The sequence below is a fragment of the Lotus japonicus genome, chromosome 3 (genome assembly GCF_012489685.1).
Source record: "Lotus japonicus ecotype B-129 chromosome 3, LjGifu_v1.2".
Lineage (NCBI taxonomy): Eukaryota > Viridiplantae > Streptophyta > Magnoliopsida > Fabales > Fabaceae > Lotus > Lotus japonicus.
The window spans coordinates 71,038,539-71,099,315 of NC_080043.1; the positions used below are offsets into that span (position 1 = coordinate 71,038,539).

The 60,777-nt window shown below is 38.0% G+C and overlaps 3 protein-coding genes and 1 long non-coding RNA gene across 6 annotated transcripts; 3 read left to right on the forward strand and 1 right to left on the reverse strand.

Annotated features, from left to right (window-relative positions):
• The first annotated feature begins 4,631 nt into the window (after positions 1 to 4,631).
• On the forward strand, positions 4,632 to 18,318 carry LOC130745616 (histone acetyltransferase HAC1-like). Of its 2 annotated transcripts, none has more exons than XM_057597967.1 (17): positions 4,632 to 4,849; positions 5,214 to 5,496; positions 6,206 to 6,320; positions 6,485 to 6,785; positions 6,876 to 7,358; positions 7,570 to 9,371; positions 11,268 to 11,564; positions 11,641 to 11,919; positions 12,112 to 12,240; positions 12,330 to 12,530; positions 12,665 to 12,807; positions 12,931 to 13,243; positions 13,448 to 13,587; positions 15,264 to 15,342; positions 15,727 to 16,116; positions 17,386 to 17,603; positions 17,697 to 18,318. In XM_057597967.1, the coding sequence occupies exons 2-17, from the start codon at positions 5,300 to 5,302 to the stop codon at positions 17,809 to 17,811; spliced, it is 5,202 nt and encodes a 1,733-aa protein (XP_057453950.1). In that variant the 5' UTR covers positions 4,632 to 4,849; positions 5,214 to 5,299; the 3' UTR covers positions 17,812 to 18,318. The 2 variants fall into 2 exon arrangements, with proteins under 2 accessions (XP_057453950.1, XP_057453949.1); XM_057597966.1 differs by having other exon boundaries at positions 5,234 to 5,496.
• Positions 18,319 to 20,784: 2,466 nt separating this feature from the next.
• Positions 20,785 to 26,684, forward strand: LOC130745617 (protein HIGH CHLOROPHYLL FLUORESCENCE PHENOTYPE 173, chloroplastic). The gene is made up of 13 exons (XM_057597968.1): positions 20,785 to 21,506; positions 21,737 to 21,949; positions 22,091 to 22,295; positions 22,398 to 22,473; positions 22,594 to 22,729; positions 22,840 to 22,944; positions 23,768 to 23,848; positions 24,492 to 24,581; positions 24,688 to 24,753; positions 25,884 to 25,940; positions 26,091 to 26,168; positions 26,258 to 26,305; positions 26,393 to 26,684. Exons 1-13 carry the CDS (start codon positions 20,961 to 20,963, stop codon positions 26,462 to 26,464), a joined length of 1,773 nt encoding a protein of 590 aa, XP_057453951.1. The 5' UTR covers positions 20,785 to 20,960; the 3' UTR covers positions 26,465 to 26,684.
• A 12,364-nt stretch (positions 26,685 to 39,048) lies between these two features.
• On the reverse strand, positions 39,049 to 48,702 carry LOC130745618 (beta-amyrin synthase-like). Of its 2 annotated transcripts, XM_057597969.1 has the most exons (16): positions 48,246 to 48,699; positions 45,424 to 45,609; positions 44,563 to 44,652; positions 44,146 to 44,343; positions 43,973 to 44,057; positions 43,691 to 43,857; positions 43,393 to 43,584; positions 43,103 to 43,216; positions 42,876 to 42,995; positions 42,515 to 42,637; positions 41,291 to 41,389; positions 41,083 to 41,139; positions 40,265 to 40,633; positions 39,763 to 39,843; positions 39,571 to 39,654; positions 39,049 to 39,442 (listed from the first exon to the last, which is right to left on the reverse strand). In XM_057597969.1, exons 1-16 carry the CDS (start codon positions 48,444 to 48,446, stop codon positions 39,320 to 39,322), a joined length of 2,289 nt encoding a protein of 762 aa, XP_057453952.1. In that variant the 5' UTR covers positions 48,447 to 48,699; the 3' UTR covers positions 39,049 to 39,319. The 2 variants fall into 2 exon arrangements, 1 of the variants encoding a protein (XP_057453952.1); XR_009021828.1 differs by lacking the exon at positions 39,049 to 39,442 and having other exon boundaries at positions 39,763 to 39,845; positions 40,266 to 40,633; positions 48,246 to 48,702.
• A 4,046-nt stretch (positions 48,703 to 52,748) lies between these two features.
• On the forward strand, positions 52,749 to 53,588 carry LOC130743256 (uncharacterized). Its single transcript, XR_009021402.1, has 3 exons — positions 52,749 to 52,917; positions 53,278 to 53,432; positions 53,533 to 53,588. It is a non-coding gene; the product is annotated as an uncharacterized LOC130743256 (long non-coding RNA).
• Positions 53,589 to 60,777: the final 7,189 nt, after the last annotated feature.

A 60,777-nucleotide genomic window follows, 5' to 3' on the forward strand; every position in this document is an offset into this window, starting at 1 on the left:
AGATGAAGATGATACGTTGGACGAAGAAGGAACAACTAGAGCGACCAAAGAAACAAAAGCAAAAAATGCCGCAAGTAAGGCTGAATCAGAATTAAACAAGTCGAAAAAACCAAAGTAGACCATTGTTCAATCAAAATGTGTGCAATCAGAATTAAACAAGTCGAATAATAATACTTTGAAGGAAGAAGGAAAAACGTGTGCAATCAAAAGACCAAGAGCTCACAGTAATAGTGAATTAGAAGAATCAAGCAGAGTAAAGAAGCCAAAACAAACTGTCATGAATGAAACTAATGAATCAGAGAATTCTCATGATCCTCTACCTGAAAGTAGCATTGACAATGAAGTCAAACCAATTAAGAGAACAAAACATTTTCAGAAAGAAATGAAAAAGAAATATACATTACTTATTACTGCTAAATCAAAAGGGGAAGCACAATTTTAATATGTGAAACCAAAGGAAGTTGTGAAGAAGGCATTGCAAAGTGAAGTTGGTGACTCAGGTAATACTGTAAACCTTCTTTTGGAGAATAAAGTTGCCAAACCGACTTGAGCAAGAACAATGCTAGAGCGAGTTAAAGAAGGTTGAGCCAGTTGAACAAGCAAGCAAAATGCTTCAGGAAAAATGAGCCGCGAAGCTTTCCAGAAAGAAAGTATATGCTTAGAGCTATTACTTGGTAGAAAAGGTTATAATGAAATGGAAGGTATGTATTTGAAGGATTTGTGATTGACTTAGGAAGCACACAATGCTGTGTTTGGATTTCTGCACTTTCATATCTGTTATTGGACATGGTGTGTTAGTTAATCCATATTACGTAACGTGTAAGCTACTATTTTCCCTAAAAAAATTATTGAAATAAGTTTTTTATGGGAAATTCAATTCATAGATTAATCAACAAAATAAAATACATCTAACATCAAAATGTATCTAATCGCTAGAGGACAATCCTCAATCTGCACTCTTCTTAGAGAAAAATAAAATAACTTTGCCAAACAATTAGATACAAAACCAAAAGAGCTTATATATAAGTAAAAAATCTTATTCATACGAAAACTAGGAAAACATATGAAATTAAACTAATTTTTTTTATATGTAAGTGATATGCTTAATAAAAAATTTTACCAAAGTACTTATACTATAAGATACTCTCAAATGCTATTAATACCTTTAAAATAAATACACATATTTATGTTTTATCCCAAATAATTTGATTAGTACTTGGGGCTGCCTACCATTACTAGTACATTTGAGTCCCATATTTTCAATTTTTTCAAGGAGCGTGTCTAGGAAAATCTTAAGGGTTGGAAGTAGAAGTTTCTTTCTAGAACGAGGCGCGAGATGCTAATTAAATCGGTTTCCTAGGCTGTCTTATGTTGTTTTTCCTTGCTGGGTAGGTCTTTGCTCCCAAATTGAGGAGTGATTATCAAATTCTTTTGGAGTGGTGATGTGGGCGAACATGGGATGCATTGGTTGAAGTGGTCAAAGCTTTTGTGCTTGAGGATGAGAGAGGCCTTGGCTTATGTGGTTTTAATTGTTTCAATGGTGCTCTTTTTGTGAAGAATTGGAGGCGGTTATTGAAACGCATATCCTCCTGAACTTGTCTTGTCTTATGTTGTGTCTTGTTTTTTCTTGCTGGCTGTGTATTTTCCTCGTTGTTCCTTGTGTAAAGCTTCCAAGGGCCATATGCCTAGCTATGTTGGTCTAATATTGTTCCGGCCAAGTGGATGTTTAAAAAGGGTGTATATGGAAGATATGGGATGGATCCTAGTTAGAGTGTGGCATGATAATTGGATTCCTTCTGTCACTCTTAATGTGTTGAGAGCTCAAACCCCTTTTAGGATAAATGTGCATTATGTTTCTGATTTGATTAAACACTAGATCTCATTATTACAATATAAGGGTGCTAAATTCTATTATTCCTCCTATGATTGTGAAACAAATTAATTGTTTCCATTTCGCTTTCTCTATTTTTGTTTGTTTGCAGATGATATTATATTTTGGCCGACTTGCCTAGATGGTCAATAATCTACTAAATCCGGCTACACGTTCCTCACATCACATGAAGCTACTCAAGTTGCTCCATCTTCTGGTCATGCCTTGCTGTCGCCTTCAGTTTGGAAGCGTCTTTGGAAGTCTAAAGCCCACCCTTGGGCTAAGGAGATGGTGTGGCGACTTTGTAGGGACGTGGTTCTTGTTCGTGTGAAGTAGTGAAGGAGAGACATAGACTTGGATCCCTTGTATCCCTTTTGTGTCGTGTAGCCAAAACCTCCTACTCATGTGTTTTTGTTCTGTAGGGTGTTGATGACCGAGATTTAGTCTTGTTTTTAGGTAATTTCTTTGTAGGTTTTGAGTCTTTTTGTTGAGTCTCATGTAGTGTTTCATGCACTTTCATGCATTTTTATCTTTATTTGTGTTTTTGCTTCATTTAGGTAATTTCATAGTTTTATGAGGACTTTAGTTGCATTTTAGGTTAGTTTAAGAGGTTATTGAAAGTTCCACTTGTTTTGAGGGCCTTTGTGCAAAACTTACCTTTAAGTTTCTAGATATTTCCTAACTTGTGCAAGTTTTTCAGGTCGGATCAGTTGAAGATGGAAGGTCTAGGGCCCTAAAGACTTCAAGAAGGCATTAAAGTGGAGTTAAAATGAAGTTCAAGGGGTTTTGGAGCGAGCAAGGGCGCTCAGGCGCCCCTGTCTCCTGTCTGGCGCCTGAGCGCCAGATCAACAGAAGGAAAAGTTGGAAAAAAAAGAGCTGGTGCTCGAGCGCCCGGCACAGCAGAAAACTCGCCCCTTTTGCCTATAAATAGGTGTTTAGTTGTTTTCTTTGGTATCTATTCCATACTTTGTAAAATTCAGAAGGAGAGGAACATCTAGGTGATTGAGAGAGGGCTTCGAAGCTTGTAATCCAGGTTCTTAGCCAAGCATGCCATGCTTGGCTAATCCCTCTTCTCTTGCTTTGGTTTTCTTGTAAGACTTTTCATCTTTAAGTTATAGTCTTAAGTTCTTTCCCACATGTTCTTCTTCTATCCTTGAATCCCATTTTCTGAATTTCAATATAAGCTTGTATGCATGCTTGCTTTATGCTTTTCTATAATCAGAACGGAAGTTTGTTATAGATTAGGGAACTGATTTGGGATTACCCCTTCTATCTTGGCTACTAGGAATAGAGGAAGGGTTGAGGTTTGTTGGCCTAAACTTTGTAATCTTTATGCTTCAAACAAATGTTTAAGTACACAAGGAATTGGACATATCTTTTGGTTTGAAAGAATTATCTATGCGAGGCATCGATAGGTAGTTGCTTAGGCTATAACATCAAGGAGAGATTCATGAGAACATGTGCATAGAATGATGTGTTTGAATTGACTAGTTGAGCAAGAACCCAAAGCATTTTCTTTTCTGAATTGTATTTTTATTTTCCTTTTTCCTTAATACTACTTCGACATATGTTTATCTCAATAAAACAAACCTTCATTCTCAAGGCTTAAGCTGAATTTATTCACTCACAATCCCCTGTGGTTCGATATTCAAAACCGGGTGGATTCGTACACTTGCGAATTTCCCAACAGGTGTTCGCTCAATATGGTTTGCTACTTCTCTTTGAGTGTGGCTGGACGTGAGCCAAGTAGCTTTAACTCCGGACCTGACCTGAAACGACAAGGATGCGATCCAGTTGCTTTTTGCAGACTTCTATATTTAATGGGAGCACTACAATAGTTTGGTGTTTGATTGCAGGAGATGTACTTGGAGTAGCTGCTGTGACTGGGTTCTTTACTCCAACCACTTTGTTTACGACCAACATCCTCCTGGATGGCTTGGCTGCTTCGTGCCATGCTATTTGGCATCCTTCTTCTAAAGTGCAAGTTAACTTGATGCTTCTTTTTGTGATTATGGACAAATTGGGCTCACTTTGCTGGCTCCAAATTCGAAGAGACTTCCTCTTGTTGTTGGTTGTGGCCCTTTGATGCATGCTACATCTCCTTTCCTTATTGAAACTATCTATTTCGTTGGGCTCTGGTCATCACTTTGTAGCTTGGATTTCATGTGGTGATTTTCGAGTCAAATTGCCTAGCTCTCCATTCTGCTTGGCCAAAGTCTAGTTCTGATTTTTCTCATTTTGGTTTTGTTCTCAGTGACTATCATTTTTTTTTGTTTCGCATTTTGAGTCTCTTAGTTTTTCTTTCATGAAAAGAACTAGGAATAAGGCAACCATTTTTTTGTGTGTGTGGCTAATTTAGCTTTTACCCCCCTTAATGTAATGGATGATGTTACTCCAAGTTTTTTCTTTCTTTCTTGAGGCTAATGTATTGGACGTGATCTCTGATTGCTAATCTTAATAGTAATACGTTGACTGTCATAAAAAACATTTATTCACACAAATTTATTAATATTGTTATTGATTTATTGTAGATAAAATCGTCCGAGCCAATCAAAAGACCGACCGCGACCCGTGCAACTAAACGGATATTTCAACTAGTATAACATGACGAGGCAAAGTGAAAAATAAAACACATATTGACCCGAAGCCCCGTAACCGAAATCATTCTAGGATTGTAATTGCACTTGATCAAAATTTGCCTTTGAATTCCGTCAATCTTACCTACGGTTTCTTCTCTTTTATGTCGATTCTTTTTTAGTTTCCGTTATTAACTTATTATAGTTCGTTCGTGACAAAATCCTCGCACGTGCCTTTGGTTGCAGCAGATGTTGTCACCGACCTTTCCCTCTTTCTCCACGGCAAAATCATCGTGAATCTTCGTCGGCGCGCTCGTCGATCCTCTGCGATTCCGTTCCCAATTCAATTCACCGATTTTCAACTCTTGTTTGTTTCTCCGTGCTCGATTCTTCACCGTTCTAGGTAAATCGCTACCATCAATCAATTTATTAGGGTTTTCAATTTTCCCTAAAATTGGGGATGTTTTGTTTTGATTTGATTCGGTTTTTTTTTTCTAGGGTTTCTTGCAATTGATATGATTGATTGAATTTGTATAATCTGTATGTATTTTTTCAATTATCCGATTGATTTTTTGTTGACGCTCGTTTCAGTGATTACAGTTCAGCGAAGAAGCTTATTACGATTTCTTGCATTCGCCATTTTTTTTTCTTGATTCTGTATATTCTGATTATATAGGTTTCTTCCTGGTGCTTTTTATTGAATGGAATTGTTGACTTTTGATTGTGGAAGTTGACATTGAATTCGCACAAGTCATCACTGTGTTTAGTTTGTGTATTCTGGTTACAGGGGTCTGAAGTACTAGCTGGTGGTGGAACCCTGGAGCATTTTTGAGGTATGTGAAGGATAGATAAGATGAAGTTGCAGGCGCATATGACGGGGCAGATATCGGGACAGGTACCCAATCAAGCAGGGTCTCAGATGCCTGGACTGACCCAAATGAATGGGAATGCCCTCCCTCCACAGATGCCACCTTTAGGTGGTATGCAGCGATCAGCGATTAATATGGACCCTGAATTTCAAAGAGCACGCGCGTTTATTCAAGAGAAGATGTAAGTTTGTCTTTTATTTGTTTAACTGTATTCCTTCTGGGGTTAACTTGGCTACATTGATTCCTATGAGGAGTTTTGTCAATAGGTATAATATTTGGAGATGGATATTTTTCTTGAAACTAATTACCAACATGCAAGTGTAAACTTAATCATGGAGGCCACTGTATGATACATATGGGTTTTTAATGGAATAAATAGTTGGTGTTATTAAAACAAACAAAAGGGTAAAGACTATATTTTGAACACTTTATCATTATATTTATTTTTCATGTCCCAATGCTTTGTGATTCACTTGTATGACTTAGTTGAATTAGGATAAGATAAAATAATTTGATCAGTTTCATGATTTTACTCAGATTGTAATAATCTGCGGTATTTACAACAGTATTTGCAACTGGCTCAACAGCTTTGAGGCACATTTCTTTGTCTTCCACAATAGTTTACCGCTTAACTTTGTAAATTGCAATGCCTTGTTCATCCAATCAAAGTTGTAGATGAGGGGTCCCTGCAGTGTAGATGCCATTAAGTGAACTAGATTGCTGACTCTATGTCTCAGATAGGATTATGTGCTGACTGCTGATTGCTCCACCTGCATTGGGTTTTGACTTGAAAATAGTATTATGTGTGGATAAGTTAAACTGTGCTGTTCTCTTTAATTCTTGTCAATTTTATTTACTTAACAGCAGATTTTACTTTTTTTACATTCCAGTTTTGAAACGTTATTGCAACGACATCAGCAGCCAGTTTCAGAAGTACAGAGAAGGAAGCTTAAGGATCTTGCAAAACGCCTGGAGGAGGGCATGGTAAAAGCTGCTCTATCTAAGGTGATTTTTCTGGATCTCATGCTAATTTTTCTTTTCCACCGTTTGCAGGGATCTAAATCTTCTTGCTTAATTATAATACTTGGACTTAACGAGGAACCTTCAAACTTCTTCCTTAATTTTTGCTACTGTTTTTGTGTTGACAATGTTTTGGACTTATCTTTTAGGAGGACTACATGAACTTGGATACACTAGAGAGTCGCTTATCTAATTTGATCAGAAGAGCGTCTATGAATAATCACAACCAACAACAATATCAGCAGCATGTTAGCTCTTCTCCAATCGGTACAATGATACCAACCCCTGGTATGTCGCACGTTCCAAATTCAAGCATGGTGGTTTCGTCTACAATGGATGCCTCTGTGATTTCTGCCAGCGGGGGTAATAGCATGGCATCGACATCTTTCAATAGTGTAAATATGTTACCAGCTGGTGGCATGCTTGGCAGCTCCTTAAATAGATCTGATGGTAATATTAGTAATATTAAGTTTTGTAATTCCTTCCTAATACTTCCGCTTTTATTTGCTTTTCCTTCATTATAGATTCTATTCATTGCAGGTTTGTCTAATGGATATCAGCAATCATCTACCAACTTTTCTGTTGGCTCAGGGGGAAACATGTCAACGATGGGGGTGCAGCGGATTGCAAGTCAGATGATTCCCACTCCGGGATTTACAGTCAGCAGTAATCACTCTCACATGAATATAGATTCTTCTGCTAATGGCAGTTCCTATTCCAGTGTGGAGTCTACTATGGTATCACAGTCACAAGTGCAGCAGCAAAAGCAGCATGTTGGTGGGCAAAGTCATGTATTGCAGAACCTTGGAAGCAGCCAAATGAGTAGTGGAATGAGATCTGGTTTGATACAGAAACCATTTGCAAACTCAAATGGTTCTATAAATAGTGGGCTAGGTTTGATTGGAAACAATATTCAACTTGCAAATGAACCTGTCACTTCGGATGGCTATGCCTCAACTTACGCTAATTCCCCTAAACACTTACAGCAGCATTTTGATCACAATCCGAAACCACTAGTGCAGGGTAATCTTTCTTACTCCTTTCTTACTCCTTTTTCTACTTTATGAAGGAATGTTCCTAAGACTTATATATCCCTCAAGCACCTTTGTTGAGTTGTATAACCTTTTTGGTTACGTGTTGGTTGGTGGGTTTAGTCTATCTCTCTGCACATGTGCTTTACATTTTGTCCCTAGAAGTTGACTTCTCTCTTAATGGGTCACAATTTTATTTTCAGGTGATGGGTATGGATTGAATAATATTGACACTTTCTCTTCTGGAAGCTTTTATGCATCTGGGACATCCTCTGGGTCTATGATGAACACTCAGAACACAAATCCAGTAAAATTGCCGTCAATACAAAAAAATAGCTCATTGATTAGTGGTCACACAAATTTGCATGGTATGCAGCAGGCTGCACATATGAAGTCTCAAACAATTAATCAGTTGGAAAAGTTGAATTTTCAGTCTTCATTGACTTCAAGAGATGCTCTTATGCATTCTCAACAGCAGTATCAACAAAGGCCCCAGCAATTTCAACAGCCTGAGCACTATGCGCAGCAACAATTTCAATTGAAGCTACAGAGTCAACAGCCTCAGCATTTGGTCAACAATGATGCTTTCAGTCAGTCTCAATTGTCTTCCAATCTAGAAAACCAAGTTAAGTCTGAGCTAGGAATTGAACACCATAAAGAAGTGCTCAATTCTCATGTGTCTGAACAGTTCCATATGTCTGAGATGCAGAGTCAGTTCCAGCCGAACTCATCCGAAGACTGCTCTAGGAATGCTCAATATCTTACATTTCCATCTGGTCAGCATGATTTAGCATCATCAACACCTCAAAATTCGCAACAAATGTTACATCCTCATCAATTGGTTGCAGAGTCTCAAAATAATTTAAGCTGTGTAACAGTTGGGGCCCAATCCAAAGCGGTAGCTCTAAACCAATGGCCTCAATCACAAGATGGTGACCGCATGCCTGACAATAATTCACATGACCAGAATCTCCACATGGACTTTCATCAAAGAATATCGGTGCAGGATGAAGCTCAGTGCAATAATTTATCATCAGATGTTTCCAATATTGGTCAAGCTGTTGCTTCTAAAGGCTCAACTGAGGTGCTAGACTCAGGCAGTACTGTCAAAAAGGCGCACAGGAATCAACAGAGATGGCTTTTATTTCTACTTCATGCTCGTCGATGTTCTGCTCCTGAAGGGCGATGCCAAGAACGCTTTTGTTCTATGGCGCAAAAGTTATGTAAGCACATAGAGGGATGTACCCTGCGACACTGTCCATATCCTCGTTGTCACCATACCAGGGTATTGCTTCATCATTTCATAAACTGCAAGGATCCTCATTGCCCTGTTTGTGTTTTTGTAAGAAACTATCGACGTGCATTTCAATTCAAGCCTCAGATTCAGCCGGAACGTGGATCAAGTTTGCCAAGCACAGTGAATGGCTCCTGTAAATCTTACAATATGATACCTACATCACCTGGATTGATCTCAAAGCCTCCATCGATTATTGAAACTGCAGAAGACATGCACCCATCTCTAAAACGCATAAAGATTGAGCATAACACCCAGTCCATCAATCCTGAAAATGAGAATTCTGCTTCTTCTGTTCCTGCAAATTTTGAATCCCTTGTTTCCAGGGATGCTCAGTTCCAAGCCTATCCCAATACTGAGAAGAGTGTCTCAATTAAACCTGAGCTTACAGAAATTAAGGCGGAAGTTCCGGCACATTTGGCGCATGGAAAGCTGAGCAAGATGAAGATGGATGATAATAATGTGAACGAAAAAAGGCCTGATTGTGAACCTGTCAAATATGATGAACCTGGTAATTTAGCTAGGCAAGAGAGTATAAAATCTGAGAAAGAAGTTGGACATGATAAGCAAGAAAATGTGATGCAGCAATCTGAAAATGCAGCTGGAACCAAGTCGGGTAAGCCAAAAATAAAGGGGGTCTCATTAACTGAATTATTTACTCCGGAGCAAGTCAGGGACCATATCACTGGCCTCAGGCAATGGGTTGGCCAAGTAAGTCCTTTCTATTTTTGTGCCATCTTTTTACAAGAAAAAGTTTTAAGTCAATTGGTTTAGTATTCTTCATTAGCATGAACCAGTTCCATCATGCTTTAGATTCTGCTGAGCTTTATTCAGTTTGTATGTTTCTACTTGATTATAGCACCAAAGAACTGTATATAAAGCACACTGCCATAACAATCCTCCTTTATCTTACCAAATGCTATGAATCTAGTAAATCTTAAGAAACAAATTCTGGAGGCAATGATTGCATATCGCAGTGTGAATCTAAAATGAACCTAAATCTCATTTTGTTTCACCAATTCGGAGCTAAATCTAACGATTCGTGATTCACTGCTGAATCTTATGATTCAAGTTATGTGCAGGTTGCACTTTAGTCCGGTTGGGTTGCGTAATAGGTTTCTGGTGCTTTTTGGACTTACTTTTTTAAGTTTTTTTTTGTTTTTTTACAAAAAAGGCCAGAAATAGTTGACTAATGTTCCTCTAAGAGACCCACGTTGCATTTCAATTCAAATCCTACTTTGGTCATCACTACCATCGGTTCATGTGACATTTCAGGGTTAACTAATAGTTAGATTATTATTTTTTACTAGGATCTTAGTATAGGAAGTAGGAATGTAACTTACATTTTGTCATCTTATTGATGTTTTTTAGGGGTTGAAACTTTGTGCAAGCACCAACTAATTTTCTTCTTATTTCGATTTATGGCATGGATCTTATTATTTTAAGGTTTCTTGTATGATATGTCAGCTTATGTTTCAATTTGTAACTTGATATTTTTGTATCATATATCTTACGCTACATAAAAATATTTGATTCATGTTTCGGAAAATAAGTCTTCCGATTCACAACTCGAATCTCCATTCAATAACCATAATCTAGTTAAGAGAAATTTCTCCAATCTGTGATTGGTATTCCCAAGATTCACCATACGAAGTCCACCCTCTGAATATATCAGCTGGACAAACTTGGAACTGTTCTTATTATGCTAATGAAGGACTTGGGTTCCTAGTCTATTTACCTTTAGCACATACTTTTAAATAAGTAGACTATCTTTGTTTCTTACATAACCAATTTTATGATCTACTGGACTTTGTTTTTGGGTGCATTTAATATAAAAGCTACTAGGTTCCATTACTTGAATTGTTCAAAATAGGACGTAGTGGAACCAAACATGATGGAATACATTCCACTCCAACATTGTCAAGCAACCACTTATCCCAAAAGCTTAAGTTGTTGGGTAAGGGCCACATTAATGGTTTTATATTATATTCTAACATGCCCCCTCACGCAAGAGCCCTTCGGGCTTGAAGCGTGGATATGCACAGGCCCACCTACCATGTGCTTAATTAAATTCCACTTTTTAATTAGAAAGTGAGGGGAGCAAGGAACGAACTCTAGACCTCCCAAAAGCTTAAGTTGTTGGGTAAGGGCCACATTAATGGTTTTATATTATATTCTAACATTATATACCCAAGTCCAAGTCCAACATAAACCTTGATTAAATAATACACTCAACTTCATGAAACCCTTTTTGGTAATATTCACATTTTTTATCCTTAGATACTGTGTACTTCTAAAAAAATTGTAATCCTGGGAGACTAATTCAACCATATGTTTCTTTCTTCTAAACCCTCAGATGAAGTGGTCAATCGAAGTACATGGTCCTTAGATACTGTACACCTAATGAACTTCCTAGCAACTCATTATTTTATATGCTAGGTTATGTTATTTTGTCTCAAGCTGAGAGTGATAGACATAGCATTATGTTTTTTTTTTTTTTTTTTTTAATTTTTCATTTGCCATATCTCATGCATTACATTTCACTTGTTGTCTCTGTGGTTAGTCTGGTATCACCTGATAACATTACGCATCATTTTCCTGTGACAGAGCAAATCAAAGGCAGAGAAGAATGCAGCGATGGAGCACTCTATGAGTGAGAATTCCTGTCAACTATGTGCTGTAGAGAAGCTTACTTTTGAACCGCCACCTATTTATTGCACAACTTGTGGGGTTCGAATTAAACGAAATAATATGTATTATACCATGGGTACTGGTGACACAAGGCATTATTTTTGTATCCCATGCTATAATGATACTCGTTCAGAGAACCTCATGGTTGATGGGACTCCCATTCCTAAGTCAAGATTGGAAAAGAAGAAGAACGATGAGGAAACTGAGGAATGGGTGCGTGCTATATCTGTCATTTTGTTGGTTCGTCAACAGTTTATTTTTTTATTTAACATCTATCTTTCGTTTGCAGTGGGTTCAATGTGATAAATGTGAAGCTTGGCAACATCAAATTTGTGCCTTATTTAATGGTAGAAGAAATGATGGTGGGCAAGCTGAATACACTTGCCCTAACTGTTATCTTGAAGAGGTAGAAAGAGGAGAGCGCAAGCCCTTACCCCAAAATGCTGTTCTTGGAGCCAAGGATTTGCCGAGAACGATTCTCAGTGACCATATAGAGCAGCGATTGGCTAAACGGCTAAAGCAAGAGAGAATGGAGAGGGCAAGGGTTCAAGGGAAAAGTTATGAAGAGGTGATTAGTATACTAGTTGGCAGTAATATGTTTGTCAACTTATTTCAGTGTTAATTCATAATTTTTGTTAATACATTTTAGTTCTTTACTTTTTCACATTCATGTTTTTATGTTAATACTTAGTTGGACATTATGATAACACTTCTTGGTTTCCATGGATTACTGATGTCATTTTCACTTGGATAATATCAGGTTCCTGGAGCTGACTTTCTTGTCATCAGAGTGGTTTCATCTGTTGACAAGAAGTTAGAAGTGAAGCAGCGGTTTTTGGAGATTTTTCAGGAAGAAAATTACCCAACTGAATTCCCATATAAATCCAAAGTAATATGGAAGTTGCTTCAGTAGTTCTGGTGGTAATTTAATCATTATTGTAAATTATAAATATTGATGTGCTTAACTTTCTATTCCAGGTAGTTTTGCTTTTTCAAAAGATTGAAGGTGTGGAAGTATGCCTATTTGGCATGTATGTTCAAGAATTTGGAGCTGAAGCTCAATTTCCCAATCAGCGCCGGGTGTATCTTTCATATTTGGACTCTGTGAAGTATTTCAGACCTGAGGTTAAAGCAGTGACTGGAGAGGCACTTCGAACATTTGTTTACCATGAAATTCTGGTAAAACTTTATTCACTTATATCTTGCTTTGGAACCCTTTGATGTAGATATCTCATTTCTAGCTTATTATCATCCTGTAAAGTATATATTGTACAATAGTTGAGTAATTTTTTCATTAATTTATTTTTTTGAAGATTGGATACCTTGAATATTGCAAGTTACGTGGTTTCACAAGCTGCTATATATGGGCTTGTCCTCCATTAAAGGGTGAAGATTATATTTTATATTGCCATCCAGAAATTCAGAAAACACCAAAATCTGATAAGCTTCGTGAATGGTGAGCAAAAGAGCTTCGGTATAATCAAAAAGAGGAAGAAAAATTGTCTAATTATTCTACTTGTACAATGTGATATAGGTTTATGTCTCTCTAATTCTAGTATTTGTGAACACGTTCCATCAGGTATCTATGCATGCTAAGAAAAGCTGCTAAGGAGGGTATTGTGGCCGATATCACAAACTTGTTCGATCATTTCTTTGTATCTAATGGTGAAAGCAGAGCTAAGGTTACTGCTGCAAGACTGCCATATTTTGATGGCGACTACTGGCCTGGAGCTGCAGAGGATTTGATTTATCAGCTTCGCCAAGAGGAAGATGGAAGAAAACAAAATAAAAAAGGAACAACTAAAAAGACTATAACAAAAAGGGCTTTAAAAGCATCTGGTCAGTCAGATCTTTCAGGAAATGCATCAAAAGATCTGCTCCTCATGCACAAAGTAATTCATCATTTTAAATATATAAATTTTTATCTTCTGAGTTAATGTCTTCCCTTGCAAATCATTTTTAAATTATTGGATATGTTATACTATGTGACTGTTTTCAAACATTATCATCTTCTCCTTACTTAGCTGCTTAATATTTATTGGTCAGATTTCTTGTGTAATGATTTAATTCTTATGACGTCCATTTTCTTGTTGCAGCTTGGTGAAACCATTAGCCCGATGAAGGAGGATTTTATTATGGTTCATTTGCAGCATGCATGCAGCCACTGCTGTATTCTAATGGTGTCTGGCAACCGTTGGGTTTGCAACCAGTGCAAGAATTTTCAGATTTGTGATAGGTAAGGTTCTTCAATCTTGTCTCCATGTTTTGATGTAAAAATTGTTATTTTTCCCAATCATTTGGTTTCATTTATGTGTAATGTCTCGGTGCCCATATTGCGTTATATTCGTGTCTCATGTCTTGGAATAGGCTTCAGTAGGGCCTTTTAAGCTTTGCAATTTGTAAACTATCATTCATTATTATGGAGAAAGAGGTAATGGAAGGTGGTGGTGGAGCACTTAGAACCCGTTTGGATGCGCATCAAAGAGCACTTTTTGGAGCTTATCCAGTGCTTTTTATTCAGTAGATAAGCTCCAATAAGTGCTCTTTGGTTCAAACCCAAATGGGCTCTTACTTGCAGAAAGCTAGATTTGTCCTTTTTGTTTGTTTGTGATTTTTCTTTTCCCTTCCAAGCGATTCAAATTCTGCACTGTTGCACAATTCACATAGTGAAGACCATATATTTTGATCTCCTGTTTAGTGTTATTCGTATTTCTTTTCAATGATGATGTTGGATAGAAACTACTTCTCTGCAACTGAATTTAGCCCTCCTTCCCCCTCTCCCTTATTCTTCTCAGTAGTTATGCTTGTCTTCTCAAGTACTAGTTTCACATCTCAATTCTCAACACCTCCTTCTTCTACGATTTCTTGTGGGGGAAATAGTCTCTCACCCACCACCTATCACCCGACTCCCTCAACAACAAGAAGCCACAAATCTCCAAACAGCTGACTCTTCAACCATGAAAGTTCCACATAATCCCCCATGAAAGCCGTCAGCCTACTTTGAATCGTCTTGACTTGACAAAACTCTTTATTTGTCACTCATGTATTTATTTTACACTTCTTTCTTTCAGTGTTTTCCTACCTAGCCCTAGTTGCATCATTTGGACATACATTAACCCACTAACCAATGGAGCCTTAATCAGCAACCCACCCAGTCCTTAACCCAGCATGTGCAAAAGAAAATGACTTCAACTATGTGATAGTTTTGTGTTTGTCTTTGTGTTTTCCACCCTTTTTATTGCATTTAGGTTAGAGTTTGTGATATTTTCAGTAAGTTTGGCGAGTTAGAAAATGTTTGAATTATGCTTATTACTTTTTATATAAGTTGCTAGAATTACATAGGAAAAAAAGACGTTTTTAGTCCCTGTTATATTCGTTTTAGTCCCTATAAAGTTCTATTCGTTTTTATTTCTTAGAAAACACAAAAGACACATGACTTTTGTTTTCTCTAAGCTAAGGACAAGAAATGAATAAAATTTTTCTAGGGATAAAAAATTAATAGTTTTTAAACATGGACACATGGCTTTTGTATTCTCTAAGGACAAAAAATGAATAAAATTTTTCTAGGAATAAAAAATTAATAGTTTTTAAACATGGCTGTCATGTGTCTATTGTTTGCCGCCACAATCCCATCCATGATGACCTGGCCGATTTTTGGCTTGTCACCATCTGAAATTCGTTGTAGATTTGGATCTGAACAATATTGAAAGTTGCATTCTGCTTTAGCCTGTAGATATTGTCATAGTAACAGTTATTGTAGCTTAAAATCATGCTAGCCTTATTATCTCATTAGTATTTATTGTTCATATTCCTTTTATGACCTTCCCCCTTTTATTTATGTGTTGCCAAAGGACCACTTTCAAGCTCAACAAATCAATTTTTAGTTACTCATTCTGTCTTGCCTTTTCTTAGGTGTTACGAAGTAGAGCTAAAGCGTGAAGAGAGAGAAAGACATCCTATTAATCAGAGGGAGAAACATGCTCTTTATCCGGTAAGTAGGTCTAATTTTGGAATATAAACGAGTTTATCTGCATTGGTTTGTTTCTTTTGTACTTCTGTGAGATTCTGTTAGCACTTGACTGTTAATCGTCTTAATGTCTCTCTAATTCCTATATTGAGGAATTAAGGTGTTACTTGTTGGACAAATTATGGATTCTTAAATTTTAACAGGTATATTGATATGTTTGGGGTTTCTCAAACATTTTACATTAATTAAGTGACTTCAGTGAACACTTGGCTGAGTATTTTTGCTTTAGCTTTTTTTGTTTTCCTTCTAAATTTAAAGCTAAACTTACTATCTGAAGCCAGACAATCTTTTAATGACTACTCATTACTCATTAGTAGTTCGAAAATTTTGACTCACATTATCTTGCAGATCGAAATTACTGAGGTACCGTCCGATACAAAGGACAAAGATGATATTCTTGAGAGTGAATTCTTCGACACCAGACAGGCATTCCTGAGTCTTTGCCAGGGGAATCATTACCAGTATGATACGCTAAGGCGGGCCAAACATTCTTCTATGATGGTCCTCTATCATCTTCATAATCCAACTGCTCCTGCATTTGTGACAACTTGTAATATATGCTATCTTGACATAGAAACTGGTCAAGGTTGGCGTTGTGAAGTTTGCCCTGAGTATGATGTATGCAATGCTTGTTATCAAAAGGGTGGCATTGATCATCCTCATAAGTTGACAAATCATCCGTCAATTGCGGATCGTGATGCTCAGAACAAAGAAGCAAGGCAGATGCGAGTATCACAGGTATTCTGCAACATTTATTTTTTCTTCTGTAGATTGAGCTACAGCATTCTGTGTGCTTATATCTCACTTGTTTATATTGTATAGTGTATAGTGAGAAAATGTATAAAACTGCGCTGAGCTTATGCCTTCTGTAAATAGGCAATGTTAATCTTAATTCATCATATTAATCTCTAAACTGTTCCTAATTAATCTCTAAACTACATAATAGGTCCTTATGTCCACTGGAGTTAACTCACATGGTTTAATAAATCCAATCCTAACCATCGATTCATATGAAGTCTCTAACCATTGATTACCATTTTTTATTTTAATGAATTATAATTGTAGTTTCTTAAATAAAAACAAATAGAAAACAAAAGAAAGAACAAGAGTATGCTCAATTGCTCATCCTCTACCATTCTTCAACACTTGATAAAGATACCAACTTGAGTTATACTTATTTTTCTACTCTATATTCAATCTCTATTTGAACCCAACCATCTTCTTGGGTTTCTATTCTTATTCAATTATAACTAATACTAGGTTGGGTGATGGCTAGAATACTGAAAACACAACTCTTCTTTAATAATATGTCTTTGTTCAACAACCAGCGGGGTAAAATACTGCAACAACCTGACCTGAGGAGTTAATAAATCCCAAGTTAGAGTTTGTAAGTATATTAGAAATTCTACAGGGTTTGCCGATGTAGTCCTACTTGTTTTTTAGAAGTATGATAGCAACCTATGCCTTTAGGACTTAGGAGTATGCTAATTTTTTTTTTCAAGGTGTGACTTTTTTAAAAAGTCATGTGAAAAATCACATGATGTTTTAAGTGGTCACATGAACCGCCACAATTTATTCCCATCATACTCATAAAAAAAAAAATTTATTCTCATAATATACAAACCCCCCCCCCCCACACACACACACACACACACACACATATATATATATATATATATATATATATATATATATGTTAGAGGACTTATCGTGTGTTGGTAACTGTGATGGTTCCATCATTAATCATTGAACTATTTATATTCGATGGATGAAAAGTGTGAAAATGTATGCATGCATATTTGTCAACTCATGGTCAGTGGAATGCCTCTTTTGCTTTTTAGAAGCATTGTTTTTTTACTTTCTCCCATCATGTCATATTTTTAGTTTTTGTTGGCTGTTGGTCACTTCTACTGTTCATATTGTGTTTTCAAATTTTGTTGGCTGTTGCTTGCTTATCACCACCATCCTTGGTGTAATATGTGATGCATGTGGATTGTGTAATTACAGCTACGGAAAATGCTTGATCTCCTTGTGCATGCGTCCCAATGCCGTTCGGCACATTGCCAATATCCAAACTGTCGCAAGGTGAAGGGGCTCTTCCGCCACGGGATGCACTGCAAAACGCGTGCTTCTGGAGGTTGCGTCCTCTGCAAGAAAATGTGGTATTTGCTTCAACTTCATGCTCGTGCTTGCAAAGAATCTGAATGCCATGTACCGCGATGCAGGTTTGTGGACCAGGCACTGCCATTATACTAAAGTGACTCTTTATAGATTTTGCATGTGTTAACATTTGTGTTTTTTTTGGGGGATGAAATCAGAGATTTAAAAGAACATTTAAGGAGGTTACAGCAACAGTCTGATTCACGGCGTAGAGCTGCTGTAATGGAAATGATGAGGCAGAGAGCTGCTGAAGTCGCCAACAATGCTGGATGAGCAATGTGTACATGTAAATATGGGGTGCTTTGAAGAGATGTTCTAGACAGACAGACAGGTGCAGCGGCAGTGGTTGTTTTTGTGAATGCAAAATACATCATAGGTATACGTAGCTTTGCAGGTAACAGGTTCGCTGGCTTATCTGTCTATCTCGCTCTGCATGATTGTCCCAAAGGTATGAGGTTCAGCCATCTAATGCAGCTGCTGCTACCCTCTTCTGCAAGGACTAACCTGGTCCAGCGGGTTATTATTAGGTGGGGTTTTCTCTTTAGTGATTCTTTGATTTGGTCAAAGTTACTTGTATTATGTCTTATGCGCCACTCTCCACCCTTGGAGGGTGGCGGGTGTACTATAGTTCGGATTAGTCTCAGAGTTCTTACAAATATTTGTGGGGGGAGGTTGGTTGGTGTTTAGTTTGCTCTTTTATAGATTCACTGCATTTTGTAGAATCTTTTTATTTAAAGGTGAAAGTAAATAATTAGAATTTTCGCGCATGGCGATTCATAATTCTGCATCTTTAAAGTTAGTATTGCTGTTTCTGTCGGGCACCTCTTGTTTTGTGAATATTATCAGCCGTTATGATTTTTTTACATGAAATCAAATATTTAGTACAATCAAATAATCAATGAAGAAAAATAAATTAGATTCAAATTTGAAAGATACTAATAGGGTTTATTCATTTTCACCTCATTTAAAAAAAAATCAAATACAAAATGCAGTAAAAAAATCATTCGCGTTTTGAGAAGTAGATCGTGCACTCCTTTTGCGCAGATCCCACATGCTGCTCTTTCCGAGATCTAGAGTGCCTCCAAAACTTTTTATGAGCATTTCCTACAGTATGTCATCAAAGCTTTTTATCTTCTCCTTCGCATTGCCACCTTCTTCCCTCTTCTGCTACTCCCGACTACCCCACCTTCGTTGCTTTGCAACCCCTCCTCTGCCTTTTCCACTATGACCCCACCTTTGTCGCGCCCTTACCTCCCTTCTCCTGACCATCATTAACCATTGTTACTATTGTTTCAGCCATCATCATCATTCGACTGAGCTCTTACAGTGCCATCCTTACTTTCTCGTGCCCTCACTCTGTTGTGCATGCATTAACTAGTACTAAAACCCCCCCTTCAAGTTTATCCTCTTTGCCAAACTTTTCCTAACCCCAACTCCCGGTGATTATACCATCCTCGACCTTTCTAACGTTGTTGCCCTCCGCAGATTACCCATCAACCGATTGGACTATTTATCTCAAAATTAAATAGGTTGAAGTCAGTAGATTCGTAGACCTACATGCGAACCTAGAATAAATTGATTTTATTGAGTACTTAAAATTAATTTTTAATACGGTTATCTCATAAACTTGTTTTGGTAAAAAAATGTCAATGTCAGCTACACTTATAACCCCTACTACATAGCAGAGGTTATTACTTTAGTAGGGGTTATGACCCTAGTAGGGGTTATATAGGCTATTAGGGGTTGATAACCCCTACTACGCTGATAACCCATACTACACTAATAACCCCTACTAAGGTCATAAAGTAGATATAATCACAACTCACAACAAAGTGATCTCCTCACCTTTTAATTTATGTTTTTTCTTAAATTTTCTACTTGTACAATTAGCAACTATTTGTTGTATTTTTAGATTGTTTCTATATTTTTCATATTATTTCTTTACTTTTCTTGAGAAGTTTTAGTTTTTTAACCAAGAGGCTTAGGTTAGGCAGACACAGACTATTTATTTCACGACCCAATACGAACCGACCCGTGCATCCACGATTATATGACTCGACCCAACCATGTTAAGAGAGGGTGACTGGCCGTAGAGGATATTGTGGTGAGTTAGGTAGAGGTGTTAGGTAAAGGTGGTGGATTAGGGAAAGCTGTGACCAAAGATGGCAGTGTAGGTTGACTTATTATGTACGGATGAAGAACATGTGAATATTTTGATAGTTAAATTTTTTATAATCTGAACAGTTTCAACTATTTAGATTTAATGATATACTTCATTCATTCATATATAACTGTTCAGGAAGAGAAAAAAAGACATAAAGTAAGAAATGCAATAAATTTTGTTGATTTTAAAAAAAGTTAAACGTTAAAAAAGAGGAAAGTTCACATGTATTTTACTATTTGACCATTTTAAACTTTATTCATTATTATCTCTCATCAATCATCATTTATCTCACATATCATTTACTTTTTTCTTTTCTCCTATCATTTATTACAAGAGAATATTATCTAAATGTGTAAGTAGACGATTAAATAGGAATACACTTTTCCCTTAAAGTGGACATTTAAATAAAAATAAAGAAAATATATCACAATATTTAATGGAGTTAAGTGTGAGAATGGTTAGTTTCAAAAAATAAAATAAAATAAAGTGTGTGTATGATTTAGTCTTAATTTTTTACGTTACATTATAAAAATAGATTAGTTTACGTTGTGCACTTATAGGTGATTGTAAACTTATCCATTTCAAAATAACGGTTCAGAAATAAAAAAAACACATATATTAAAAAATTCAATTAATATTATTAACATTTTAAAACATATTATTTGTTTTTTTTTTTTTTACCTTTTTGCAGTGTATTACTACTATTTCTGCGCATTTATTATTCATATAAGGATATTATATGAAAAAATATCAACTTAAAAAATTAATTATGAAACAAATTTTTCCCCTAAGATTTTGACAATCAACTTAAAAAATTGATTTTAATTCTAAAATTAATTAACCAAAAACGTTTTAGTGAGCTAACTAGTCTAATAATTAATCATACGTTTCAAAAAAAAAACATAATTAATTATAAAATTTATATATATCCAAGCATTACGAATAAAAACAAATTCTATCCAAAATTCCAAGACTTCACCTGACACACCTGGACAACAACACTCTCCAGTTCAGCCACAGCGTAAGGGAACCAAGTCATCTACGTGGAGTCACCATTTTCCCTCTTAATCCAAAACACATTCTCAAAATTCCGTGGTCGAAAAATTTCCACTCTCTTGTGGCTCTCGCTTCCTCTCCACTCTTCACCTTTTTCAACATGACCAAAATCCAATTACAACTCACATTTTTTGATTTTCCATTCACATCAACAACAATATCCAAAACCACTTGGCATTTTCCACATGCCAACTGAACCACCATGACCACCACCACCGCCGCCGCCGCAGCAAGTACCAGCACCGCCGCTAACTGCAAACTCTCCTCCGATCTCCGTCCCTCCGTTTCCTTCAACAATTTCCTCTCCTTCAACTACATCCCTCGACGCTGCCCTTCGCGGTTTCGAGCTTCCGCTTCTCCTCCCAACACTGGCAAAGACAGCAAGAGTGAAAATGCTCAAAACGAAGACGGTAACCGTCAGCGTGTTCCGCCGGTGCAGGTGCAGCAACAGCAACCACCACCACCGCCGTCGCTGAGTTTGGACGACGTGAACCCGGTGGGACTAGGTCGGAGGTCGCGGCAGCTGTTTGATGAGGTTTGGAGGAAATTCTCCGGGTTGGGGCAGATCTCGAGTACGATCCGCGCTGATGATAGGGAAGCGCTTGACGCGCTTCTTGTACGTGAAGGTCCTATGTGTGAGTTCGCTATCCCTGGTGCTCAGAGTACTGTTGTTCTGGTTGTTGGTGCCACCAGCCGCATCGGTCGCATCGTCGTTCGGAAGCTCATGCTCAGAGGCTATTCCGTCAAGGTGCCACTTCCTCAATCAATTCTTCACTCTTGTAATTTGGTTAATTTTTTGTTTTCTTGAATTTCTGTGTAAAATTAAATGTGATGCTCTAGTTCAGATGTTAATGTAGTAATAATGTACCTTGTGTTATTGGATTGTTAGATATGATTTGGTAGCTTCTATGATTGCTTTTAATGGCTGTTGAACATGAACTGATCTGAGATATGAATGATTTTTTTTCTGCAATGAAGGCTTTGGTGAGGAGGGCAGATCAGGAGGTGATAGACTTGCTTCCGAGGTCAGTAGAGGTCATTGTTGGGGATGTTGGTGATCCTGACACGGTCAAGGCCGCTGTGGAAGGCTGCAACAAAATAATATATTGTGCCACTGCTCGCTCTACTATTACTGGTGATCTCTTCCGGGTTGATTATCGAGGAGTTTATAATATGTCCAAAGCATTTCAGGTATGCCTCCACACTTTGAACCCCCCTCTTTGCATGCCTGTATGCAGGGAGAAGAGAATCCTGCTCATGATTGTGTATCATTGCATATTATTATAAATCCAAATGCTGATTGATAGAACCTAAATTTTATCTGAACTTTAGGATCACAATAATAAATTGGCTCAGTTGCGAGCTGGGAAAAGCAGTAAAAGTAAGCTTCTTATTACCAAATTCAAATCTGAGTCTTCATTGGATGGATGGGAAGTTCGTCAAGGATCTTACTTCCAAGATGTAGTTGCCACAAAATATGATGGAGGGATGGATGCCAAATTTGAGTTCACTGAGAGTGGAGAAGCTGTTTTCTCAGGTATATCTGGTGGATATTGGTGAACTATATCTATCATGTTTTGCTAGACTTATTGCAGTCTACATATTCTGTTTTGACCCCGATATTTTCATATTAATTAAGGGTATGTCTTCAATAGAGGAGGATATGTGGAGCTGTCAAAAAAGCTTTCTCTACCTTTAGGTTGTACTCTTGACAGGTATTAGATACTAGATACGTGATTAATGTGGATAAGATAACTATCTAGAATTGTTTTGTATTTTGCTAAAAATATGAACTTGTTTCACACATTCAAGCATCATGAGTGGATCTGTGATAGGTATGAGGGTCTGGTTCTCTCTGTTGGCGGCAATGGAAGATCTTATGTATTAATTCTCGAAGCTGGTGCTTCTGGGGATCCAAGTCAGAGTAAATTGTATTTTACAAGATTTAGTACAAAAGTGGGATTTTGTAGGGTAAGAGTAATTTTCTTTTTGACTAACCTTCTCTGAAATTTATTTTTTGTCAACACTGATGACAAATCAAGTTATAGCTTTCATGTTCCCTATCTGTATTACTATGACAGGTTAGAGTACCATTTTCATCATTCCGCCCTGTGAACCCAGATGATCCAGTTTTAGACCCTTTTCTTGTACACACATTGACAATACGCTTTGAGCCTAGAAAACAGGTTATGTTCACTACCTTATTGCTTCCAATTCTTTTCCTTAAACAGTTAAATGTAGCTTTGTGTTTTCGGACCTTGTAAATATTAATCCACGGCAACTTGTCGTCCTTTCTTATTCAAAAATATGGATAACGGGTGAGGGGCAAAACTACCCGGATGAGCTTGCTGAAATCCAAAGCTCCCAGAGAACTCACTGTAGGGAAAAGGCAGCTGCTGTTTCTAAACTCTTGTTATAGAAGGTTGTTGTCCCAGTGACAGCCTAAACCTTAGAAGGAATTTAGAAACTCCAAAAAGCTGAATTGTAAGCGGAAGGGTTTAGAGACAAAAAGAATGCAGGATAGAAATGTTCTTTCAGGAGGGCACTTTTCTTCCCTCCTCTGTTTAGTAACTAACAATTTGTAACTATCTAACTAACTCTCCTTCTCCCCCTTTGCTCATTACAAATACCTCCTCTAACTGCCTGGTCGACAGTTATGTCATTTACTAACAGACTTGGGATTCCAATCCCTAACAGTTATGTCATTTATTCTCCCTAACATAGACCTTAATTTTCGGACTTGATAACAGGTTCCTGCTTAGCTTCCAACCAAAAGCGAGGTCATTACCTAATTATCCTATAATTTTTTTAATGAGTATTATCTTTCTTTCCTGTTAAATACCTTATGTAATTCTAAACATGTGCAATAACTTACGAAGTCCCCGTTTCATTGCTTTGTTTTGTTTTTGTACATAACTTTTCCCCCTCTTTTCTCTGCATAAGTTTCATGTTTTGTTGAAACGAGTTTACAATTGCTAAGTGCTGAATCTATATTCATTCTTGTTTCAGAGGTCCGTTGATGCAAATGCAACTATGAAACAGGATTTGAGAAGCTTTAAGCTTATATTGGAATATATAAAAGCTTTGCCTGTAAGTGCTTTTATGCAGTTTCCTCTTAAGGTGGCATCAACTACAGCATCGTGTATTTGTGCTGTAAAATCAGTAGTTCAATGTAGATTACAGTGTCAGATATTGAGATGAATGAGGAGAATAAATTAGTTGTAACAAATTATTTCTTCTTGAGATAATTAAGTGCAATTATGCCAACAATAGTATGTACTTAAATGATAACACTTGTTTATTTTTTGAAAAAATCTTTAGTCTTCATCTTTTTACAAGTGTGGATATGTTAGGTCTAACCCTTCCATGGACCCCATCATGGTGGGAGCTTTATAGTACCTACCAAGTTGCCTTTTTTTTACAAGTTATGGTTCTTACCAAGTTTTCTTCTTGAGAGAAACTATTGTCATCATTATCATTTTCAAATTAATTATTCCAAGAATGCTATCCTTAGTTGTACTGCTTTTTTGGAAGTATGAAAAGTACTTGTATGGTGTAAATTCTTTCATTGCTAGTTTTTAGGTCTTGTTCTGCCAGATTACAACAATGTGAAAATAGAAAAGAACAGAAAAGAAGGCTGTTTTTAACAAGGCGTGTAGATGACATAAATTCTCTGTTAATGTTGATTATACTTATCATCCTAATGTAAATTTTACATGTGAATATGCTGCAGACCGGGCAAGAAACCGATTTTGTCTTAGTTTCATGTTCAGGACAAGGGATTGAGCCTTCCAGGCGGGAGCAGGTTCTTAAAGCCAAGCAGGTCTGTTCTGTTCTTTGTTTAGTTTTTCCGAGTTTACTGACAGTTGATTTCGGTTCTTTTTTGCCCTTTTTTATATGTCTGATTATGTCAATGCTGAATTCTCCAGGCAGGCGAAGATTCCTTAAGAAGATCTGGCCTTGGGTACACAATAGTTCGTCCAGGTCCATTGGAGGTAAAGTTCCTATTGTAGTGTGTAGGTAGACCATGTACTTGAATGTGCTTACGATTGATAAAATTTTATCAATAATTAGTGCTCTGATTTATAACCTGTTTGTATATCCATTCAAAACTCTTCATACATAAGTTCTAGCAGAAACATGAAAAAAAATCCTCTCACGTTCAGTCCCTTGTAAGAGTCTAAGGTTAGGATTGCCAAAGCTTTAATAAAACTATTTTGGCCATATCTGTAGTCGATGTGGGATCTTAGCAGCTTGGAAGATGTTGTTGCTAAATCGAACACATATACAATGCCTTGACCCTTACTACTTGTGAACTCATAATGATTGAAACAACTTGTCTATGAATTAGTTCGGTAAAATAAGAGCAAGTCTTATTTGTGATAAACAAATAGACTTACATTTGCCTCTAATCTTGTCTTTCATGAGTGACATAAACATAGGTTGACTGCCATTTTGTTTGAGAAAATGTTCTATCTGGAAAACTACTACACCTTTTGTAAATTCTAATGATCAACTAGCAGATATTCTTACCAAGTCACTCTGAGGTCCAAAGATAGCATATAGTTGTGACAAGCTTGATGCATATGACATATTTGCACCGATTTGAGGGGGAGTGTTGAGATTTACTTGTTTGTCCAGACTCCATATATTGTATCGATTCATTCGATTGTGTTAATCAGGAATCAAGTGTAATTATCTCATCTAATCCCTTAAATTAAGGGATTAATGTCTGAGTGCTAATCTCAAGCATTCAGATATATAAAAAATCTTGACAGATAATAGAACTTTTTTTTTTAATTGCAATGTGAAAGCCACGGAGCCAAGTTAATTTGCAAATTTAGGATAGACTAGAATTTCGAATTGGAAAAACCTAAAAGTAGTGATTGCCCAAGCCTAAGCTTTATTGTTGTCATATGACTCATATCTCTACTTGATTTGGGATCTCAACATATAGAAATATTTAAAGTTTAAACTGCAAGATTTTATGATAATTTTAAACGATTAAAACCTCTAGTAATCTGAATGTAATATTGAAGTGAGTTGGCCTCTTCATTCTGTTCATGGTGTGGAAATATAATTTAGCATTCTTCAATTATCAACTAACTTGCAAGTTTTCTAACAGGAAGAACCTGGTGGGCAGCGCGCTCTAATATTTGATCAAGGAAACCGAATATCTCAGGTTAGTAGTGTATTATTATTTACTATCATTACACGTTTCTTTTTTGAGGCTTTTCCATTCTAACTTATTTCAATTACCTGCAAACAATTTTTCATTATTGGAATAATTGATCTGTTCTGACTAATGCCAAATTGTATGATTTATTTATAGGGCATCAGCTGTGCTGATGTGGCTGATATATGTGTGAAGGCACTACATGATTCAACTGCAAGAAACAAAAGCTTTGATGTGAGTAAACCCTGCATGGTTATAAGATTGAACTATTTAAGCAAAAAAAGATAAAAAAGAAAAACTAAACCTTCTCAAACCTTGTCTAGGTATGTTACGAGTATGTTGCTGAGGAAGGGAGGGAGCTTTATGAGCTGGTATGGAAACTATAATTGATAACATTCTTTGTGTAGGAAAAAGATGAAACCATTCACTGAACTCTTCTCAATTTTGCGTTTGCTTAGGTTGCACACTTGCCTGACAAAGCAAATAACTACTTGACACCAGCACTTTCTGTGTTAGAGAAGAATACATGATCATCCCTCGTCGAGACAACATGCTTCCCAGTTGTGAGATTTCATATAATCGCCTCCTTCTTTGTTCTACTTCTACTTTGCTGCTTCAAGTGGAATGTAACTATTTTACCTGTATATATTCACGTGCAACCCAAAATCCACGATTTCAGAAAGTATATAGATTTATATATTCCTTCCTCAAAAACTGAAATAATACAGAAACAGATTTCAATAGTTAAAATTCATTATGCAATGTGGATATGCACATTTTACCCTCTTCAATGAATAAGTGAAGGCGTAAATATGTTTAGTCACAACCTAAATATCCCAAAATTGTTTCTCCATAAAATTTAACTTTTATAAACACTGTTCAATCCCCCATTCTTGTGTGAGTTTGTTTATTTCATAAAAAAAAAAACTTCTGTTACGCTTGCATTTCAACTATGATCAATTTAGGCTTTGCTTTCCACCCATGTTCATGTTGAGAAAAGAATTCAACTCTGAATTGGGAGTCTTTCATTGATTAAGAGTGGATGAGAGGAAGACAATACAAGAGTGTTCACCCACATACCCAATGCCTTAAGGGTTCGGGACTTTGGCTGTGCGGTTTGATTCTCTTGGTGGTTTTTAGTGTTAGTGTTAGTCCATTAATGTAAGTTCTCTTGCTTTGGGCTTCCTCGTCTCTCTAACAAGTGATATTGAAGTTAATGGTTGGTGTGACATGGTAACGACTCATTGTGATACAATGAGAGTGAATATCGGTGACTTACTGTTTGAGGAGAAGAATGTTTGAAAAAGTTTAAGTATTAGTTGAGTCTCACATTGATTAAGAATGGATGAGAGGAAGACAAATATACTTGACATATATGATAAACCGTAATACAGTAGAAGCAAGAGAGAAAACTAACGTTGTATTATTTTCTTAATGATAGAAGGTTATGCGGCTCTCTATATATAGAGACCACAGAACACAAACTTACACAGCAAGCAAGTAACCCTAGCCGCCACATAGGCTGGGATACTAAACAACTAATAACATAACCCTAGCCACCACATAGGCTGGGTTATTAAACAATTAATAATAATATAAAAACCAATATTAACTACTAATTAACCAAATCAACTATTATCTCTAATACTCCCCCCACAAACTGAACCGGGAAGATCAATCACGGTCAGTTTGGCTCTCAAATTTTGAAACAAAACTGTACGGAGAGGCTTGGTAAGGGCATCAGCCAGCTGATCGGTAGCAGGAATATACTGCACATGAAGCTGTTTAGCAATGACCTTATAGATAGAGCCAAGATAAGCTTTATAAGGGTAGTGCAAACCTCAACTCTTGAGCTAACTTTTGTGGTTGAATATAGGCCTCCTAATTTCTAATATGGTATCAGAGCCTATCATAGATCCATTTTGTTCTAGCAATGAACATTGAAGAAAGGTATAGTACCTAGAGAGTGGAGAATTGCGCTAGAGAGAGAATGAGAATGAGAGAGAGAATGCTGAATTTCATGTATCATTTCATCCAATGAGCAAAAGTCCTCTACAATTGGTAACTCCCCCTATTTATAGAGTTCGGGCACTATCTCTTGGGCCAATTGGGCCTCCGAAGCCAAGGCCCATCTTAAGGTTAGGGCCCTGCCCCGGGGCGGGCTACATGTTAGGCGTTGCCCCCCTAGGGGCTCGCCTAGTCCACTAGTCCACAAGACACCGAGCTTGAAGTATGAGAGCTAAGTGTGTCTTTTAAATGCCTTTACATATGTCCTATAATACACTGGGATTTGAGCTGCCAACATGGCTTAAGAAAAGAAAAGAAGCAAACTACGTAGCCAACATGGCGTGAGCAAAAGGAAACTAGCATCTTTAGTCATCCAGTCCACTGACTTGGCGAGCAACCTGAGCTGACAAGTCCACAAGTCCACAAGCAGCGAGCGACCTGAGCCGACAAGTCCACAAGTCCACAAGCGGCGAGAGCGATCGCTCCGTACTGGCGGTCAGCTGGAACAGGTGCATGATCGTCTACCGGCGGGAAAGGTGGCAGGCATTGGTCACGTGCCGATCACCCAAACGTTGATTGGCAGTATTCCCGGCGAGCGACTAAACTTTGTTGCTGGTATCACCTATCGGGCGATGATGTTTGGCTATTATAGTGGCGAGGCCTTTCGCGCTTTCCCCTATTTCAAAAACCCTTCGAATCCTCAACTGCCCCACGTGATGCGTCAATTACATCAATTTCCCTCTTTCTCCGGAAACGTCACTTCACTTTTCATAACCGTCCCATCGTGCGCAATAACTCCCCATTACACGCAACCCACTTCCCCAAAAACCATCATGACTTCCAACCTTCCACACGCGTCCAACACGCGTCACCCTTCCAGACTCCCCCCTTTCCCTATAAAAACCCTTCTTCCCTACAATCATCCCTTTCCAAAACCCCTCTTTACCTCCCTAATCGCTTACCAGACTCCTTCTGCCAACTTCCGTTCCGGAGCCATTGCTTATCACCCCTTCCGCTACCCACTCTTCACATCTTACTCCGGTGAGTCTTACTGCCCTTATCTTTGCATCATATACATACTCATCTTCTCCTGTCTTTCACTTCGCTGGTTTCTAAAATGGCTTCAAACCCTACCTCCCCTAACCACTCCACTTCCTCCTCCGAAAGCGACCCTGATTCCACCGCAGCCGGCGGCCTCCGTTTAGAGGTCCCGGAGATCCCTGCTTACCGGCTAAAAACCTTCGCCACTCTGCCCCTTCCAGTCCAAGTAGCCCCCAAACATGAGGCCATAGACCAACCTTCCATCTTCCAAGATAGCAACCTCATTGTGGAATTCGTGGGTTCCTTGGGTGGGTTGTCCAATGATGACGAGTTTAACGCCAAACTCAGGATCTGGAATTGCCTTCCTGGGGACCGCCCCTGGGCTCACAAGCTAGACGGCGACGTAAAGAGATCTCACTTTTTCTTTGCGTACGAATACATGTTTAGCGAGCTTGGAATCAGGCTCCCTTTTTCGCCTTTTGTCCAAACCGTCCTCCGCGACATCAATGCGGCGCCCTGCCAACTTCACCCCAACGCTTGGGCCTTCATTCGATGCTTTGAAATCTTATGCGCCGCGGTTGGCATCGCCCCATCCCCCACCAGTTTCTTCTACCTCTACGATGTTGACCCCAAATCCATCAAAAACAAAGGATGAATTTCCTTAAAGGCCCGGGCCGGCCGGAAGTGTCTGAATCCCCACAAAAGTAACGCGAAGACCTCCTTCGCACGGAAGTACTTTCGCGTGGCGGTTCACCCCGCCTATCCGGACGCCTTCACCCTTAGGGACGGGACCGCCCTTTTCCCTCTTTACTGGACGGAAAAACCCAATGGGATTACTGATCCTTCCGAGGAATCCTTGTCCGCCAACGACAAAGCTTTTCTGAATCTCCTTGCCCCACTCCCCATCCTTGACTGTTCAACAGTCCTTGAGGGCGCTGGCTCCTCAAGGACTCCCAAATACTTAGGTCGTCCATGGCTTACTTCTATTATCGACATTTTCTTTCTCGCCTCTTATGTTGTTACTGACGTTTTTTCATTGTTGCAGAAGATATGAACTTCACAAACGCCGAACTCCTGAAAGCCCGCGAGAGGAGAATGGCTTGCTTTTCCCCAAAGTTCAACGCTGAGGGCGACGTGAAAAAGCGGGGCGGCGCCGAGAACCAAGGTGAGGGTGCCAAAGCCCCTAAGAGGAGAAAATTGGTCAAAGCCTCCTCCGTCGCCGGCCCTTCCAACCCTGGCGCTCAGCCCACCACTGCCGCTGCGTCTAAAGGCAAAAGTGTTGCTAAAGCCTCCGCCGCCACAGCTACCGAGACAATCACTGTCCCGGCCCCCAAATCTACTACCGCGGACGTGGCCTCCGCAGCCGCCGCCAAGTCCACTACTATTGGCGCTACAGCTGCCTCCACCGGCGCTACAACTACCTCTGCCGGTGCTACAACTACCCCTGCTGATCAGTCGCCAACTGCTGACACAACCGCCAACATCTCCCAACCCTCAGCCGTTGAGAAATCTGCCACCGCTAATGCCACAACAGCCGCGGCGTCGTCGGATGCTCCTGCCGGGGAGAAAATGAAAGAAAATAAAACCCCCCAGTCCCCCCCTCGCCAAGACGCACCTCCTAGCCCACCCCCAACAGATGATGGGTGCCCCGCGTCTTCTCCACCTCGCCGCGAAGAGGGATCTTCTGATGTCGCCGCTACCCAGATCGAGCGAGCTCCTGTTAAAGAGAGCGGTTCCTCCAACTACTTCAACATGCTTCCCAACGCCATTGCACCTTCTGAATTCTTGCTTACCGGCCTCAACCGCGAAGTCATAGAGAAAGAAGTCTTGAGTCGGGGCATTAATGAAACCAAGGAGGAAACTCTTGCTTGTCTCTTGCGCGCTGGGTGCATCTTTGCCCATGCGTTTGAGAAGTTCAACGCCGCCACCGCCGAAGTCGAGCGGTTGAAGGCCGAGAGCGCTCAACATCAAGAAGCCGCCGCTGCTTGGGAAAAGCGCTTCGACAAACTGGCGACGCAGGCAGGAAAAGACAAAGTTCTAACCGACAAGTTGATTGGCTCGGCGGGAATTAAAATCGGCGAACTGGAAGATCAGCTGGCGTTGATGAAGGAAGAAGCGGATGACCTCGATACAAGTCTTCAAGCTTGCAAAAAGGAAAAAGAGCAAACTGAGAATGACCTGATCGCCAGCGGCGAAGCGCTGGTTGCTAAGGAGTCGGAGCTCGCAACATTGCGCGCTGAGCTGGAGTTAGTGAAGAAGGCGTTGGCGGAGCAAGAGAAAAAGTCTGCCGAGTCCCTGACCCTGGCGAGGTCTGACATGGAGGCGGTGATGCAGGCCACATCTGAGGAAATCAAGAAAACGACCGGCGCTCACGCCGAGGCCCTCGCCACGAAAGATGCCGAGATTGCTTCCCAACTGGCAAAAATCAAAGTGCTCGAGGACGAGCTGGCGACGGAGAAAGCCAAAGCCACTGAGGCGAGGGAACAAGCTGCTGACATTGCCCTTGACAACTGCGAGCGCGGTTTCTACCTCGCCAAAGATCAGGCCCAACATTTGTATCCGAACTTTGACTTTAGCGCCATGGGAGTAATGAAAGAGATAACCGCTGAAGGACTGGTTGGTCCGGACGATCCTCCCCTGATTGACCAACACCTTTGGACAGCGACTGAAGAAGAAGAGGAAGAGGAAGAAGAAAACAATGAATAATGTAATTTTTAAGTCATTTAGCTCTTACTGTCCCTTTGTAGTGTACTTTTCCGCCATTCATCTATGTTTAAGCAACCCTTCGCCATAGCTTTTCATATCGCCGTTGGATATTTTGTAAATCATGTTGGAATACTTTCGCGTAAATCATGTTGGAATACTTTCGCGTAAATCATGTTGGAATACTTTCGCCGTACATTTTTTGGTCGTCGCCTTCTTATTGCTTAAAAAATTTAAGAATGAATTCCATGAATGAATTTCATAGCTTAACGCCCCACCACGCCGGGGTAATAAAATACTCAACATCCTGAATGTCCAAGCACTCGCCTTCCACCTTATTCATTCGCCGACCTTATATCTTGCGCTATTTTTTCACGCGTCATATGATTGAATTACGCCTAACGAATTCGTGCATTAATTTTAACTAGGACTTGTTGCTTGGTATTCCACCACCAAGACTTTAGACGTTTCCCCCAAAGGAAGAAACGACCTCCATTCTCGAGGGCTTCGCCCGGGGCTTTGCCCGCTCGGGGCTTACAATGCTTGGATCCCAATGGCCATTTGGGAGTCCCAAGACTTTTGCCTAGTTAACGGTGCTCGTCGTATTCTGGCGAGACTTATCCAGCACATCGTTTACGGGACCGGCGATCACGTCAGACTTTCCGGGGGGTGATTCCCAGGCGTCAAAGGCCATTTCTGGAATCGCCGCCACCTTCAGGGTTCCAGCAGGCCCCTTTGGGGATCAAGCCTGTCCCACTTAGTGATCGCCGTAATTCTTTATGTCGATCGGCAATTCCGATCGTCAGGGAATCCCTGGAATTTCGGGACACGAATTTCGTGAATCTTCGTTTTATTTTATTGACGGAGCGCCTCATTAAAAAACTCCTTTCGGAGAAAAAGAGCACGCTTTGTTATTGCAATACATTGGAGAATTTGAAAACACTTTTCAGAAAATTTCAAAGATATCTGGCTCCGGCGACTCCGCCTTGTTCGCTTTCTCGCATGCGATCAACTATAATAGTAACGCAAGCTCAAACCATTGAACGACCGAGGTAGCCGCCTTCCATCAAGCTCTTCTAAGTGATAGGCCCCATTACCAAGAACTTTAATAATGCGGTAGGGCCCTTCCCAGTTAGGCGTGAGCTTGTTTCCCGGGGCTCCCGATCGCCACTTGAGGACCAGGTCGCCGACCTGCATATCTCAGACGCGAACCCTGCTGTTGAACTTTGCCGCCACGCGCTGCTTCATCGCTGTTTCCCGAATGTGCGCCTCGTCACGCGTTTCCGACAAAAGGTCCAACTCCGCCGCCATATTGGCTTTATTCTCCCCTTCAAAATCTGGCTGGGTTCGCCATGTGAAGTTGTCAATCTCCACTGGCAACATAACATCAACCCCATAGGTCATTCTAAAGGGGGTTTCCCTTGTAGTGGATTGCACAGTGGTGTTGTATGACCATAGCACCACCGGGAGTTCCTCCATCCAGGCTCCCTTAGCCTCCTTGAGCCGTCGCCTTAATCCACGCAGGATTACCCTGTTTGCAGATTCCACTTGCCCGTTTGCTTGTGGATGCTCCACAGAGGCAAACCTCATCTGTATGCCCATTTCCCTGCAAAATTCTCTAGTTTGGTTGCTTGAAAACTGGGTCCCGTTGTCGGATACGATCGCCCTTGGGATCCCGAACCTGCAAACAATTCGCTTCCAGTAGAAGTTGACTATCTTCGCAGAGGTTATTTTGGCCAGGGGCTCGACCTCAATCCATTTAGTGAAATAATCCACCGCTACCAATATAAACTTCATTTGCGACCTGGCGACCGGAAAAGGCCCTACTAGATCCACCCCCCACATGGCGAAGGGCCATGGGGCGCTCATCGTTACCAGCTCCTTTGGCGGTGCCTTAGATAAATCAGCAAACACTTGACATTTTTTGCATTTTTTCACAAAGTCCATGCAGTCTTTCCTGAGGGTGGGCCAGTAGAATCCCGCCCTCAACACCTTGCAAGCCAAAGATCTCCCCCCAATGTGGCTTGCGCACACTCCCTCGTGCACCTTAGACATTACCGCCTCGTATTTTTCCGGCGGTACGCATTTTAACAATGGCGCCGAAAAACCACGGCGATACAAATGTCCGTCGATGAGAGTATAGTGGCTCGCCTCTCGCCGTTGTTCCTTCGTGCATTGCTCCACTTCCGCTGGGTCCCCCGCTAAGATGGACAATATAGGTCCCATCCACGTCGCTCCCCTGTCCACGCATGCCATGAGCTCGCCTTCAATGCTGGGGAACACCAGCGTTTCCTGAATCACACTTCTATTGTTGCCGGGCTTCCGCGTGCTCGCCAATTTGGCCAACGCGTCCGCCCGCTGGTTTTCAGTCCGAGGAACATATTCCACCACAACCTCTTGAAAAAGTGTCATCAAATATCGCACTCGCTCTAGGTACTTGATCAGATTAGGATCTTTGACCTGGAAAGTGCCCTTCACTTGGTTCTCCACCAACTGCGAGTCCGTTCTTATCAACAAGCTTCCAATCTTTACTTCACGCGCCAACTTCAACCCGGCGATGAGAGCCTCATACTCTGCCTGGTTGTTTGTGGCCTTGAACTCGAATTTCAGCGATTGTTCCAGTACTAGATCTCCTGGTCCTTCCAACGTTACTCCCGCGCCACTGCCACCGCTATTGGAGGATCCATCTACAAAGAGAGTCAACTGAGTGTCTACTCTTTCAAACCGATCTGGGGTCAATTCCACCACAAAATCAGCCAGCGACTGTGCGCCAACCTTGCCTCGTTTATCATATTGCAAACCATATTCGGACAATTCAACCGACCAGGCGACCAATCTGCCTGACAAATCCGGTTTTTGCAACACTTGTCTCAGGGGTAAATCCGTTCGCACCCTTACTGGAAAACTCTGAAAGTAAGGTCTTAACCGCCGGGCGGTGACGAGGACCGCCAATGCTGCCTTCTCGATTTTCTGGTATCTGACCTCTGCGCCCTGGAGTGTGTGGCTAACGAAATAAATAACTCGATGTTCGCCATCCACCTCCTGCAATATCACAGAACTCAGAGCACTATCACTCAAAGCAAAATACAAGTGCAGCGGGTGCCCCTGCATTGGTTTTGACAAGATCGGCGGTGATGACAGGAGTTCTTTGAGGCGAACAAAAGCTTCCTCACACTCCGCTGTCCACTCGAATGCAGCACTTTTTCGAAGACACTTGAAAAATGGGAAAGATCTATCGCCAGACTTAGGGAGAAAACGAGATAGAGCTGCTATTCGCCCGGTTAAACGTTGGACTTCTTTCACATTAGAGGGACTTTTCATCTGCTGAATCGCCTTGCATTTGTCCGGGTTTATCTCTATTCCCCTGGATGTGATCATGAATCCCAGAAACTTGCCACCCTGAACACCAAAAGAGCACTTCTCCGGGTTAAGGCGCATATTGTGCTTCCTGATCTCGCCGAATGCTTCTTCCAGATCTTGATGATGATCCAAACCACGTACTGACTTAACGATCATATCATCGACGTAAACTTCCATGTTTCTCCCCACCTGCCCAGCAAAAACCCTATCCATCAATCTTTGGTAGGTCGCCCCAGCGTTCTTTAGTCCAAACGGCATGGTGCGATAGCAATAATTGACTCTGGCGGTCATGAAAGCCGTTTTGTCCTCGTCTGCCGGGTGCATGCGGATTTGATGATAGCCAGAATAAGCATCCATCAAGCTGAGCAGTTCGTTGCCCGAGGCACCATCAACGAGGCTATCAATGCTGGGAAGGGGATACGAATCTTTTGGACATGCTTTGTTTAAATCTGTGTAATCTACACACATTCGCCACTTCCCGTTCGCCTTCTTCACCATTACGACGTTCGCCAACCACGTCGGATACTTCACTTCCCTGATGAACTCTGCCGCCAGCAACTTGTCAACTTCCTGTTGAACCGCCTTTCCCTTGTCTCCTCCCAAGCGCCGCCTGAGTTGTGAAACTGGCTTGACACTTGGATTCAATGCTAATCGATGGCAGATGAAGTTTGGATCAATTCCAGGCATGTCTTTGCAGCTCCAAGCAAACAAATCTAAGTTCTCCCCAAGCAGCTTTGTCAAGCGCGTCTCCTGCTCTTCCGTCAGTCTGGTCCCAATCTTCAAAGTGCGATCGCCAAACCTCAGCGCCTTCGTGTCCTCAATTGGCGTGGGCCTGTTTACCCGCCCCTCGCCACGTGGGTCAAGATTTTCATCCGAAGCTTCAATTTCATAACATCTATGACCGACCAACGCACTCTTCTTGCCGTACAAGTTAAGGCAATTATTGTAACACTCCCTCGCCATCTTCTGGTCCACCTTCAGCTTTCCAACCTTTCCACTGCTTAGCGGATACTTGACCGCCAAATGGGCTGTTGAAATTACAGCACAAAGGCGATTCAATGTATTTCGCCCAATAATGACATTGTAAGATGCCACCACCTGGAGAACCAGATACCTTACCTTCAAAACCCTGGCACATTCATCTTCCCCGAATATTGTGTCTAGATCAATGTATCCTCGCACCATTACTTGCTCCCCCGCGAAACCTACCAAGGTTCCCGCATATGGAGTCAGATCATTGTTAGTTAGTCCCAACTTGTCGAATGCATCACCATAGATAATATCAGCCGAACTACCCTGATCCAGGAGTACCCTTCTAACGTTGAAACTGTTCATCCTTAACTGCACTACGATCGGGTCATCCTTATGAGGCTTTATCCCCTCAAAGTCTGCCATCGAGATTGTTATGTCAGGGTGTACGAATCCAAAAGCGACCTCATGAACAGAATTAACCGCACGAACATGGCGTTTCCGCGCCGCATGGGTGTCGCCACCGCCGCCAAATCCCCCAGCGATGGTGTTTATGGTCCCGACGGGCGGTCCTGAGTGTTGAGCGAACGTGTCATCAGCTCCTCTTGTGGCGATAGCCGCTGATTCTTGCTTTTTCTTGCCCTTAGTGTCCACTCGCTCCTCTTCTCGCTTATGCGTTTTGTTGTGATCGCCGTTGTTGCGCCACTGGCCTTGGCGATTTCCTTGATATCCCGCCCGAATCAACTTATCAATTTCCCGCTGCAAAGTCCAGCAGTCGTCTGTGCCGTGCCCGGCGGACCGATGGAATTCACACCACTTCTTGGGATTGGCGTCCCGTGATTGATACTTAGGGGCCTCTGGCTCATCCACTAGATTTGCGCCCCTCGCCCCGCGGAGCATATCCGTTAACTCAGTATTCATTACCATGTCAGCTTCCTCCCGCTGGCGATGGGACTTGGATTGCCATGGCCGGCGTTGTTCATAATCATCACGCCGTGGATACAACTGCTCCTTGGTCGGCCTCAATGCCGCCTTCCCTTTATCTTGCCTTTGCTGCTTGCCATCCCCCTTATCTTCGCCATTCTTATCTTTTTTCGCGCGCTTGGGCGACGTGTCGCCCTTTTCCAACTTCGCGCGCTTTCTTTTGAAAGCGTCGTCCTCCTCATCAAGAATATAAGTGCTGGCGCGAGCACGCATCTCCTCCATCGAACGCGCCGGCTTACGTGTCAATTTGCTGTTCAACCCTCCCGGTAGCAAACCGTTTTTAAATGCTAGAGCACAAGCTCGAGGCTCCTCGTCCTCAACCTTGACCGACGCTGCGCTGTACCTTGCCATGTACTCTTTCAGTGACTCTCCTTCTTGCTAGCGAATATTATATAGGTCATTGATCGTCACCGGCTGATTCTTATTCGCCGAGAATTGCACTAGAAACTTGGATGAGAAGTCTCTGAAATTTGAAATCGATCCGCGCGGCAAAGTTGTGAACCACGCCATCGCCGTCGATTTGAACGTCGATGGAAACATCCTGCACTTCACCGCATTTGACGCCGCAATTATCACCATCTTCGTATTGAAATACAGAAGATGATCCTTCGGATCGGAATCTCCGCTGTAAGAATCCAGAACTAACGTTTTCATATTATCCGGAATCGCCACACTCTCAACATCCTCCGAGAACGGACGGAACTCAGCCACGGAATCTGCTTCTCTGCTTCCATCGTCCCGCTGCTCGCGACGGTAGAAATCCAACTGAGCCTCTAGATGCTCATTCCTCTGTTGGATGTTGCCAATGCTGCGCATCAGATGGCGCCATTGCTCCTGTGTCACCGCCGGTTGTTGCTCCGGAGCAGGTGAATTCTCTGGTGAGCGCTCCAGAGATCCAACCTGTGAAGGCGATGGAGGAGGTGGTGGTGACGGAGGAGGAGAAGGCGGCTGTACTCCCGCCGTTCGTACTGGAGAATCCAGGATCACACGATGAGGCCGCCGAGGCGGCGAAATTCGCTGTCGCACTGGTGAATGATGCTGCCTCCTGCGTCGAGTCTCCATCCAAACCAAGAACGATGCAAATTTGATCGGAAAACGAACACCGGTTACAGAATCAAAATCAAAAGACCAGAGAATTGCCTAATCACCAACAGAGATAACTTCCTGCACAATCAATCCACGTGAATGGGAGTAGAAAGTTTACAGTCCCCACAGACGGCGCCAAATGTTCTAGCAATGAACATTGAAGAAAGGTATAGTACCTAGAGAGTGGAGAATTGCGCTAGAGAGAGAATGAGAATGAGAGAGAGAATGCTGAATTTCATGTATCATTTCATCCAATGAGCAAAAGTCCTCTACAATTGGTAACTCCCCCCTATTTATAGAGTTCGGGCACTATCTCTTGGGCCAATTGGGCCTCCGAAGCCAAGGCCCATCTTAAGGTTAGGGCCCTGCCCCGGGGCGGGCTACATGTTAGGCGTTGCCCCCCTAGGGGCTCGCCCAGTCCACATTTGTTGTGGAGACCTCCCATATTTGGGTCACCCGTTTTTGATCTCACGTTCCAGTCTGTTCAACCCTGAACGTGAGAGGGTGTGTTAGAAGTCCCACATTGGCTAGAGATAGAGCCAAGATAAGCTTTATAAGGGTAGTGCAAACCTCAACTCTTGAGCTAGCTTTTGTGGTTGAGTATAGGCCTCCCAATTTCTAATAACATATTAAAAAAATTCAAGGTCTAATACCGACTTGTTACCTGTTATAGATTTTTTTAGGCCAGGGCCTGATCTTTTTAAACTCGTGCATGGTTTGGTCTGATAGCTTATTTAAAGACTTATTTTATAATAAAATATTTGAGTAGATTGACAAATCTATTTGTATGTCCATAAATTTATAGGCTAATGAGTTAAAACATATTGAGATCACTATATCTTCTAAAAGTTAAAATAAATAGGTCATCAATTCATTCTTGAGGGTTGGGTCATTCGCACTTGCTCTCCCTCTTGGGGGTAAACTTGTAATGTAATGAATAACAGAAAGAAATGTTAAGGAAAGATGTAGAAACTTCTCGCTTTTATTAAAAGAAGTAGTAGAGCAGGAACAACACAATTTTATACCTCAAGCAAAACAATAAGATAAAAAAGTGTGTTATGGAAATAAAAACAACTTAATAAAAAATTTAACAGGCAACAAACCGACACTAAATACATACTATAGTAATAAGAGTACAATTGTACAAGGTCAACTGCAGAACTTGTTTGATTATTTTATTTGCATGATCTATTGATGTGGCTGTGCCTTTTTGTGCACACAGCTATCTTTACAAGTTAAACTGCAATGGATGGTAATGGAACCCGTCGACGATATTCAGCTAGGGCCATCGTTGTAAAATTATTTCTGTACATTGGGTAATGCAGCGTGCAATTTTTCACGTATACTCCAGTAATATCCTGTTATTAGTAAGGCAAACAACAATTAGCAATAGAAACTCCATCCAAACCATCATTAATCAAGTTAGTTACAAAATACAATTAGTAACATGATTAGGCATAAATAAGAGCCATGGATTGAGATGAACCTGTTGGGGCCAATCACCATCTTCAAGCTGAGAATTGATGAGCAATTTTGCAGCACGGTGAAGTGGAGTAGGGTCTCTCTCCGCCTGTGCAATGAATTAGAAAAAAGAACACTTAAGATTCATGGGCAATTACATAGTAGTAAGCATTTTTATTTTAATTTACGTTAAGTGTACCCAAAATCACACACAAACCTGGCCAGCATGAATCAAACCCATAAGAGCCCATGCTGTCTGTACAACATTTGATCGGTTTCCTTCAAGAGGTACATATATCTGCATTATTTTCATTAGTAAGATATGATCATCACTATATCATTAGCATTAATTTATGTACAAGTTGAAGAAGCATTAGAAACTAATAGGTATATAATAATAATCATTAAGGTCTCTCATATTAACTAGAGATATAACTAAATAAGATCTTATAGGGTAGAGCAGTCCCCATCATGAACTAGCTTTTATGGTAAAGCTAGACCAGCCAAACTGAATGCTTGAATATATAATTCTAAAAATTCAGCTCTGGCCTGCCATTCAGCACTCTTGCCGGAGCTCCACCCTCCGGTGAGAACTAGAACCAAAATGCTTGCAACTGCAGGGAGATATCGGCTAGTTTTTTCCGTGGAGGGACTAAAATCAAAATTCACTACAAACACAGGGACCAATTTGACCATTAAGCCTATATTCAATTACAAACCTTTTTTGGGCATGATAGATAACTCTCTCCCCACCCACCATCCTTTGATTGTGTCGTGAGTAGAAATTTAACACCTTTGCGAATGGCAGCACAATTGGCATAAGTTTTGCCAGCTGCTTCTAGACCACCAAGTGCAAACCAAGTACCATAAATGAAGCAAATTCCTGCATTTCCATACCAAGAACCATCTGCTGTTTGTATATCTTCAAAGTAACGAACTGCATTAGCAATGCAATCCTCGATCTCTTTCTTTCTATGCTCTGGATAATGATTCTTGAACAAAACTAAGGCTCCAATTGCTGATCCAGTGCACTCAACCAATTCATGCTCAATTACAATGTCCTCAAAAAATTCTATAGGATTGAGTAGCTGAAAAATAATGACAAAACTAATTAGTTATTTTTTTGGTTACAACAAAACTAATTACTTAGTTTGTTAACTACATAACAACTTTTATCAATTAATAAATACATAGGTACACATGACATCTATTATATTTATTTATAGTACATTAAAGATGAGACGCGAAATCAGACGTTGCAATCTATCTCTATTTTACCATACACCATTATTTTTGCTAACTCAACAATAATTTGACTATCTCAAATGAAACCATAAACCCTAAAATATAATTTAAAAAACAAAAACCCATTTAATTATTAAAACACAATGAAAAGTCTAATAAAAATTGCACAAATCAGTTAAATTATATATACATGTACAAACTAAGGAGAATAAATCCCTGCTTTTTGCCTATACTAATTTAATCTTTGCATGTCATGGGTTTATGTTTAGTTATTCACTAATTGAATACTTACTTCCAGCCACTCCTGAGCTCCTGCTGGCTCCCATACTGCAAAACCACCCTTTTTACTCTATAATGATGAAAAATAGAAAATTTAATCATATAACACTGTAAAATCAAACATCAAATGATCAAATTCCTTTAAGCAAGGAGAAGGATTACTGATTAACTTATTAAATAATTAGAAGCAGATGACAATAAATTTAATATATAGTACTTGCCTGAAGTGACAATAGGAGATTGACAGTATCGAATAACCTTTCAGGCTCTATCTTTTCCCCTACAATCTCTGGAGGCAACATTGACAAAAGTAGACAACACTGAAATTGAACACAAGAATTTCAGCTAGGTTAACATATATTTTTCAGATGAAGATCATTTGTACTTATTTGATGTCTCATTCTTTGTGTGTCCAATAAAATTATGTCAAATACCTTAAGACATTGGTTTTATGAGTCTCATTTCTTATATTACATTTACCTCAACATTTTTAATTAATGTGAGACTCCATACATCATAGTTTCTTTTATATCAAATAGTATTCAAAACTAGCACAAGGGGTGCTAGATCCGCAAGCTACTGCCCAAGACAGGAAATTACATGCGAATTAAAACATAATTGAACTTTCAGACATCACACTGGAATTACTAACAATTCCCCCTCAAATTTGAGTCACCTTCACATTACCATACTTTCCCCTCAGCAGAAGCTATCAACACTTGCGTCGTTGTTCATCAACGAGACACAACCATGCACAAGATTATATACGAAAGAATGAGCCAATAAAGAAGACAGAAAGAAAACACTTGATTTCCAAACATCTTGCTCTCAAGTGTGAGTATATCTCAAGTGAAACCTTTTAATCCACTTAGGTACTTTTAACATGATTGGCTTTGTCATATCAAAGTTTTAGCCCAATAAGAAGCCTAAAGAAGGAGAACCTCCACCAATAAGGTCAACAAAAAAGACCACAAAGAAAATCAGACATTATATCTTCACCAAAAATATTAAGACATTGAGTTTATAAGACTCATTTTCTTTTTGCAAAGGAAATAAGCTTTATTAAAAACAAAGGAAGCATGAGAACACCCCTCTCGTAAAAAAGAAAGAAACAAAGGCCAAGCCAAACAGGCAAAAGCACAAAAACAGAAGAAACGAAGCAGCCCACGCTAAAGAAAGGCAGAGCAACAATAGAGAAGAGGAACAGCACAGCACAAAAAAAGAATTAGAGAAAGTAATAACAAAACATCAGAATGGTGCCCAAGCAACCAACAGAAAAGCCCCCTAAACCCTATCCCTCCACCGGTGAACAATTAAAAAAATGCTATGTAAGCACCAAATCAATAAGTCATTCATTTTTTATTATTGTTTTCACCTTATTCGTTCTTAACCAATGTGAAACTCAAGATGTCACACTTAAATTATCAACCTATGTAGTTAGCTACCTTAAAACCTTCTGCAGTGCAATCAGAAACTTGCCATCCATGGTCTTGATCAGAAAAGGTCCATGCTCCTTTGGAAATATGGCGATGCATACTCTTAAAATCTCCTGAAGGGTTGTCCTTAACCTGTGGAATAAGATTACCCATTTAATGCTGCAAGGTAAAGCTAGCACACATCGCTCAATAGTCAAAACAATGCTAAGTATAATGTCAGCTTGAAAGTAATCAGTTAATTTTCATTTTGCTGATTAAGCCACTGCATAGAAAAGCCATAGGGAACCGAAATATCTTTTTAATGAATTGCATAATTTGGTAAATGAAGGAAGCAGAGTTATATGATAATGTCACATAAAATTAAGCAGACCTGAGAATTCTTGATAAAATCATGTCCTTTTGCAAGTGCGGGACCGAGTTCGTCAATTAGGTTAGTAGAAAGCAGAGCTTGAACAGCGAAACCAGCATCCCATTCTTGGCTACCAAAACTCTGCATTAATTAATTAATATCACATTGGTTATATTAACATTGTCAAAAAATAATAATGATTATATGTAGTTAATTTTTATTCAAATATGATGATGTAATATACACACCTGCATGCACATTCCATCTTCTGCAAGCCACAAGTAATCCGGGACCCTGGCAAGATGTCTCTTGAAAGCAATTCCGTTCGGATCTTCCACCCAACAAGCAAGCATGCATAAAACCTGAGAGATATATACATGTATCTTTGAAAATCCTTCACAATTGTTTTAAAGCTAGAATTAATTTTGTATATAAATTTCTATGAGTAGCTTTTAAATTTCAGAATTTTATCATGAAAAAAGAGTTTGATTCATGCATTCTATAAATACAAGATATGCTTTATTGTTATGGTACCTACCTTTTCCACGCACCCAATGGTAATGTATCGACTATTATGATCTTCATAATGGATATGTTTCATTGTTACTTGAAGGGCTCTTTCTCTGATCAGCTTGTTGAAAGGCCAACGAGTCAAGAATGGCTCAGTGAATAAGTATAAACTATCCCATATCAGATCTTGTATCAAAGGATTGGGATAGTAAAGATCTTCCTGTGATACATAAAATAGACCATTATTTAACTATCCCTCCCATGATCATATAGAGGATATATGTATATATTACACATTGTGATTAGTTGGAGACTATGTGTCATACCTTTGCACATTGATGACGTGCCTTCTTCCAATTAACTTTTTCATAAGGTTGAGTAAAGAGTTCTTCTCTCAACTGTAAGATGAGTGGTGTTATTGGACCCACAAATCTCTTCCCATACAAGTAAGACATAGGCATGTACACCAATCGGCAATAACACCACATTTTAGCTGCAATCAATTAAGTTGAAAATATGAGTAGAAATGTAGAATAAACTCTCAATTCAATAATTCAGATATACATTGTTCCAAAAAGAGTGACAACATTAATGTTAATCACTTCAACCTGGATGCATAGGAAGAAATGAAGGAAGGATCCAAAATTCTGGAGGCATTGGATTGGTTCCGCTCCAATCAAATATACCAAGTATCTACAGATGCAGGATTCATTCAAATAAGTAACATACTACATGCCTTTTAGTTTGGGTATATATTAGTATATATAAATATGAAAGATACCGAAAGCCATGTCTTCCCCCAAGAAGCTATGTGTGTCGCGCCCCCATGATCATGAATCCATTTTCTTGCTCTTGCACAAGCATTGTCTTGACCTCCATCAGGTCCTTCTCCAAGTATTCGCATGCATATGTAGTTGAGTACAGTACAAAACATGGTGCTATGACCCTCTATGTGTAGTCCCCACCCTCCATCTTCATTCTTCAAATCAAAGCACAACATGATCAATATTAATTAGTTGTTCATTGTTGGCATGAGCGAATTTTAAATTTCATGGCTAAGAAAAAGGGGCAAGTTAATTAATTAATAAAAGAACTTGGATAACAATTCCATCCGAGTTAGTTTGTGTATGGAAAAAAAACCACTGGGAAAGCTAGATAAATAAAAAGTTAATTGCTTGTTGAAATTGAATAAGTATACCTGATGAACGTATGTGTAACGAAGAATCTCTTTGCGGTACACTTCTGGGAATACAGAATCAAGATGACCTGTTATGTACATACAAAAGATCTGCAATGTTTTGAGGAGCAAGTAGAAAACTGATTAGTAGAAACTCATATATATGGTTTATATGTGTTTTTTAATAGTCCTTGAAAATCTAAACATATTAAATTGTGAATTGAAAATCTAAAGTAGTTTGCCGTTGAGTTTAACAAAAGAATACAAGAGGAGCACGTCCTGCCATGGTGTGCGCCGTGGCTGCGGTTTGCAAGGCCATGGCTCCATAAGATTATTTAGTTCTGATATGTTTCTTTTATCTTATCGTAATCACAACAAGAAAATAAGTTATTACCAATGACTTTTTACGACTTTTTAAAAATCGTCACAAAATCTCGCTGTTATTTATGGTCGGACCATCATAACATGTTTTCTAAAAAAATTAAAAAAAAACATCTTGTCGACAACCTGGCCCGTCTGCCGGTTTAGTTATCGTTAAGTTACTAATGATTTTACCTATCGGTAATTCAAAATAAAATAACAAAAGAACACAATAGAAGAGAAACTCTCTAACAAATTGACATGTGAAATTTGCTATCTAACAAATTGACACGTGAATTTTTTCTTATGAGATTGAACCAGGAGCTGTTACCTCACAAAATCAGTCTTATAGAAGTTTTTCTTTTCTAATATATATTGATTATTGAATTTTTTTCCTGATTACCGACCGCTTCTGACGGTTAGAAATAAGATTTTTTTTCTTGTAGTGAATGTTTTATAATAATAATAATAATAATAATAATAATAATAATAGAAAATATTATATTGAGTAGTTGCACTCACCAAGGGAGGCGTGAAAAGCAGAGGACCAGCAATTTGAGCAGGCCAATGGCCATCACTGGTCTGTAATCCTGCTAGGTGATGTGCGGCCCTTCTCACAGTTGTTGTCACTTTATCGTATGTTACCTTCTCTCCATCCTCTATCTTCACACTCGGTATTGTTTGTTTGAAGTTATTTTCCCTCATAACCTACACAAAACAGGGAAGCAAAAATAGAATAAAAGTTATATTTTTAGATGAGAAAAAAAATGATATCATATGGTAAGAGTGATATCATATGGTAAGAGTTAGGAAACATAAGAGTTGAGAGAGATAAGAAGGAAGAACCAGGGTTCGAACCCTGATAAATGACTAATTTACTAACATTATTAACGACTAACATTTGCGTATAAAAAATATATATAGAAGAAAAACCCATGACTTTGATTAACATTTGCCAAATAGAGGATGACTTAGGGGTGCAAAGACCCATCTCAAACTCATCCCCGTAGTTACCCTGATGTAATAATTAATAACTTGAATCATAATAGCAATATAATAATAATGTTTAACTCATTTGTTTTACTAAAAATATGATTTAAATAATAATAATTATATATTTATACATTTTTTGGATGCTAAGATTTTTTTTTTAAATATTGTAAAAAAAATATTGTATTTTGATAAATATTTACCAATTTGGCCATGTAGGATGTCTTGGTGGTTACCCTTTGCAAAAAACTCCTCATATGTGACGTTTTCTTTATGACAAAGGCGCCTAGAAGTAAGAGTTTCTGTACTCAATAATTGCATCATCATTATGTCGACTAAAGACTCCTAAAGTGAGAAGTTCTGCTGTCACGTTAGACTCCTAGAACGAGGCACCACTATTCAGAGAAAACTTCTCATGTATCAAATTAGTCTCCTCATAAGAGGAGTCTTTTTTTCAAACGCGTGAAACAAGGCCAACTATTTTTCACGGCTCACAAGACTAAAAGTAAATCTACACATAATAAATCCAGTTGAAAATATGTAATCGTAGTTATTTTTCTATTAAAACCTGTTCCAAAAATTACAGCATAAAATCATTACAATTGATATTTTAGGGTGTTCTCATCAAATTAATACATAGGTACTTTCTATTGGAAAAAATTTCATGATAATAATATACTTGTAGCAATTTATCTGAAATCGTTTTAAAAACTTATTCTAATTTATTTGTTGTTTTAAAAATTTAAGACAATAATATTGATTGCCACTTTTTTATCGTATTTTTTTTCATCTATTTAATTTTATAAGTTTTATTAAAAATAACACATTTGATATGATTGGATCATTTCACACATAAATTAGAGGAATGCAGTGATTTTTGTGGCTGCTTTATAGAGTGTTTAAGGTGACCTAAGAGCATGGTATTGGGTCGTCAATCGTGGTAGTTGGAATATGCTTGGCGTATTCTCTCTTCGGCTGGTCACCTTCGTTGGATCAATTCGTCAAATTTAATTCTCATGTTAGCTTTGATCCATCAAATCATTACAACGGATTTACAATTGATTTTTTGATGTAATGATGTTATGTTTTAATGATTTTAAGTTGTAATTTGGAACAGGTTTTGATGGAAAAATAGCTACGATTACATGTTTTCAACTGGATTTATGTGGGGATTTACTTCTATTCTTGAATTCGTTTCACGCGTTTGAAAAATTTGTATCCCTAAGTGGGAGAGTGGTGTTTCTCAAGGCCATTTTTCAATGTATTACATGATATTATTTAAAGCCCCGGTGGGTATATATGGTTGGACATTTTGAAAAGCTAATGATGGGGAAGCATTTAAGGGAAACGAAAGGTATTTTGGATCGTCTGGGAGCAAATATGCAAGGATGCTCAATTAGGAGGCCTTGGTCTTGGCTTCCTTAGATGGAGGAACAAGGTATGAGCCTATGAGGATTTTGTTTTGGAAATTTTGTCTGTTTATGGATGGATCCTTGGGTAGGCCTGCTGCCTCTGCACATGTCCTTCCCACGTATGTATGCTCTAGTTGTTAATAAGAATGTTACTGCCAATAAGGTGGGAGTCTGCAATGGTCTAAGATGAACATGGGAGGTTTCTTATGGCAATTAACTCTTATTTACCTAGCATAAGTGCCGGGGGAGTATTCCCGGTTAACGAAATCTGCAAATTGATGAAGCGAAATCCTATTGAGTTAGGAAGCTTTGACCATCCCCAAGCAAGTTTGCAAAATTATCCCACCAAAGGTGATCTTGTTCTTTTAGCAGACAACATTGAACAAGCTAGGTTGCGGTGAAGATGAATTTGATGACGCGCGAACTGGTTATAGAGACCGAAGGCCGGTGTAGCATTTGTAGTATTATCCCTGAAACTACGGGTCATCTGATGGTGAGTTTTGAGATGACTTGAAAATATGGGTTGGCATTTTGTACAGAGAAGGGATGTCATGGTGCTGCCATCAATAGTTTCAAAATTTAATGCTAGAATCACTCGTTCAACAGGCCAAATCTGATCTGACGCTTTGGGAGATGATCCCTTATGCAGTATGTTGGTAGGTGTGGCTAGCTAACTCGTAACGATCTGGTGTATAATAGATATGTAGTGTAAAATGGTTTTGTACATAATAACTTTTACTTCAAAATTTTAATTAAAATAAAAAATATTTTCTTATGTGGCCTAATCCAATTATATGACTGTGTAAATAATAAAGTTTACATAATGATACGCACACTACACCTTTAATCTATTTTTGAATAATTTAAACTTTTATATATACACAGCATGACTGCATGAAAATTTTCTATTTCCTTAAGCACTATGGTGCAAGCTCAAGATACCTGAAACCGCCAAAGTCGGTCGCCACAAGTCTTGACCTTGTAGCGGTTGTTATAGAAATCCTGACGAGCTTCTTCAACCTGAGCTCGTTCCTCAGGAGTACCTGCATCAGGATCATACTCCCATGTCTGCCTTCCCACGAAGTTGTTGATGCTGAATATGTAAGGATTCTTGCCACCATCTGCTACCTTCAGCTTCCACATGATCTTCTTCTTAACTCTGTGTGTGTCAACTCATCATTTGCCCAAACGAGCTTAAATAATAAATACTAGTGAGCCTTAGACAACGTGAGATGAGGTGAGAGAGTGTTTCCTAGGATAATTGTTTGGTGAAAACACTCAATTGCTAGACACCCAGAGAGAGAAAGAAATAAGAGAAATTTTTGTATGGGCACGAACCCAAGACAGTATCTTTCGACACATCCAGTAAAAAAAATGACATATCATTAAAACAAAAATCTAAGAATGCAAATTGTAATGAACATGATATATTATGTGATACGATAAAACAAAAAAATGTGGTATTTAACATGGTGTATTTATTATTGATGGTTCACTAATGATAACCCTTTGGCTTAATGTTGCTGGTCAACTGTTCCCCATGCACGTTTTTCACGTGCATATGTGCTCAGAGGGTATGAAAACGAACACTTAAGTAGCTATCAATGTAGGTATAAGAATGAGTACAATTTTTTTTTGAGTAATGTTACTTATACACCTCTCTTTTGAGGTGGAAGATGTGGAATGATGAGAGAGATAGGAAGAAAAGGAAAAGTAAGAGAGAGAAAGTATGAGATGTGATAGATGGTAAGAGGAGAGAGATAGAAACAAAAAAATGTGGAAATGAAGTGTTTTAAAAATAAGGTGTGTATATATCATTACTGATTTTTTTTTTAAACGCGAGTATATATGGGTGCGTAGCCCAGCTACCAGACCCTATTTATTATTTATTGTCATCCTTATCAGAAAAGGAGAGAAAAAAGAGAATAAAGAAAACATAATATATCTTATATATAATGTAATAAAATGTGAGAAATGGAAAGAAAAATGGGGTGTTTGATTGGTGTTTAAACGATTGATGTGCTCTATGTATGAAAACTAGAGTTTTTAACAATAAAAAAAGTTAAGATTTTTAAAGTGTGTTCATACGGAACTTTTCTGTTAGAAAGAAAAAAAGAAAAAACCTATACAGTTAGGTGATGTCAAGACTTTTGTAACAAAAAAAAAGGCTTAATTCCAGTTTGGGTCCTTAATGTTTCAGAAATGTGCGATTTGTGTCCCCCGTGTTTAAAACGTGCGGTCAAGCTCCCTGACGTTTCTAAAACGTGCGATCGAAGCCCTTCCGTCCATATCCGTTTGGTTCCTTCTGTTGACCAAACGGAGCTGCGTCCACGTGTAATAAAACGAGCGAATTTACTCTCTGATCTTTCATCTTTGTGCAATTTTCCTCCCTAATGTTTAAAAACAGAATTCCAAAAAATAAATCTTTAACAGATTGTAACAAAAAAAATCATTAATTTGTTTCAGAAAAAAAAAACATATCATTAATCTTGAATGAAAACAAATCATTCATTACCAAAGTAACACAACCTGAAACAGATTCAAATCAACAACAATTCAAGAAAAAAAATTGAATCTTCAATTCATGTTCGTTAACAAAATAACAGCTTTATCAAGAATTAATAGTAATAACAATTTTCAAACACACACATTTCTCTCCATTTTTCATGAAAAAACAGATCCAGCACAAAAAAAACACATAAATAATGCAAGAAACTAGAAATCCAGGAAGATGATGTCCTCACTGAAGTTGTGAGAGTTGGGATTTAGGGATTTGAACATAAAAAATTGATGTCGATTTTGTAGATGTGGGTTTTGTAATGGAGAATAGCAGGTTCAGATCTAAAGGAGAAGAAGAAGATAGTGAGTTCAGAAGGAAGAGGTGGTGGTTTGGGGTTTGTTGTATATGGTAGACCTTGGTGGTTATGGCTATGGTGAAGAGAGTGAAATTACAGGTGAAAAAGATGAACTGATTTGGATTTTTTATATTTTATATTTAGTTATATTCTGATATTATTTAGTTTTTTAATTAAATTGTTTTATTTTAAATTTTATTGAAACATGAGGGAGTAAATTCACTCGTTTTAAACATTAGGGAGACAAATTGTACAAAGATGAAAGATGAGGGGGTAAATTCGCTCGTTTTATTACATGTGGACGCAACTCCGTTTGGTCAACAGACGGAACCAAACGGATATGGACGGAAGGGCTTCGATCGCACATTTTAGAAACGTCGGAGCGCTTGACCGCACGTTTTAAACACGGGGGACGCAAATCGCACATTTCTGAAACATCAGGGGCCCAAACTGAAATTAAGCCAAAAAAAAAAAAGATGTCAAGACTTTTTTTCGATAGAGATAAGATTACTTGCACTGATACATCAAATTTGTATATATCTACCGTCAGTTAGAAGAAAAAATGAGCTAGATCAGATATCAAGACTTTTTTTTTTGAACTTTAGATATCAAGACTTTCTTTAACTTTGATGGATTGTTATTTTTATAAAATTACTTGCATTGATACATCACATTTCGTAAGTTAGAAGAAAAAAATGAGTTAGACGTCAAGACTTTTTTCCATGGATTATTAGTTGAGTTTAATGAATATGCGCTATTAATGTTAAACAGTTTTACATTAACACTAGATATTATTCTAAATCAATAATAATAAACAATATTAACACTACAATACTATGTTTTTTCACAGGAAGTATACTATCTGGGCTCATTCTGTGGTGATATCGAGCAAGGAGGGAGTAACTGTGAGTGTTTTAGCTTGACATATATATGTTTTTGGTTTCTGATTTTATTGTTAGTGTTAGTAAAATTTGAAGAACCTTGTGTAGAAATGGAAGTTCTCTTTTTATAGTATATAGATTGATTTTTGTTCTATGAGATATTCATATAGAAAAGCATAAGATAGACTATAGAATAGTTATTTACCTGATGAATCCACATCAAGCACAATTTTTTTCCAGCCCTGAGCCTTGCAATGATTGTCCTATAGAGAAATTCAAGAGAATTAAGTTTAGTGATAATAAAATGTAAAAAGACAATAAAAATTGAAACCTTCTTGTCAATTAGATTTAGAACCATATCAGTGATAATTAATTTTTTCCCTATATATATTCAGAGTGTCCTATATCCATGAAACTCGTACTTCTATTTTCCAATATTATATTGGAGGATAGATCACTGAGGAATGTAAGTTCTTTGTTGCCGTTAATGATCTTTCTCCTGACACAAAGAAAGAAGAAATGAGTAAAACAAAAAAAAGATTTAAAATTAGCTAATGTAATAAAAAATGACATACTTGTTTAAGGCTGATGAAGTCTAAGATATCTATAACTTGAGTGTGTGAGTAATTTCTTTATATAGAGATACACAATAATTAAATGCATGGTTTTATAATTAAGTTTATATTTATTTATTTATTTAATGTAGGTGACTGGATAACTTTTGGACTTTGGCAATTTTATTTAGTTTCTGTATAATCAGTTACAAAATATGTCAGTTATAGAAATTGTTAGAAAATGGTTTGTTCTGAGTCTATTCTCTGTGGCTGTTATTGATATCATGAGTGGTGAGTTGTTGATGCTTTATGCAGTAATGAATCCCCTGTATCTATAGTCTCACATTTATTTTTTATAAGTTCGGGTTTACATCATGAAGGATAATTACTAAATCACATGAAAAATGAAAAGTCATTGGTTTAATTTGTTTGCAGGGAAAAACTGTTAGGTGAATAGGTCTTTCTTCAAGGCAATGTGTAACTGAAAAAAATTCAACATGAATAGGTGGAAAGCAAACTTGTGTGGTCTTCAAGGCAATGTGTAACTGAAAATGAATTGGTGGAAAGCAAGCTCGTGGGATCTTCAAGGAAATGTGCAACTGAAAATTGATATTAATTTATTCATTAACACATTGTTTATTTAAAGTTATCTCTCAAGCTTCCTTTTAGTGAGTATCCACTTTGTGCCTTCAAACACATGTAGGCAATACATTTTGCCCATCCATAAAAACTGCCCGGTTAACCAATGTTATATTATCTATCTATCTATAAACTATATAAAGGGAGAGTTTTTGCAGCCTTGGGGGTAAATCTGTCAATCAATAAATAATTTCAAAGACTATGAAGTTTGGTCATGGTTATTTTAGTCAAAATGTCTTTTATTTCATCTAGATTCAATCTCAACCGTTGATTGACAATACGTTATAAGTTAAGGATCAAATCTAGACCTTTGAAATCGACCAGCAATCTTGATCTACTTGACGTTTTGGTTTTCCTTCCATTTTCATATTTCCACCTTCTCAAGTCGTCCGTTTAACCGTTTTCATTCTTGCCGCACTTTTAATAGCATAGCCCGTTTTCCCTTTCATATCTTCCGTTTTCCACCTCCTTCTCATCCATGGTCTCTAACACCTTCACAGCCGTCCAACGAGAAGGTGAAGATGGACGCCACGGAGAACATTTGAACGCGCCATAGTGGGACCGGACGAGGGTAACATCAAAGAATTTGGGTGATGAGAAGCCTGCAGCCGAGGAAAAAGAGGCAGCAGATGGAAACAAGGAAAGCCCTGTTAATGAAAGTGAAGAAAAGGATCCTGAGGATAAGGTTAATAATCTTCAAAATTTCTCCAATTAATCTTGATTTTGCTTCTTCTGAATTTTATGCATTTCATTATCCAGAGACTAACATGAGAGTTGTGTCTTGTGATTGAATGATAAATCATTCAAGTTCATCTTACGAATTGCATGGGATTCTTTACTAGAAAGAAACTCTTGCTCAGCATTGTTTTCTTGATTATGAAATGGTGTTTTCATCCAGTGTTGGTTTACCTTTTAAAAGTATTAGAGACTTGATCTGCATGTATTATTTTTGCTCATATAGTTTCTGAATTAAGTGTTACATGTTGAATTTATATTCTATTGGCTTCTATTTGTCCTTCTCTAAATGCAATCTAAACTGTGATAGGAGATGACACTGGAAGAATATGAGAAGGTGCTGGAAGAGAAAAGAAAAGCCCTGCAAGCACTCAAGACTGAAGTGAGAAAGGTGGATGCAAAGGAGTTTGAATCAATGCAGCCACTTTCCACAAGAAAGACAATGATGAGATCTTTGCTAAATTGGTAAGAATTTTCTCCCTTTCACCATTCTAACTTTTAGTTTATATTATATTACTGAACTGATGCCTATAAATATGTCTTTACACCTTTAATTTCTGTCCAGGGATCTGACAAGGATAAGTGCAGAGATGCTATTGAGAAGGAGAAATCAAAGAAGGTAGGATTTTTTAGGCTTTGGTTCATATTTGGTTATTATATTAAGCTTGATGACGAGCCAGTCTCCTTGATTATGGCGATTACCTACCTTCAATACTTGTGTTTTGAAAGCTTATCAGTTGATTATAGTCTAACTTTTGATAACCTGTTGAACAACAATTGATTTAATTGAAAACACCAATTTTGGGTTTTAAAATCTTTTAGTATGTTGAAGATGTCATAATTATTGATATTATGGGTTAAAATGAAGTGAGAAAAAATTTGACCAAGTTGTTAAAAGAGACATTAAAATGGCCGTTTTAACTTCCCTTTCCTGTAAGCAAACCTTAGCTTTTCCATCTGAGCAAGGGAAAGACAAAGGATCAAGCCAGCTATGACAAGCTTCTCACTGAAGCACCCAAATACAAACTCCTCACTCCTTCCATTCTCTCTGAAGTCTGATTGTTTAAGGATGTCTCTTTTTCTCCCTGCCTTTTAGTTAGTTCTAATATATATTATTCATGTTGATGAGAAATCATGTGTTGGTGTTGTTTTGGTGCTGTTATGTGTTATGGTTACATTTGATCTCATTTTGTACTTGACGCTGAGACAGGTGGAGTTGTCGGAGTAAGACCAAAAAATGGTGGATGAATGTTTAATGGCAAGATTTCGCTGGACAAAAAGGTTTGCTTTTTGTTTCTTTGATTTACATCTTTGTGCCTTTAGGTAATGCCATTTACTTCTATATTTATTTTTCTATTATCTCATTAAAAAAACCTATTTTCCCTTACTATCGTTTTATACATGTTCCGCTCCTCTGCTGCGTGCAATGAACACAAGTGGAGATGATCAGGAAGTGGGGGTCCTGGAGTTTATCAGGTAAACTTCTTTATTAACTACCTTATCCATCTCTTATGGTCAAGAATCTTGGTCCACTGATTGCGCTCCAAAAACATGCTTTTCTGACACTTTTGTGAGGAGGCTGGGTTTGTGGATGTTGCTCCTAAGCTTTCAATGCAGGAAATATTTCATGGACTGCAGGTATATCCAACTTCACAAAGCTGTAAAGTGTACCAAGATATAGAAAAACTATAAATTGTATCAAGTTTTCATGTTTTCTCAACTTTCTTTCTTTTGTGGGCTTAGGATATCCAATCACTAAAGCTATCAGTCGTAATCAGGTTGAATATATATTTAGCAGAATTATCATGGTTGCACATGTATGTAATATTTAGCAGATTAAGTTTGCACTGTTGTCTTATACATTGAAATCAATTCTTTATTATAAGAAGAAATCTCCATCTAATCTTGAGTGAACTACAACTTATTGTTTTTCCCATTGAGATCACTTAATATGGTTCTCATTATGGGTTTAAATGATAATCACATAAGGGACTTCTTAATTTATAAGAGAAAAGCTTCCATATCACTGTGTTCATTGCACAGTATTTTTAGCTGATACTAATTCTCTGTAACGTAATATGTTTGGTTGCTTAGTTTTTTTATTTAATTTTGCATTTCTTGAACTTCTTCTTTTCAGCTATTTGAAGCAGTGTCCATATCCTAATGAAAAGCATAGAAAAGAGTTGGGCTATGAGCTGGATTAGAGTCCTTGCAAGTCAAGTTTTGGTTTCAAAAAAGAGTATGTTTTATTTTTACATTGTTTCTTCTTTTGGTTTCGTTTTATTTTTCCAATGTCGTGGAATGTGTCATGTACCGATTCACAATTCCATGCCTCAAAGCTGAAATCCTCCCTTTTATTCAACCAGGTTGAAGTGAAGTGCAATTGATGTTCAATCTTCCACGATGAAACTTCTGAAACAGAAGAAATATTCATTTAAACCAGTTAATATGACAGGTTGTGATTTCTTTGTCCTTCTGCAATGCATGTGCAAAGGGTTTTATAAGACTCTAATGAATGAGATGATATCGGATCCCTCCGTTGCAGGCATGTTTACCGTACTGAGTGTATTGAACAGTGGCTAATGCATAAGAACCTGTCTCATTTGTAAGCCAACATGGTTGGCAAAACGAGACATGTCTCAAATACTTTATCTTATAAGATCAACATGTAGTTATTCATTTTTTGTCTATTTGTTAAAGCCAATATGATCTCAGTTTAAAGTGGCGCGCTTGATCAGATGATTGGTGTGGATGGAGGAACATTTTCTAATTCCTTTTTTTTATTTTCTACTTCAATTTCTCCTGATTGAGATTCAACTGTTTGTTTGCAGAACATGTTTGCTAGGTTTGGACTATAATTAGAATGAACAAATCTGAAGGCAATCAGTCGAATGGAAGGGTGATTAAGCAAAGTGCTTCTTTATCTTATTTGTTTATGATACTTTGCAAACTGTGGAGAGGAGTATTCAACCCTATTAAGAGTTCCTTATAAGTTCTGTTTCGGTTAGTCTTTTTCAATGAGTGAGTGTGTCAAGGAAGATAACATTTCAGTTTGGACTTAGTTAGTACTTAGTAGCTTAGGAAGAGAATATTTTTTTGTATCATTTGTATATTTCTATCCAATTTTACATATTTGAATCCAGCCTTCTTCTTTAAAGTTAGCATTTCATTAATTCTTAGCTTTTATTTCTATTATTTATCTATGGTCTCTATGGTAAAGATGGTTTTTATCTATTGTTTTCATTTATTTAATAATGACTGAATTATTATACAGGCACATGTAAATTATTTTTTTATGGGTAGCAGCACAAATGCATTTAAAAACTGGTGTAGACATCACGTATCCCTCTAAGGTAAAAAATAATACATTTGTGGTCAGGGACATCACTACCGTAGAACAAAAATTAAATAATGTAGCATTTACTAAATAGGGGTAAAAATCACAAATAAATAAGAATTTAATTGAGTTCTGCAAAATAAGCAAATATGTTTTTATTTTTAATTAAAATAAAAAATGAATGTAACTCTCTCTTGTGTGGCAAACATTGATTGAATGTCAATGTAAAATAGTTTTACACCGGTGCATATCCATTAAAATGATAAAGATGTACAACCCATCTCCATAGAGATCAAAATGGTTGCGTTTTTACAAAATATAAACAGACGCATTCCTCACAGTCCCTCAATGATAGCTCAAGTGGTAAGAGCAAGGGCACATATGGGCTGTGGTGAGAGAGGTCATATATCAATCCCTGAATGATGCAATTTATTTTACCGATATACCAATAAAAGACATTCATCACGATTTATAGAATATATTAATCCTAAAAAGTGATAGTTTTAACATAAATTTGAAAACAAATTGATATCAATGCAAAAAAAAAAGTTAATGTTGGTTATATAATTTAAAAACCACACAACACATTCATGCTCATAATGGAAATAAAAAAAAATATCATCCTTAATAATTAATTAATGGAAAAAATCTTTTTTTCCATGAAGGAAAAAAAAAATCTTTTCAGGACAATTATTTCAGTTACATGTGATTGATGTGTTTATTGAAAAATTTAGTGGTTAATATGTGATTTTTTTTGTTACAGAGGAAAATTAGTGGTTAATATGTGATTAATATCATTTAGAAATTTCAATTATTAATCAAGTTTTTAATTTCATTAATTGACGTGACACATCCTTAACATCTGATTGGTTGACAGTTTAAAAAAACTTTGCATCGTCGGTGCATAGAAATTAAACTCATAATTTTAACATAAATTTGATATCAATGCAAAATAATTTTTAGTGTTGGTTTTATAATTTAAACACCACACAACACATTCATGCTCATAATGATGATACAAAAAAATATCTTCCTTAACAATTAATTAAAGGAAAAAAATCTTTGCACTACAATTAGCGGTTAATATGTGATTAATATCAGTTAGGAATTTCAAAACACATGATTAATTAGTTAGAATTTATAAAATATATTAATCCTAAAAAATGAAAGTTGATTGTTTTAAAATTAAATTCATATTGTTGAATTCCGAATTAAAAAAGGTGTAGTATTTCTAAATGTTTAAATAAATAGCATAAAGTGAAAAATGAAAAATGAAAAATAAAAAGGAATTACGAACAAGATTCTTTAAGTAATTTGTCTTTATGGTTATTTTTTAGTTTTGTCCATTTTAAATTTATATAATTTCAAATAAAAAGGAAAGCTAAATACACTTTAATGTCAGAATTTGAAAGATTGATATTATGGTATAAAGAAATCTTTTGCAATGTCGAATACGATTTTTTACAGGAAATATACAACGATACACTTTCAATTTTATTCACAAAGTAATTATTCTAATTGAAAAAAAAAACATTCAATGGCTATTTTTAGCACATAACTTTAACTCCATGGAATAGACTATTTAATAGATATCGAAAAACTATCAATCAAGCATTTAGAAAAACAAGTACAAAAGAGAAAAGTAAAATAGCTACTCAAAAAAACAAAAACAAACTTTCAACACAAAAAAAACATACAAATTTATGATTTCATATATCCAAAATAAATTTAGCTATTTTAATCCCTAAAATATCTTTTAAAAGAACTCATAGACTTAAAAGAAATACACAAAAAAAATGAATATCCCCGTGCAATGCACGGGTAAAAGTACTAGTTGAATATATTTAATGTGTGTTTGCAGTAGTGAGTTATAATTTTTATTTAGTTACAAAGTTGTTATTGCTTCTCTCATTAAAACACCATTTTTTCCTTAGTAGAATCTCATGTGTATTTGTATTTAATACTTAGCTCAAGTGAGTTTTGCTAATATATATAGAAGATTTAACCACACTTGCCACCTAGGATGAATTGTTATTATTTTTTTTTTTGAAAGCTGAAATTTTATTGAATGAAAATTGGTCGATAATACAAAAGACACTCAACAAAGTGAGCATAGTCCCTTGCAATAGAACATAGGAAAACCTAAAAAAAAAATAATTTTGGATGAGCTAAATTGCTACCCGCAATTGGGCAAAAGACCTTGGAATCAAATTGCTTAGATTTACTTTTAATTTTAATTAAAACAACAAAATATATTAATTTTCTAATTTGACATAATTTAATTGAATGTCTGTACTAACCGTGCAAACCATTTAATATTTGACATTTTTATATATTACTTGCATTGATCACATTTGTATTATATCTACCGTATTTCCTTTTTTATAATTTTGTGTGCTTCATTTTTTTAAACTTGTTTTTATACTTCATTCATAAACCTAAATTTATATGTCAAACTTGTTTTTTGAAATGAATATTTTCAAACATAACTCTATTAATAAACTTTTTTTAAAATTAACTCTATTAATTTTTTTTTTGAAAGTGGTAAATTGCATTAAAAGATTAAAGAGCTATAGAGGCTCATACATCAAAGTTAACCAACCTATCTAATTCCGGCGGAACCTCTTCACTCCAAATATATTTAGGAAAAATTGAAGAGTTCTTGGCCAATTAACCAGCCACAACATTGCCGGAATGACGAACAAAAGACAAATGAAAACAATTAAAAGATTGGACCAAGTCTACAATCATTCAAAATTGAAAACAAATAAGAAGCACCACTCCTAGCCTTATTCCAAGTATCAAATAGTTGCAAGCAGTCCGCTTCGAAAGCCATTTGGAAGAAGCCTAGATCCTTTGCCTAAGAAATGGACCACCAGAAAGCCAAGGCTTCCACCACTAGAGAGGAAAGAGCATCTACTGGGTGGGCAGCAGCCGCCGCCATGACTTCCCCACTGCCATTCCTTGCTATCATGCCTAAACCTGCACCTGCATTTGCTGTCCAAGAGGCATCGAAATTCAGTTTAACGATGTCCCCTCTTGGTCTGCACCCTTTCGTTGTCATTCTGCCCGCTGCAACATCAACCAGAGCTACACTCGAAACATCGTTGGCTGGGGACGCTAAAGCCGCCAATCGAGCCTTAACATAGTCGAATCTTGCAAAACTTAAAATAAACAGATCAAACAACAAAAACAAAAAACAAAAAGATCCATATATGTTTTCTGCATAGGATATTTATTCATTTACCCCTCTCTTTATTTCTCATCTCATTTACAATTATTTCTTTTATATATTGTAATATTTTTTTATTATATTATGTATCATATCTCTCATTTATTTATCTCCTTTGGTGTGCAGGTGGAGTGTAAATAAAAACATATTATTTTAGGCTTAATTATATTTTTAGTCCCTTATAAAGTTGGTTGAGTGATTTTGGTTCCTGAAATTTTTCCCCTCAATTCCAATCCTCTAATTTTTTCAATCACTCAAATTTGTCCTACCATTCGTCCAAATATTAACCGTGTATATATGCTGCCTACGAAACGACATGGATAAATTTAATTATGTGGATTTTTTTTAATTTCTATACTTACTCCAAAAGAAAAAAAACCAATGACTTAATTGCACTTTTGGTCCCTTATCAGTCGCATTTGTGTGATTGACTCTTTAATATTTAAAACAAGCAATTTCAGTCCATGAATTGAGTCTTTCCGTTTAATCTCATTTGAGCACAGGTAACATAGCGTTTTCATTCGAGCATAGGTAAAGTAGTCATACAATTCCCGCATCTGTTTTCAAATAATTCCAATTATGGTATAAATTCATGGTTTAATGTCATTTACGATCATCTGTTCATGACATGAATGCTAACTCTCCAAGGTAAGGAATAGAACGATACGATGCTACGGTCCTTGGAAGGACCTTCATATTGCGACCATGTTCGACCTCTGGTTTGGGTATAGTAGACGCCCAGAAAAACAAACGAGGAACAAGAGTTTTTTTAAAGGATACTAAAAAGAAGGCAAACACGACCAAAGAATAGTCGATCACGTAAAGACACCTCCTTTTTAACAAACTCCGTTTTTCATATCAAACTATCAAATGCTTTGAGGACATCTGCTGACTCTGTGTCAAGCCTCACCACTTGGTCCTTGCTTAAGTGAAATCCTTCTCCGCCGACTCGAACCGAGTGTCAAGCCTCACCACTTTGTCCTTGACAAAGTTTGTTCCTTCTCTGCCGACTCCGGTCGAGCGTCGAGCCTCACCATTGGGGTCCTATACCAAGTGACTTTCATCTTTGTTGGCTCTGGTCGAGCGTTGAGCCTCACCACTTGGTCCTTGACCAAGAAAGTTCCTTCTCTGCTGACTCCGGTCCAGCGTCGAGCCTCACCACTTGATCCTTGACCAAGTGAGTTCTTTATCCACCGACTCCGGTTGAGCGTCAAGCCTCACCACTTGGTGAGTTCCATCTG

Coding starts and splice junctions, on each gene's coding strand:
- LOC130745618 (XM_057597969.1), bottom strand. CDS start 48,446: ATGTGGAAGCTGAAGGTAGCAGATGGTGGCAAGAATCCTTACATATTC. Junction 42,638..42,875: donor ATTTTATCAAGAATTCTCAG/GTCTGCTTAATT, acceptor CTTATTCCACAG/GTTAAGGACAACCCTTCAGG. Junction 41,390..42,514: donor GCACTGCAGAAGGTTTTAAG/GTAGCTAACTAC, acceptor GTTCAATTTCAG/TGTTGTCTACTTTTGTCAAT.
- LOC130745616 (XM_057597967.1), top strand. CDS start 5,300: ATGAAGTTGCAGGCGCATATGACGGGGCAGATATCGGGACAGGTACCC. Junction 6,321..6,484: donor TAAAAGCTGCTCTATCTAAG/GTGATTTTTCTG, acceptor CTTATCTTTTAG/GAGGACTACATGAACTTGGA. Junction 12,808..12,930: donor TCTGATAAGCTTCGTGAATG/GTGAGCAAAAGA, acceptor ACGTTCCATCAG/GTATCTATGCATGCTAAGAA.
- LOC130745617 (XM_057597968.1), top strand. CDS start 20,961: ATGACCACCACCACCGCCGCCGCCGCAGCAAGTACCAGCACCGCCGCT. Junction 21,507..21,736: donor TCAGAGGCTATTCCGTCAAG/GTGCCACTTCCT, acceptor TCTGCAATGAAG/GCTTTGGTGAGGAGGGCAGA. Junction 22,296..22,397: donor TGGAGAAGCTGTTTTCTCAG/GTATATCTGGTG, acceptor ATATTAATTAAG/GGTATGTCTTCAATAGAGGA.